This window comes from Pan paniscus, chromosome 14 (assembly GCF_029289425.2).
Source record: "Pan paniscus chromosome 14, NHGRI_mPanPan1-v2.0_pri, whole genome shotgun sequence".
In the NCBI taxonomy this organism is placed as follows: domain Eukaryota; kingdom Metazoa; phylum Chordata; class Mammalia; order Primates; family Hominidae; genus Pan; species Pan paniscus.
Genome location: NC_073263.2, coordinates 24257518 through 24328780, shown reverse-complemented (window position 1 = coordinate 24328780; position 71263 = coordinate 24257518). Strand labels below are relative to the sequence as shown.

At 47.0% G+C, this 71263-nt stretch overlaps 1 protein-coding gene and 1 long non-coding RNA gene across 3 annotated transcripts; one reads left to right on the top strand and one right to left on the bottom strand.

Moving 5' to 3' along the window:
- Positions 1-19896: 19896 nt before the first annotated feature.
- Positions 19897-51941, bottom strand: ATP12A (ATPase H+/K+ transporting non-gastric alpha2 subunit). Of its 2 annotated transcripts, none has more exons than XM_057299641.2 (23): positions 51599-51941; positions 50631-50789; positions 47017-47076; positions 43562-43765; positions 42708-42821; positions 41607-41741; positions 41358-41475; positions 40829-41115; positions 39450-39648; positions 39181-39290; positions 37500-37634; positions 33585-33777; positions 31513-31688; positions 30324-30460; positions 25932-26082; positions 25204-25372; positions 24962-25116; positions 22888-23011; positions 22542-22687; positions 21777-21910; positions 21477-21578; positions 20961-21052; positions 19897-20876 (listed from the first exon to the last, which is right to left on the bottom strand). In XM_057299641.2, exons 1-23 carry the CDS (start codon positions 51605-51607, stop codon positions 20848-20850), a joined length of 3138 nt encoding a protein of 1045 aa, XP_057155624.2. In that variant the 5' UTR covers positions 51608-51941; the 3' UTR covers positions 19897-20847. The 2 variants fall into 2 exon arrangements, with proteins under 2 accessions (XP_057155624.2, XP_003812658.5); XM_003812610.6 differs by having other exon boundaries at positions 40829-41097.
- Positions 22652-43651, top strand: LOC117975556 (uncharacterized). The gene is made up of 3 exons (XR_004665841.3): positions 22652-22897; positions 37319-37423; positions 42995-43651. It is a non-coding gene; the product is annotated as an uncharacterized LOC117975556 (long non-coding RNA).
- Positions 51942-71263: the final 19322 nt, after the last annotated feature.

Genomic DNA, 71263 nt, shown 5'->3' with positions numbered 1-71263 from the left:
GGGAAAGGAATGCATTCCTCGTGGGAGGTCTATAAATGGCTGCTCTGGGAATGTCTGTCTTATGCAGTTGAGATAAGGACTGAGATGTGCCCTGGTCTCCTGCAGTACCCTCAGGCTTACTAGGGTGGGGAAAAACTCTGCCCTGGTAAATTTGTGGTCACACTGTTTCTCTGCTCTCGAACCCTGTTTTCTGTTATTTAAGATGTTTATCAAGACAATATGTGCACTGCTGAACATAGACCCTTATCAGTAGTTCTGCTTTTGCCCTTTGCCTTGTGACCTTCATTGGACGCTTATCAGTAGTTCTGCTTTTGCCCTTTGTCCTGTTCCCTCAGAAGCATGTGATCTTTGTTAGACCCTTACTAGCAGTTCTGCTTTTTGCCTTTTGAAGCATGTGATCTTTGTACCTACTCCCTGTTCTTACACCCCCTCCCCTTTTGAAACCCTTAATAAAAACTTGCTGGTCTGAGACTCAGGCAGGCATCATGGTCCTACTGATAGGTGATGTCACCCCTGGTGGCCCAGCTGTAAAATTCCTCTCTTTGTACTGTCTCTCTTTATTTCTCAGCCAGCCAACACTTATGGAAAATAGAAAGAACCTACGTTGAAATATTGGGGGCAGCTTCCCCAAATAATAGTAGTTGAACTAATTTACATTCCCACAAGTGTTCCCTTTTTTCCCAGAACCTCAACAGCATCTGCAATTTTTTGACTATTTAATAATAGTCATTCTGTCTGGAGTGAGATGGTGTCTCATTGTGGTTTTGATTTGCATTTCTCTAATGGTTAGTGATGTTGAGCATTTTTTCATATGCTTGTTAGCCACATGCATGTCTTCTTTTGGAAAGTGTCTATTCATGTCTCTTGCCTACTCCCCTCCACCCTCATTTTGTACCACTTCTCTTTACCCTGTTCCAGATATGCTAGCTCTCTTTCAGTTGTATAAGTAGGTCAAGCTCTTTCTAGCCTCAGAATCTTCTGCCTAGAACTCTTTTCCCTGTGCTACTTAAAAAAATACTATCAAATATTTTAGCCACACGAAAAAGAATAAAGAAGTATCTGTGCCCATGTACCTTCCAACCAATTTAATAAATAACCTGGTTTTATTAATAAATCTAGATTTATTCACGTGTTGGCCGATTCTTTATTCTTCCTTGTGTTTCATACCTTCTTTCTACAGTAATTTTTGTTCTTCAAGGACATTCTGAAGAAGTGCCTTTAGCTGAGGGTATGCTATTGGTGAATGATGTCAGTTTTTAATTGGATAAAAATGTATTTTTATCTCACCCTCATTCTCGAGTAATTGTTTAGTAATATAAAAGTCTAGGCTGACAGGTTTTTTTTTTGTTTTTCTAAATTTGAAAATATAATTTTATTGATTTCTGACTTCTATTATTGCTATCGAGAAATTTTCTTACAGTCAAATTGTCTTTCCATATAGGTTAGTTATTATTTTTCTTTGGTATTATATACATTCATTATAATATTAAGGTGTAGATATTCATTTACCCTGCTTGGGATTGATTATAATTCTTGGATTTGAGCATTCTTGTCTTATTTGTCTGGGAAATTGTTAGTCATTTGTCTCTTTAAATTTTACCTCTTCCTTGTTATTTTCTTCTAGAACTGCTATTAGGCAGTAAATTGGACCTTCTCACTCTACACTTTGTTTCTGTTAACCTCTGTTTTATATTTTCCATTTCTTTCTCTGTGCTGCATTCTGAATAATTTTTTCAAATATATATTTCAGTTAATTAATTTTCTCTTTAACTGGATTGAATCTACTATTTAACATAACCATTAAGTTTTAAAATTTAAATGACTAGATGTTCTTTTTTTAAAAAAAAAAAAACTTCCAGGCCAGGCTCAGTGGCTCACGCCTGTAATCCCAGCACTTTGGGAGGCCCAGAAGGGCGGATCACCTGAGGTTGGGAGTTCAAGACCAGCCTGACCAACATGGAGAAACCCTGTCTCTACCAAAAATACAAAATTAGCTGGGCATCGTGGCACATGCCTGTAATCCCAGCTACTTGGGAGGCTGAGGCACAAGAATCACTTGAACCTGGGAGGTGGAGGTTGTGGTAAGCCAAGATCGTGCCATTGCACTCCAGCCTGGACAAGAAGAGTGAAACTCTTTCTCAAAAAAAAAAAAAAAAAAAAAAAAATCCAAATCTGACCAATTTTTTGGTCATGTTTGGTCCTTTCTTATGTTTTTGATTTCATCTTTTATTTCTTTAATATTTTAAATACATTTATGTCTCCCAAAATTTCTTTCTCTGACATTCTTGAAGGGTCTAATTCTGCAAATTATTACTTTTACTTATTCTTATGCATGACGATTTATTTCCTCATGTATTTTGTAATTTTAGATTATAAACTCATGTTTGAAAGGGTTGACTTGTGGGAATACTGTGAGGCCTGTATTAAGGGTACATTTCTCCAGATTTTGTTTTTGTTTTGTTAAGGTGCTCCAAGGCACTGTGAGTCTAGGGCTACTATAATTTCTTGGCTTGTATTTTCCTGGACTACTTGAAGATCATTATATTGAATCCTAAGCCCACCCGAGGGCAGGTGTGCTTAGATTATCAGGGGAGTTTTCTGGGTTTTTTTCCGCACTCAAATGTATACAAGATAGAAAACTTTTTTGCTTTTTAGCCTCCCTGTTCACTCCCACCTGCAGTATATGAATCTTCTATGAAAATACTTAGAAAAACACTTGACAGCTGTTTTTTTTTTTTTTGTCTTATTTTTGCTAACTCATTGAAGGCACTATGAGAGCTCCTTGTGGCTTTAGTTTGCATTTCTCTAATGACTAAGGAACCTAACATCTTTTTCATGTTTATTGGTAATTTAGGCTTTTGTATTATTACTTGCCTTTTGGGTTGTCTCTTACAGTTTTGTAGCTATTATTTATTTATTTTAGATCCCATTGCAAATATACTCTTCCAGGCTATGACTTGCTTTTTAACTTTGTTTATATCTCTTATTGTCGAAAGATGTTTTATTTTTCTATGGTATTTTCATTAAGATTTACGATTTTCAAGTATGGTTTGAGAAATCCTTTCTGATTCATTGTATTTATTTTCCATAATTTGTTTTGTATTCCATTCCATGTTTATTCCATAAATATCTTCCATATTTGTTCTCTTCCATAAGCTTCATTGCCTTCTTTTCCTGTTTAAAATTCAGCTTTGTTGTTGTTAGTATTTTTGCAGGAGTGGGGTGCTGTTGGGTGCAATAGAAAACTCAAGAGCCCACTAATTGATACAGACAGGGTCATGAACCTTGATTTACCTTTTACACATTGCTGTAGTGCCATCTCAAAACATGGAGGGAGAGAGAGAGACAGACAGACAGACAAGCATAGATATTCTATGATGGCATTTTATTGGGTTGTTTTTTTTTTTTTTTTGAGATGGAGTCTCACTCTGTCACCCAGGCTGGAGTGCAGTGGCGCAATCTCGGCTCACTGCCACCTCTGCCTCCCAGGTTCACGCCATTCTCCTGCCTCAGCCTCCAGAGTAGCTGGGACTACAGGTGCCCGCCACCATGCCTGGCTAATTTTTTTGTATTTTTAATAGAGACGGGGTTTCACCATGTTAGCCAGGATGGTCTCGATCTCCTGATCTTGTGATCCGTCCACCTCGGCCTCCCAAAGTGCTGGGATTATAGGCGTGAGCCACCGCGCCTGGCCATTTTATTGTGGTTTTTAATAAAGGCTCAAGTATATTTTAACTTTGAGCCTGTTTTTGTTTTAATAAAACCTTGCATTTACCATTTTTCTTCTAGATTTACTGAAAGTATCAGGTGGTAATTAAAATAATTTATAGTCTGGGTGTGGTGGCTCATGCCTGTGATCACAGCATTTGGGAGGCCGAGGCGAGTGGATCACCTGAGGTCTAGAGTTTGAGACAAACCTGGCCAACATGGTGAAACACCATCTATACTAAAAAAAAAAAAATACAAAAAATTAGTCGGGTGTGGTGGCGGGCACCTGTAATCCCAGCCACTCTGGAGGCTGAGAAGGGATAATCGCTTGAATTGGGGAGGTGGAGGTTGCAGTGAGCCAAGATCGTGCCATTGCACTCCAGCCTGGGCAACAAGAACGAAACTCCGTCTCAAAATAATAACAATAATAATAATAATAATTTATAATACAGCACTCTCAGCATATACAGCATGTGCTCACATGTCAGACCACAGATGGCAGCAGGGAGAACTTAGCACCAGCCAGCATGACACAGTCTCAAAACACACCAGAGGGCGCCAGACCCACACCAAACCATTTTTTTTTTTTTTTTTTTTTTTGAGACAAAGTCTCTGTTGCCAGGCTGGAGTGCAGTGGCGCGATCTTGGCTCACTGCAAACTCCACCTCCCAGGTTCAAGCAGTTCTCCTGCCTCAGCCTCCTGAGTATCCGGGACTACAGGTGCACTCTGCCAAGCCCAGCTAATTTTTTGTATTTTATTAGAGACGAGGTTTCACCGTGTTGCACAGGCTGGTTTCAAACTCCTGAGCTCAGGCAATTCGCCCGCCTCGGCCTCCCACAGTGGTGGGATTGCAGGCGTGAGCCACCGCGCCCAGCCACCAAACGATATTAGTAGTTTGGTTTTTGCAGTTAGTTTTTGAAGGTAGTTTTCAAGTCCTTTGCCACTTTGCCTCTGACCTTTCTATCCTTAGTCACTAAAAGCAGAGGTGAGCAGTGAAAAGGTTCAAGCTGTTCTCCATACATGTTTCAGAGGAGGTGGAATACCCAACTCTATGACGAAGTGGCTGGCTTTTTTCTTAGAAATTATAGGGCAGTGGAGTAGGAATGACTTTTAGAAATTCCAGAATCCCACCTCCTCGTTTAGGATGGGACAGCTGAAGCTAAGAACCACTCTAACCTTCTTGGGATTGAGCAAGAGCCCTGGGGGTCCTGATTTTCAGACATGCTCCTGCACTTAAAAACTCTTGCTTTGGGAATTACAACAGAGAAGGACTACACAAACATGAATTTTTGGATAAATGGAGAGATACTATTGCTGCTTCAGGCCAGATTTGAGGACCTTTTGTAGCAATCAGCAAACTTCAAACTTGCTGCTATGAGGAGTTAGGGGACAAGACGGGGGCTACTATTTTTTCTTGAGAAATAGCCCCATATTGAGCTCTGGGGCATTATAACTAAAAGTTGGGTAGGTGACCTGCAGAGCCTGAGGACATGTGCCCTGTGAGCCTCCCTACAGGCGGGCAGAGCATTAGGGCCCACCCACTGTCCTCTCCCTCACTCCTTCAGGACTCCAACACTAGCCCTCACTGACCCTTCCTCCATCCATTCATCAGAGGACTTCTCCATCTGTCTGTCAGGGTGGAGGACTGCTCTCCTGACCAAGCAGGGTGTGGGCGACAGGTAGAGAGATCAGACACCTCCAGCTTAAAAATCCCTTTCTTGGAGAGGCTGCAGATGTCCCAGCCCTGGAGGTTCTGATTCAGGAGGTTGGAGATGGAGCCCAGGCCAGTGTCCTTTTACAGCTGTCCTGGTGCTGGATGTGCCTGGACTGCATCCTGCATTGAGAGAGAGCTTGCCTTGCCTTACAGAGTTGAGGCTGCATCTTCTGACTCCTCGGTGTTTCACGTGCATTTCTCTAGTTCCTTCCATTCCCTGGCATACATTCACTGCTGCGTGCATCAGGGTTTCTCCTTCCAAAAACATGAAGCTGTAGACACTGTGAAACAACATCTATGTTTCCAGGGATTGCGTTTGTTTGCACTGAGGCAAGTTATTATGCTTAGGAAACCTCAGAAGGGCACCAGTCCTAGCCCATGCCCTGCGTCTACTCTATTGTGAGGCTGGCCAAGGGAAGCAAGTTTGGGATTGACTTTTCTTTCTTTTTTCTTTTTTTTTTGAGTCTGAATCTCCCTATGTTGCCCAGGCTGGCCTCCAGCTCCTGGGTTCAAGTGATCCTCCTGCTTCAGCCTCCCCAGTAGCTGGGAGGGGCTGACTTTTAAGAGCAAAATGCAGCCTGTTGTTTTAGATGGCCACAGAATGGATCCATGTTAGTCACTGATGGTGCCCGCCACTGGCTGCTGGGTGCCAGCCCCAGGGCGTTTCCTGGGAGCTACCACAGGCACCTGGCTGGGGTGGAGTTGTGGGGGTCCACACACCTGCAGCTGCTCCTCCTGCGTGGCCAAACTCTGATCTGGCCTCCTCTGTGGTGGGAAGACTCTCCATCCCTCCTTCCAGCGTCATAATAGAATAAGAAGTTGAATAGATCTCGAAGCAAAGTCCCGTCTCAGCTCTCATGGGCTCATCACAGCAGTTTTTGGCTACCACTTTCTGTCCTGCATGCCTTCCTACTCTCTCATTCTCTAGTTGGATGTGCATTCCATGCAGTTCACCAACCCTGGTTACGATTCCAATGCGGATGGATCCATTTCAACAATGGCTTCAGAGAGAAGATGAAGAAACAAATGAGGGCCTGTTGAAGCCTAATGGGGTAAGGGGAATTTGAGATTGTGGAAGAATGGCAGCCAGATCATGAGGTCAAGAGATCGAGATCATCCTGGCCGACATGGTGAAACCCCGTCTCTACTAAAAATATTTTTAAAATTAGCCGAGTGTGGTGGCACGTGCCTGTAATCCCAGCTACTGGGGAGGCTGAGGCAGGAGAATCGCTTCAACCCAGGAGGCGGAGGTTTCAGTGAGCCGAGATCGTGCCACTGTACTTCAGCCTGGCGACAGAGACTCCATCTCAAAAAAAAGAAAAGGAAAAAGAAAAAAAGAATGGCAGCCCAGTGGAGTGGGCACCCTGAGACACAGCACACTCACAAGGGGAATGCAATTCTGAGCCTTCTTTCCCCTCTCAGATCTTCTCTTCTTATTTCTCCCCACTCCCTCTTCTTTCATCATACAGGCAAGTAAAACTCCCATCTGAATTGACAAGTATTTCTGAAAATACTTATTCCACATACATGAGCCTACCTGTTTTAGTGAAACAGTATCTTAAATGTCGAAGTTCACCACTGTACTGACACCTTAAGCTGCTTCCAAATCCCCAGTGCCTCCTTCAGACTTCCCCACTCACCAGCACCACCTGCTCTTCAGATCCCTGTCCTTATCAGCACCCTCCATCCTGGCACACAATTATGCGTGCTCTTTTACTGGTCTTTAACTGTTTCACCTGGGTTAGTCTTGTTTTTGAGGCTAATTGCATGTTCCTAAAGACGGCCACCATCCAATGTCACCGTATATGCTCCCCTTTAATGTAATATTGACCCTCTTCCAGTTGGTGGTGGGTCTGGAAGCTGGTGGATAAGGAAGACAGTGATACCCAGTGATGCTGGGGAGGTGGGCAAAGGCAGGCCTGGCAGAGCGTGGCAGGTGTGATGAAACATTGTCGTTTATCACTCAGGGGAATGATGTAATCCAACTGCTTTTTCTCTCTTTCATGCTATAAGAAGCAGATGGTAGCAATGAATACAAGAGCTGCAGTTTTGTTTTTTTAGCTCCAGGATAAGGATGTTATAAAAATTATGAGGTCATTATTTTGGACTAAGATCCTGCACTGGGCTCCAGCTCACCAGACCAGAAGCCAAGATGGAGTCACTCATACTAAAGTTCCATGTCACCAAACCAAATCATCTGACTCTTGGAGAAATCAGGAGATAGAGATAATATCCCCAAATAGGCCAGTTTCAGTCAACATGATAATAAAGTTCCCTCTGCCTTTAATCTGCACAACAAAAAGTAACCTGAAATAGGCCAGGCATAGTGGCTCATGCCTGTAATCCCAGCCTTTTGGGAGGCCGAGGTGGGTGGATCACCTGAGGTCAGGAGTTCAAGACCAGCCTGGCCAACATGGTGAAACCCTGTCTCTGCTAAAAATACAAAAATTAGCCGGCATGGCGGCAGGCATCTGTAGTCCCAGCCACTCGGGAGGCTGAGGCAGGAGAATTGCTTGAACCCAGGAGCTGGAGGCTGCTGTGAAGCCGAGATTGTGCCACTGCACTCCAGCCTGGGCAACAGAGCAAGACTCTGTCTCAATTAAAAAAAAAAAATGTAACCTGAAATAACTTGATGTTAACTAATCAGTTACCTTTCTATTGTTCTGTTTTCCTGTTTCCACCTTACAAGGAAAGTAACTTTGAAATGATCAATACTCTTTTTCTTGTTTGTTTCTGCTTTCTTCTACCCTTTTTTGTCTATAAAACCAACTCCTTCTGCTCAGTTCATTGGAACACTTATTCTATTTTACGGAATGGAGTGTTGCCTGATTCTAGAATCACAAAGCCAATTAAGATCTTCAAATTCATTTGAATTCTGTCTTTTGACAAGGAGCTATTATAGCTGGGAGACTCTCCTACCCAGGATCTTTTTCAGGAGGAGGAGAAGAAGGGAAATGGGCCTCCACCACAGGGCAGGGCAGTGTAGCAGGAAGGCTCAGGTCCAGCAAACTCGACTGTATGGACACCTATGAGCTATGTGACCTTGGGGCAAGTTGTGTCCTCTCTGAGCCTCTGTTTCCTCATCTGCAAAATGGGGATGATAATGGTGCCCACCTGGACAACCTGCCCAGGATGGGGATGATAATGGTGCCCACCAGCACCTGCCCCACGGAGGGATCCAGTGAACACAGGAACAAGAACAGGAGCTCCTGATTCCCAGCTTGCTCAGCCTCTGGTTTAGTCTCTCCACCTTTAAAGACTTTGAGTGAGGTGTGCACTGGAGTCATGAAGGGAGGCAGGTAGGTGCGAGTCAGTCACTGACTATCTGAGCGACTTTAGGCAAATTGTTCTCTCAGGAACTCATTCTCTTCCCCTGTGAACTGCCCAGATCATTTCTAAGGTTGGTTATGAGGATCAACTTGAAAGGGCTTTGCAAACGTCTGTTGCGAACGAATGTGAGGTATTCGTGTTGTTCTTAATTGACATTTGACCTCCCATGTTCCCAGAGCTACTAATGTGTGGACAGAGTCTGGGGCCGTGGCAGGTGGCACACACTGGCAATGATGACCAGAGCCACGGTGACAGTGGCAGCCTGCTCCCTGGACTCTGCATCCTGAAGCATGTGCCAGGCTGCAGCAGCGTCCACAGTGGACAGGGAGCCGCGGGAAGCGAGCTGCCATCAAGCCACAATTTCACCAGCTCTGCTCTTGGGTGCAACCACTACTTCCCGCCAGAGCTTGCAGATGAAGCAAAGAGGGGCCGTGGAGGGATCCAGGGCTGACTGCTTGGAGCCTTGGTTTTCCTGCATTTTACAAATGGAGTTGTAGTCATAAACCTGCCACCTCATTTAATTTCCAATGATGCTGTAAAACTAAATGAAATTTTGAAAATTGTATAAGACCATTGAAACGCTTTTGAGGTTTTATTTTTTATGTTAATATATAGCTGTATTAATATAATACAATATAATAATGCAATACTTTCACTATGGAAAGTATTCTTGGGGAATGCGAGCTCTTCAAGTAGAAGAGACTCAACTAAATATTTTTGGATTTCCCAAGCATTAGTTAAGCCCCTGTTTATGAGAAATGGTGTCACACAATGGCTAAAAGCACAGACTTTGGAGTCAGGCTGATCAGGCTTGATTCCTGACTTTGCTGCTTAAAGCTAATTTTGCATGCCTGGGCAACTTAGCCTCTCTGCGTTGCAGTTTTCTAATCTTCAAGATGGGTTGATAATATAGTTGTCCCTCAGTATTCGTGGGGAATTGGTTCTAGTATTCCCCTTGGATACCAAAATCCACTGATGCTTAAGTCCCTGATGTAAAATGGTGTATTTGTATATAACCTACACACATCCTCCCATATATGTTAAATAACCTCTAGATTACTCATAACTCATACAATGTAAATGCTATGTAAATTGTTGTTGTACTGTATTGTTTAAGGAATAATGACAAGGAAAAATGGTCTATGTATTCAGTACAGAAGCAAACCATCCATTTTTTTTTTCCTGAGATGGAGTCTCACTCTGTCGCAGGCTGGAGTGCAGTGGCATTATCTCGGCTCACCGCAGTCTCCGCCTCCTGGGTTCAAGTGATTCTCCTGCCTCAGCCTCCCAAGTAGCTGGCATTATAGGTGCCTGCCAGCATGCCCAGCTAATTTTTGAGTTTTAATAGAGACAGGGTTTCACCATGTTGGCCAGGCTGGTCTCAAACTCCTGACCTCAAGGCCCGTCTGGGCCTCCCAAAGTGCTGGGATTACAGGCATGAGCCACTGCCACCGGCCATCCATATTTTTTTCCAAATACTTTCAATCCCCAGTTGGTTTAATCCATGGATTCGGAGGGCTGACTGTATAGTACCCACCTCTTAAGGTTATTATGAGAATTCAATGAGTTAACCTGTATCAAAGTGCTTTGAAGAGTGTCTGGCAAATAATAAGCACCATGGAAGGCCCTGCAGTGGGTGCCTAGCATGATTCTGGGCATGCCACAGGGGCTCTATAACCTGTACCGTAGTTTCTTTACACTTGTTCTCTTCTCCCACTGAGCAGACTGAACTCAGACATGCCCTATGTAATAGATTCTGACCCAATTTTTTTTTTTTTTCTTTTTTTAGACAGAGTCTGACTCCATTGCCTAGGCTGGAGTGCAGTGGCGTGATCTCGGCTTACTGCAACTTCCGCCTCTCAAGTTCAAGCAATTCTTGTGCCTTAGCCACCTGAGTAGCTGGGATTACACACGCATGCCACCAGGCCGGGCTAATTTTTTGCTATTTTTATTAGAGATGGGGTTTCACTATGTTGTCCAGGCTGGTCTCGAACTCCTGGCCTCCAGTGATCTACCTGCCTCAGCCTCCCAAAGTGCTAGGATTACAGGTGAGAGCCACCATGCCCAGCCTGACTCCACTTTTTTGATGTCTGCTGCTAATAGCTTTTAAGCATCACTCCTTCCTTTCCCTTTCTGAGATTCATTCTCCTCACCTGTGAATTGCCCCACATCTTGGCAAGCTGATCAGAAAGCCTGGATGTTCTCTCTTTCAGACACCTCTTTAAAAACTGCATGCCAGTCTTCTCTCCCTGCTCTCTCAAGCCATTTTTTTAGATGGAGTCTTGCTCTGTCACCAAGATCTTGGCTCACTGCAAGCTCCACCTCCCAGGTTCACACCATTCTCCTGCCTCAGCCTCCCGGGTAGCTGGGACTACAGGCACCCACCACCACACCTGGCTAATTTTTTTGTATTTTTTAAGTAGAGACAGGGTTTCACTGTGTTAGCCAGGATGGTCTCAATCTCCTGACCTCGTGATCCACCCGCCTTGGCCTCCCAAAGTGCTGGGATTACAGGCGTGAGCCACCGCGCTTGGCCAAGCCATTTTTGGAGTTGCTTGGGAACCACCTTGGGAGAAAGTTTCATTATGTGAGTAATAAACCTTTTAACACCTTCTTGGTGTATGTGTGTGGCATCAACAGTCTTGGCATCTGAACCAAATTTTGGGTGGAGTCTATTCTGTTTCTACAGAGTGGCTACAATGGTTTCTCTCTAATAATGCAATATGTGAAAAGGCCAATTACTGCTTATGAAGGAGCTAGATGAACTAATGTATAATATAAATGGAATGGCTGCTAGCTTCTGGAGACTCTAGTCTAATCACAAGGGAAAGATGACACAAATTTGTCCTGTTGCCCTAAATCTTCCATTTTTGGTGGTAAAATACAGCTTTTTAGAGACAAACGGGACACATACTGGGATGCAGCCATCCTTAAGATAGCCCGAGCATTGGGTTTTAGTGTCTGAAGATTAAAGCAATTTGCTAGACCTGCCTTTGTAGAAGCAGGTTCAATGGGTGGTGGTTAGAGGAGGCAAGTTTCCCCTGAGAAAACATGACAGCTCTGTCCTCCTTCGCCCGACCCCCAGTTTGCCCTCACTTCCCGATGGCACCCAATCCATCCCTGGCTCTTGCTTGCTGAGACCCTCCTCAGGATCTCGCAGCACAAACCAAATCCTATCGTACGTCCCTCACAATGCCATCTTACCCAGAACCCCATGGTTTTCTTGGTGCACTCTCTCCGTTGAAGCACAAGTTAATTAAACCTAACTCTGACCACAGGTGTGTTCCCGGTAGTCTTGGTTGGTGGCTCTGACAAAACCCAAGTGGTCTCACTCCAGGGCTAGCTTCTCCTGATGCTACTCTGACTTCCAGTGAAGTGTCACAGGTGTTTGGCAATGTCACATCAACATGGCCCACTCTCTGCCTACCCAGTGAGGGTGCAGAACCTGGGAAACCATAGAGAGAGGAATTTCTAGGACATGGCGTAAAATGCTGCTGAGAGGCCAAGCACCACGAGGACTGAAGAAGGGCCACTGGACCCAGTGAGAGTAGCCACAGTGAAGAAAGAAGTCAGATCCCAAGGACAGGGGAGCAGGTGCAGCTGGGGACCCTACTTTGCCAGTGAAGTTTGAGAATGCAGGGGACAGAGATCACTTCTCTCTGAGCTCAAACTACAAACTATAATGGCCATTAGTGACCTTTTACTAATGTACCCGTTGGACATAACCTGCCCCCAACCTGAGCTCAGCTTGCTTGCTAATTTGTTTTTTGGATGAGTATTGAGAGCTTTTTATTTGTCTAAAACTAGACTCAGTTCCATGAAGAATATAAAAGAACTAGAGGACACTATCCCTAAGTCTAGCAGTTGAATAAATCTGTTTTTTCTTTCTTTCTTTCTTTCTTTCTCTTTCTTTCTTTCTCTTTCTTTCTTTCTTCTTTCTTTCTTTTTCTTTTCCTCCTCCTCCTCCTCCTCCTTCTTCTTCCTCTTTTCTTATTTTGTAGACAGGATCTTGCTCTGTCACTCAGGCTGGAGTACAGTGGCACAATCATAGCTCACTGCCTCCTTGAACTCCTGGGCTCAAGCAATCCCTCTGCCTCAGTCTCCCAGGTAGCTGGGAGTACGGGTGTGGGCCACCATACTCAGCTAATTTTTAAATTTTTTGTAGAGATGGAATCTCGCGATGTTGCCAGAGTCCATCTCAAACTCCTGAGCTCATGCAATCCTCCCGCCTTGGCCTCCCAAATTGCTGGAATTACAGGCATGGGCCATCACCCCGGGGCTCCTCCTGCCTTCTGAGTGCAGGTCTTTCCACGGTTCTAAGCCTCTTTTCTTGACTCGTTCCCTTGTTGACAATCTGTTCCACTCCCCCAGGATCCTTCATCAAACATTCACTGAGCGATCCTGAGTGCCAGGCACTCCTGTGGCTCCAGTGGGGACTCCAGGAGGTGAGGTCCCATCCTCCTGGAGCTAGCGTCCAGGGCTTGTTGGTCGGGAGGTGGCAATAAGAAAGCCGTGAAAATATGGGGTGTCAGAGGCTGAGAAAATTGTGCTGAAAAGCGAAGGTGGAGGGGGCAGGGAGTGTGGGGGGAGGGTACCGGGGTGTTAGTAGGGTGGGCAGGTCTGGGAAGGTGGGGGAAGAGCTGAGGACGTTGGCAGAAGCATTCCCAGCAAGCAAGCAGCATGCGGAGGCCGTTGCAGAGGCTGCTGAGGTCCTAGGGGCAGGCTCCAAGCCCGCGTGCAGGGTCAGAGGCGCGCGATGCGGCGGGGAGCGCCAATGTGAGGACGCTGCGAACACCTTCCGAGCCTCTTGGGGGGCCGCGGGACTCTTCCAAGGCACTCAACGCGTTCACGCTTGTTCAATCCTCACAAGCCCCCAGGAGCTGGCGCTCTGTGTCCTCCGCTGCCCGGGAACGTGGTCCTGACTCACCCCCTGCGCCCTCGTGTCCTCACAGCCGCACTGCAGGCCCGCACCAGCCCTGCCTTCCCATGCCGGGGTCTGCCGGGGCCGTGGCCTCCGGGGCGTTGATGGCTCACAGAGGCTGATTCCACCACGACTAGGTGCATTCATACAGTCTCGGTGACATTGCCCAGGGCTAGGGGTCTTCACATCCCCCAGCCGGCCTCTTCCCCGGGTTGGGTCACAAGTCAGAAGGTTGGCAGGCCAGTGCAGAGTTAAGAGTCAGCAGATGTGGCTTTGCGTCCTGACACCCAGTTCCCAAATTAAGCCGAGGCCTGCCTGGGATGCCATCCTCATGCCTCAGCATGACCAGGCCCCTCCCGTGCCAAGGGTTTGGGGACACACCAACGGGCCTCAGGGCCTGACCCTTTTCTTGGTCTCTGCTACAGATGGGCCTTTTTCTTCTTTTTTTAAATTTATTTTTTATTTTTATTTTAGGTTCAGATGTGCAGGTTTGTTACTTGGATCTATTTCGTGGTGCTGAAGTTTGGGTTTCTAATGATCCTGTCCCCCAAGGGGTAAACATACTGCTCAGTAGGTAGTTGTTCAATACCTGCCTCCCTTCCTCCCTCCCTCCACCCCCCTTTTGGAGTCTCCAGTGTCTGTTGCTCTCATCTTTGTGTTCGTGGGTACCCAGTGTTTAGCTGCTACTTGTGAGAGCGTGCGGTATTTGATTTTCTGTTTTTGCATTAATTTGCTTAAGGTGATAGTTTCAGCTGCATCCGTGTTGCTGGGAAGGACATCTTTTTCTATGGCTACATAAGCCCCTTTCTGATGGACAGCCTTTAGCATCCTGGCTCCTGTGTAAGGTGGCTTTCTGCAGATCTCTAATGTAGCCCTTGCTGGGCTGATTAGAGTTCTCCTCCCACAGGCAATCTTATTTCTGTCTATAGGGATTTGGTCAATGGATACTGCAGCCCCCCTAGGAATACCAAGTGGAATGCTAGACCCAGGTCATGGGGTCTCTGCCCCACACTGACTTTGTCCTGGAGGGAGCTGGCTCACACGGACATGGCTGTGACCCACCTGGGCACATCTTTGGCCCCTGCCCCTTCCTCTGCTTCACCTCTGCAATTGGAACCCTACTCCTCAAGGCTGAGTTGGAAGCCTTGCCTCCTGGCACCCTCCACTGTTGCCCACCAAAGATGGTCTCCCTGGACACCCACAGCACTGTATACCTCTCAAGGCCTCGGCCAAATCCTGCCCCGATTGACAGTTCATTTGCAAACATGCCTGGTCTTCCCTATTGCGTCATTTTGTCCTCTCAGACCAGCACAGCATTGTTCTGCACTGTGCTGTGTACCTAGCAGGTGCTTAATTTGAAACAACAAAAGTGGTTGGGTGTGGTGGTTCACACCTGTAGTCCCAGCACTTTGGGAGGCCAAGGTGGGTGGATCACTTGAGCCCAGGAGTTCAAGACCAGCTTGGGCCCTATAGCCAAACCCCCTTTTTTACAAAAAATACAAAAATTAGCTGGGCGTGATGGAGTGCACCTGTAGTCCCAGCTACTCAAGAGGCTGAGGGTTGAGCCCGGGAGGCAGAGGTTGCAGCTGAGATCACACCATTGCACTCACTCTAGCACCGCAGCCTGGGTGACTGAGTGAGAACCTGTCTCAAAAAAAAAAAAAAAGAAAAGAAAAAAGATTGAAAGCAGAGGCGGCGGGGGCGGGTGGAGTGGAAGAAATCCCTTTGTGTAAATAGAAAATGTAAAAAAAAAAAAAAAAAATTAGAAAAAAAGAAATCCCCCAAACCGCAAATAAACTCTTGCATTGAAATGCTTCACTCCAACGAATCTCTATCTACCTGCACAGCAAGTCTGAGGAGGGCAGCTTCTATCCCTTGAAAATTAATCAGGTTTTTACCTTAAATTTCCAGTTAACTTTATCTTAGAACCTCTGGACCAAGAAGATGAAATCCCCCAAGCTTGGTTCTGGTATGTCAGAGGGGAGGGTGGGAAAGTAGGAATGGGGACGGGGAAGAAGGAGCTTGCTGAGAGAACTGGTCTGAAGCAGAAAAAAACGGCATCCCTGCCCAATAGCAGAATGGCCCTGGAGCGTGCGGGGTTCAGGATCTCCGACTGGCTGGGTGCCTGGCTCCACGGAGGGGCTGAGAAGGACCCTAAATGAGGAGGGAATTGTGTTCTTCTTCCTCTGTTCATGGTGTAAGGATAATTTTTTCATACAGATATAACAGTGAACACATATTAAAGATTTTTTTTTAAAGCTCGCCACTTAAATAGGAAACTAGGCAGTTGTTAAAATCTACTGAGAGGAGCAAAGAGGCACACTTTTATCTGGAATCAGGAATGTTGGCTGATTGTGCAAAGGGAGCAAAACTGGCTTTTCCAAGGAGGAAAGATCTTCACCCACTGAGTAGGATTCATTTGCATATCTATAGAAATACTTTGTGTTGCTCTCAGTTATCAGTAACCTGCAGAGCTGTAAGACAGAACTCAACACCTGCAGGCTATGCTCTAGAGGCATCTATATTCCATCGAAGGGCAAACTCTCCCTAAACCACTTTCCAGATTCTACAGTGGAGCCTCTTAGTGGTCAGGAGAGGTTACAGTGCCAAGAAGTCACTGGGCCTCTAGGCTTAACTTCCTGAGTGTAAAGCACAGCTGATGCCACAGCTGACAGGGCCGTTGTGAGCGTTAATAAGATCATGCTGTTAGGAACCCAGAACATAATAGATACTTAACAAATATCAGTGATTGCCACTGTCTTTTTTTTTTTTTTTTTTGAGATGGAGTCTTGCTCTTTCACCCAGGCTGGAGTGCAGTGGCGCGATCTCGGCTCACTGCAACCTCCGCCTCCTGGGTTCATGCCATTCTCCTGCCTCAGCCTCCTGAGTAGCTGGGACTACAGGTGTCCGCCACCGTGCCCGGCTAATTTTTTGTATTTTTAGTAGTTATAGGGTATCATTGTGTTAGCTGGGATGGTCTCTATCTCCTGACCTTGTGATCCGACCACCTCGGCCTCCCAGTGTTGGGATTACAGGCATGAGTCACAACGCCCAGCCAGCCACTGTCTTTTTAAGAGACATTAGATGCCACCAGTGGAATGATGATAGCAGAATGAACAAATGTGGAGAACTCATGATCTTTGTAGAGTCAGATGCACCTGTCCAGGCTCTTAAGGAGTGCAGCCATGTACTTTGAGACATGTATCTTGTTCTAGACTCCTGGCGAGATGACACCTGCTTGAGCATCTCCTGTCTCTATCTTGATTGTGAGGTGGGCAGTCAGGGCAGTTGTGAGCCTTTCTAGGAGCCTGAGTTGAACATTTATGTCTCGAGTCACCTAGAGGCAACCCCCCTTAAGAAACTCCTCCATTGAGTCTGTGTATTCCGTTGAAGATACACTCACACCAGTTACCACAGCCTGGTCTGCCTCCCATCCTCTACACAGAAGCCAAAGTGATCTGAACATGTCAACTGGATCAGGTCACCTCTTTTATTAATTGTCTTCAATAGCTTGTTTATTCGTTTTTGTAGAGATGGGGTCTCCCTACGTTGCCCAGGCTGGTCTCAAACTCCTGGTCTCAAGTGATTCTCCTGCCTCAGCCTCCCAAAGTGCTGAGATTAAAGGTGTGAGCCACTGCACTGGGCCTAATAGCTTGTTTTGAAATTAAATGCAACCTCCTTCATTTGGTCTCTGAACCCCTCTAGGGTGAGATTCTTGCCTGTCCCTCCAGTTCCCTGTTCAAGGTCTTCCCTGGCTGTGTGTTCCTGCTAGGCCCCTCTGACCTCTCAGAGCTTTTGCTCATGCTGTTCCCTCTTCCTGTCATTCTGTCTGCTTCTTTGCATTCATCTCCTCAAAAAGGACTTTGCTAGGCCGGGCATGGTGGCTCACGCCTATAATCTCAGCACTTTGAGAGGCCGAGGTAGATGGATCACCTGAGGTCAGGAGTTCAAGAGCAGCCTGGCTAACATGGTGAAACCCCATCTCTACTAAAAATACAAAAATTAGCCCAGTGTGGTGGTGGGTGCCTGTAGTCCCAGCTACTGGGGAGGCCGAGGCTGAAGAATCACTTGAATCCAGGAGGCGGAGGTTGCAGTGAGCCGAGATTGTGCCACTGCACTCCAGCCTGGGCGAGAGTGTGAGACTTCCTCTCAACAACAACAACAAAAAGGACTTTTCTGACTACCCTATTTAAAAGGACTTAGCTGACCGCCCTCGATCCTGCCACCTGATTATCTAAGCCCCATTATGCCTTTTCAAGACCTTATCACAATTTGTATTTTCCTTTCACCCCTCTACTGGTGTACTGGCTCCATGCTCTATCTTGTTCTGGGCTGTGTTCTCAAGCCATGCAGGAGCACTTCCTACATCTTTGTCGAATTATGGAAAGCTCTTTGGTTGACTGAGCATTCACATCTTAATGATAGGCAAGATAAATATTCTTTTTCTATTGCTGGTGGGGGTGTAAACTGATACAGCTTATCTAAAGATAAATTAGGCAATGTGTGGCCAGAGCCTTAGGAATGCTCTGAATGCCTTGATTCCAATTTGAGGAATCTTCTATAAAATGGAGATGTGTGGTACAATAATGAGGATAAGATGCAGCCTTTTTGAGAAAGATGCCTAGTAGGACATTAATGAGCTATCTCACCGTGCAGATATAGTTAGCGAAAGCACTCTCAATCTACAATACTGTGCAGTCATTAACACCATGTTTTTGATGTTAAATAAAAAAGGCAGAATTGAAAACTTTATTTAATTTTACCTAAAAATAAATATATGTGTGGAAAAACTCCAAAGAAATGATTACTCTTTCATTTAGGTATATGACTACATAGTGAGATTCAGGGTGATTTTAATTTACTTTTTAATCTCATTTATTCTAAATTTTCTATTTAAGAAAATAGCTCATTTAGAGCTGCAATTTTATAATCAGAATAAATTAGATTGTTTTAAAAAGCAAAGACTCTAGGAATTCAGCCTCATGTTTATGTCTCTGAGATACTCTACCACATCAATTAGATTTAAATTGACATTTTTTTTTCCTATAATAAAAGACATCTAGGCTTCAGAGGGTCAATTAAATAGTCCTTCCAAAAACACCCTCTGAAATGGATTTTATTGCCTTTTTCTGTCTACAACTTAATAAAGCTACTCAATAATGCTAGTGTCTTTTCTGGGATTTCTTAAGTTAGTTATTTGTTAATTTTATAAATATTTGAGTGTCAACTTTTTGCAAGAGTAAATAAGCACAAATAGGAACGTTATTTCATACATAGTTCCTGCTATGAAGAGGCTTCTAATTCCAAGTTAACTTCTTTCAACCCTAATCCAACCCCAAGTTAAACCTTGCAGCTTTGTGCTAAATTGATGGCCTTGTTCTGCTGGCATTGGCAGGACCAAGAGCTGCCAAGCATTGCAGCCATGAGCACTCAGGCAGCCTGTCAGGAAAGAGTAAGTAAGGTCAAGTTATTCTTAGCTGAAGTCTAGAAAGCATTAGCTGCCTTGTCGAGACTGGAACGAGAAAGCCATGACCACACTGCCCAAACCACTCTGGGAAGTGTTTGCAGTTCACTGGAACTACTGATAGATTAGTCCAATGATAATTGTGGCCGAACATAGATTACAAATCTCCTGAGGACAGCAACATTATTTTAGCTTACAATGGCTGCACACAATATGCACTGGAATCTATATACATAGAGTTACAAGGATAGTCTCCTTCCCTCTTTCCTGCTCCTACATGTGACCCCAAGAGCATGGTGACTCTAAGGCTGCCTTTTCCTGTCCAGGAGATGCCAACCTAGAGCCATCAGCCCCAGATGCCCCCGAGTGAGACTGTAATGGAGAGAGGTGACGGGGCAGGCCACTAGATGAGGAAAGCTTAACCAAACATAATTCTCAGGTTCTGTCAAATGAGTTAGTGCGAGGTGTGCAGTTGATGGAAAGGCTGTAGAACCCTTCTCTCGAGTGCTGCTGCAGAAAGACGGGCCCTCCCACAGGCGTCCGACCAAGAATCGAGGGCACATCAGAGGCCCCGGCTGGAGCCCTGGGGTCATGAGGAAGAGTTTGAAAGAAAAATCCTACATTTCCAGATCTTCCACAGATAAGTAAAATGACCAGAAGGAGCAACGAAAAGAAAATAGGAAATCATATCTTATTTTTTTGTCCCATGCTCTTCATTCTAGAAAAATGTGAACCAATTAGAACACCACAATTAAACCTGGGTTTATAAAACATCTTTTAGTTAAAAATGAGGCCTTTCCGGGCCTGTCAACATGGAAGTGTCACACATGAATACACCTAAGTTAGAACATGAAACATGACTGACAAAACGTTATTGCTGGAGAGCACCTGGCAACTGTTTTACAAGAAATAAATATGACTATTGAAACCATAACAGCTCTCTACTAGGGTTGAATCCTGGTAAAGAAAGCCCCCTTGGATTAGCTGAGCATTTTGAGTTAGGATATGCAAAATGAACTGGGAGCTCAGTTTTGGAGGAGCTGATGTAGGGGTGGAGGGCGACAGGGCATAAAGGGCTGGGGAGATGACCAGAGGTGGGATGGGGTGGCGTGGCCAGGGAAACTGTGGCAAGGGCCTTCAAGAAGGACGTCTCAGAGTTAAACAAGTCAAAGCTGAGGTCATGCGTGCTGCTGTGATGTAAACCTGCCGCCACTTCCATCTCCTGCAGACCCTCGGGTGAGTTGGCCTTTTTCGAGCAAGGAGACCACGAAAACATACCTTCTCAGGGGATCTGCAGAAATCTTAGGGAGGTCATGGGGCCTTTAATAGGGTGTGGAAAGGAGTTCTGAGCAATCCTAGCTAGAGCTTAAGGCAGGCCCCAGTAGATGCCTGGGTTACACAAGACTATTAACATCAAGGAGTTTCAAATACATATAAACACATTCTTCCCTATACCATTACCTCGAAATGTACGTATTTTTTTAATGAGGAGATGGAGATAGAAAAGAAAATCCTATTTAAAGAGTTGAATTTCAGTTTTAAAGTGCAAAACATCAGTGAGCATCCTGCATACAGCTTTCTGCATGAAAATTTCCTCTTGTATGAATTTTGACGATGTCTGCACTGCAGGGGAATAGCCCAGCAAACGGTCAGAAGATGAACAAGTGTGCCCCAACGTGCTGCTGAGAGACATAGGAAGTGAGGTGGTCTTAATAATACATGTTCTTATCCCACCAGCCTGTAGAGGTAGAAAAAAGTACATCAGAAATGGAGAGTCTGTTGAAGTGGGTAAACAGAGCCTCTAAAATCATAGGCTACTCACTTCCAGGGTAGAGCCTGATGAAGAGCTTCCGCACCTCATCATACACCCAGATCAGGATGGCGTGCGGCACAGCCACAAACCAGTACTGAGCCCTGGAAGCAAAGGGATGGAAAGTGAACCCTGACTCATCCACAGGGATAGCCCAACCCTGCCCAGTGGGAATGGGGCTTCTCGTTCATTTGTCTTGCTTTACTGCAAAGAACGACAAATTCACGAGGTCCCACAAAATAAAGGTGGAAAGCTCCTTGTTTAAGCTGCACTGTGACTGCTAGAAGCAATGTCTGCCTTTGAAGCAACCTGTTGGATGAGGATGAAGGCGGGTTGGTGAGGTCTAGAAAACCCATTTCCACTTCTGGAAAATGCAGATCAAAGCTTTGGGCTCATAGAGCATGGGATCAGTTTGACGTCTTTTGAAAGACTTGGGGAAGAACCCTGGGAATCCTCAGGTTTATTTAGGCTGCGACAGCTCAAAGCAGAGGCTGGCTCTTTCCTCCGTGCTGTTGAGGGTGAACTCACCTAAGCATGGTGAAACTCAAGGCTGTGACACTTCCGAGGCCATAGGAGAGGATCAGACCAATGAGGATCTGTGAGGTGATCCCCACCCAGATGACTTTATTTCTGCAAGACACACAAAAGCAGACAGACTTGGGATTCTTGTGGCTTCATGATCATACACCCAGCAGACCATGCCACCAGAAAAGTCAATGCCTCTGGGGTTACAAGTGTGGCCAGAACTCAGTCTTGTGAAAAACAAATCATCATCATCCTTGCACGGCAGGCCCAGGGCTGCCCCAGGAGGCCGGGCACAGGCAGTACCTGAAGAGACCCTGCTGGAAGATGGAATTCCTCCGGGTTTTCCTGATGATCAGATCTGCTATTTGCTGGACTAGGATGCCAACAAAGAAAGCCGTGTAGCCCGTCCATTCTAGGTATTCCCTCTGGTACCTTGTCTGTTAATGGGCAGAGAAGGAAGAGACCTTGAGGCCTAAAGGAAAACTTCTAGGAAATTCCAATGCAGTTCTCTAAAGCTTCATGTTCTTTCCACACCTCACCCGGACTGAGAATGGATCACCTTCTAGTGTTTGGAAAGAAACATTTTTCTTTCTTGAACCAGCTGAGTAGAGAAAAATGTTAATTTTTAAAAAAATTATCATTACTATTATTTCTAACACAGGCAGGGTCTCACTGTGTTGGCCAGGCTGGTCTCAAACTCCTGGGCTCAAGTGATTCTCCCTCCTCAGCCTCCCAAAGTGCTGGGATTACAGGCATTAGCCACTGCACCCGGCCTGAAAGATGTAAATTTATTTGGCCCCACTGTGGGTGTGGCTGGGCTGGTCACTCTTCTATACCAATGGCAAAGCTAAAGTAAAAAAAGGGACCTCTTGGCATCTAGCCCAAGACAGGAGGCTGTGCCATGAGACCTGGCAAAGGCCAAACACGTGTCAGCAAGGGGGCCCTGAGCCCTATTAATTGAAGCTTTCCCAGGCTGTTCAGGGACATGGAGGTTCTATGTAAGTCTGCGCAGGGCAATGAGCATGGAGAGAATCAGGTGGACTCTGCAGCAGGGCTCCCGCCACTCACCCATTCCTGCCCATAGCTGTCTTCCAAGTCATTCACGTAGTCCTTCTCCCATTCTACCCGCAGGTTAATGAGAGTGCGGGGCAGAAAGCCCTCTTGTGCATAGACGGTGAAATACACAAGGAAAGCTCCCAGGGCTTGCATGAGGCCTGAAAGAACAAGAGAGATAGGACACAGGTTCTATGACGGCCTCAGGAAACTGCCTCATCCTGTCTACTCTCGGTTCCCCCTCCCTCCCCAACCCAGGCCCCACAGGAAAACCACACTTTCTGGCTGTGCCCCCGACTCCAGTGAATTCAATTCTCGGGGCAGGCCCTGGTGTGATGGGGAAGACGCGCCCTCATCGTACCAATGTGCAGGTATGAGTACACAGCGAGCGGCTGGTTCACCAGCCTGTCCTTATTCTTGTGGCGAGGCTTCCTGTTCATGATGTCACTTTCAGCTTTCTCGTATGCCAAGGCAATGGAGGGGATCTAGAGGCGAAGAGGCTGGTGAGGTCTAACCCCAGGATGTTCTGCTCTACCCACAGTAGGGGACGGGGGCTGGGGTGGGTGGGGCACTGGCTGGATGGGGTGGGGGGCATGGAGCTGGCCCATCCAGGCTATAGGCAGTAGAGGGTGTGTTGTCTGTATGGAAATTTAAGAATAGTGCCTTTAGAAATCAGCTGCTTTTTATCACCCTGTGCTGGCAGTTCTGAAGGACGCTGGTTATAAAACACTCTTCCCCTACAGGGAGAATTTCTTGTGCCGTCCTCTCCCTCCAGGTGGGAGGACCTGCTAAGAGACAGATCATTGCGCCCCACCTCCAGACTTCCCAATTCAGGAGGACTGGGCTGGGGCCAGAGAATTTGCATTCATTTCTCTTTCTTTCTTTTCTTTCTTTTCTTTTCTTTCTTTCTTTCTTTCTTTCTTTCTTTCTTTCTTTCTTTCTTTCTCTTTCTTTCTTTCTCTTTCTCTCTCTTTCTCTCTGTTTCTCTGTTTCTCTTTCTTTCTTTCTTTCTCTTTCTCTCTCTTTCTCTCTTTCTCTCTCTCTCTTTCTCTTTCTTTCTTTCTCTTTTTTAAAAGACAATGGGTGTACAACCTATTTCCATTCCTAGCCCAGTTATCTGGAATAACATTTTTATTTTATTTGTTCTTAATTTTTATTTTTTAAGAGACTAGGTCTCTCTGTGTTGACCAGGCTGGACTCAAACTCCTGAGCTGAAGCAATCCTCCTGCATTGGCCTCCTGAGTAGCTAGGCTACAGGTGTCCACCAGTGCCCAGAGTGTGCATGTCTAACAAGTTCCCAGGTGATGCCCGCACCAGGCCTGGAGAAGCACTGCAGCAGAGCAAAGCAGGCAAATGTGAAGGGCTTGGAAAATGATCCATCAACTTTGGGGACCTCAATACCCCTCAAAGGGAAAGACATCTCCAGTCTCTCTAGGAATTAGGGATTACCTGGGTGTTGTAGAAACAAGAGAGGGGAAGGGGGCAATTTGAAGGGGAAGGGGGCACTTCGAAGGGCCAGTTTCCTGCTAAGAATTCAGCTTGCTGTCTGTTGCTTTCCCTGCTTGCCCACGTAAGCCACAGCCACATGGGCAGCTTAGACGGGGCTTTCTTTAAATGGATACTGGAAAAGGGGAAGGTTTAGGTGACATTACTGTAGGGCAAGGCTTTATAAAGTCTTCATAACTGCTACTTCTTACTGTGTTTAGGTTAAGGTCTTCCTTGTCAGACTCTCTTACTTAACAAGAGGTGGCTGTGAGATTATCACTTTAGTCACTGGGCCCCCAGTGGTTATTTGGATGATTAATTTGAGTGACAGCTTCATCTTCCCAAAAGAAAAGGGAAGCCCATAGGCTGAAACTGACCAATGGCATTTCTTTTTTTTTGAGGATGAAGACTCATGTCTTGAAAAGCTTGCTATAGCTCAGGTGCAGTGACTCATGCCTGTAATCCCAGCACTTTGGGAGGCCGAGGCAGGTGGATCACTTGAGGCCAGGAAACCCCATCTCTACTAAAAATACAAAAATTAGCCAGGTATGGTGGCACAAGCCTGTAGTCCCAACTACTTGGGAGGCTGAGGTGGAAGAATCACTTGAGCCTGGGAGGCGGAGGTTGCAGTGAGGCAAGATAGCACCACTGCACTCTAGCCTAGGTGATGAGAGTGAAACTCTGTCTCAAGAAAAAAAAGCTCACTATAGAGTGTTTTTAATTTCCAAACATTTGGCAGATGCCTCTGGTCCCTTGCTTTGAGGTGTGGCATGTGGACTGGTAGAATGGGCACCACCTGAGAACCTGTGAGAAATGCAGAGCTACAGGCCCCATCACATGGAAGCTGAGAAGCCTTGAGTTAGTCCATCCCCGGCCCTTGAAGGTAGCGACCCTGAACTTGACCTCCCCTGGGGCAGGCATCACAGCCTGTTCCCTTCAGTGTCACTTACAATGTCTGTCCCCAAGTCAATGAACAGAATGGTGATGGTGCCAATGGGCAGGGGGAGCCCGACAATGATGTAGATCAGAAAGGGGCACAGCTCGGCAATGTTCTTGGTCAGGGTATAAGCAATAGTCTTCTTGAGGTTGTCAAAGATCAGGCGACCTAGGCAGAGAGGTTTCTCCTTCAGAACTTACTTCTAGTCCCCCAGACCACCCTGGCCCTTGGGAAGACCCCCTGAGACTCACTCACCTTCCTCCACCCCTGTGACGATGGATGCGAAGTTGTCGTCCAGCAAGACCATGTCGGCTGCATTTTTGGCTGCATCAGAACCTGCTATCCCCATGGCAATCCCAATGTCTGCCTTCTTTAGAGCCGGAGAGTCATTAACTCCATCCCCGGTCACAGCAACAACAGCATCCTATGGCGGGGGACCCAGGGAGAAAGTGGGAGTGAGCAGGCCCAATGGGTTGCACGCCTGGCAAGAGCAACGAGACCTCCCTTTCTCTTGAGGTTGCGAGGATGATTATGGTTGAACGGAAAGGCCCATTTAGGGGAAAAGATAAAGATGAGAAATCTTAGAAGCAGGAACAAGGGTCTCCAAACAAGATATGTGCAAATGAGGAAAACCTAATGCGCAGGTGTTTTGTATCTTATGTCTTCACATTTTTTGTTTTAAGTCTTTGCATTTTAAATCTCTCTTTACTCACAACTACCACAGTGGCAAATGCTTCACCGGGCTCTCATGACAAAATGCAGAGAGCTGGGGTGAGCCTTTCGGGGAACATGTGGTGGGGGTCTCAAAGGAGGACAGGGGCCAGCCCACCTGAGAGGGTGGAGAGGTCAGGTGATGGGGATGAGCCAAGAACTCTCTCTTGAAGTTTCAAAGGCACCACAGCCTGAAGTGAGATCCAGACCTCTGCACTTGCCCATGGGCAGTGATGGGCCTGTCAGTCCTCTGGACACTGCTGTCCACCCACCTGCCTCTGACAGCCCTCCACAATGATCAGCTTCTGCTGTGGGGATGTCCGGGCAAAGACAATCTCTTGGTAGTTGGCTAAGATCTCATCCAGCTGTTCTGAGCTCATGTCCTTCAGCTCCATGCCAGTCACCACAGCGGCCTTGGCATCCCTAGAAGGGTCAGAAGAAACTGGGTGAGGCCCAAGGGCAGATCTTAGGTTGAAACACTGTTCCAGGCAGGATGCTGGCTGAAGCCTCTCTGACTTGACCTGGAACCCAGTGTCCTTGATACCTAATGCTCTAGTGAGGTAACAGGAGTCCTGGGAACACTTTAGTCTCCATTTCAAGAGGGCAAACTGAGGCTAAAATATAACACCATTTCTTGGTACCATATAACAATAGGAATAAAAAACCAGGTAGCCTTATCCCTACTAGAACAGGTGAGAGTGGTACTTCCTAGAGCAACGCTTTACTTCAGAAGTAAAAGGAAGTTAAAAAACTGCCCATTCATGGCCAAACGCAGTGGCTCATGCCTGTAATCCCAGCACTGTGGGAGGCTGAGTAGGAGGATCACTTGAGGCCAAGAGTTCAAGACCAGCCTGGGCAACATAATGAGAGCCCCTGTCTCTACAAAAAATTTTTAAAAATTAGCCAGGTATGGTGGCATGTGCCTGTGGTCCCAGCTACTCAGCAGGCTGAGGCAGGAGGATTGCTTGAGCCTGGGGGGTTGAGGCTGCAGTGAGCCATGATCATGCCACTACACTCAAGCCTGGGTGACAAAGTGAGACTCTGTCTCAAAAACAAAAATAAAAATAAAACCCCCAAACTGCCTGTTCATATGTTTTGGGTCCTAGAATTCTTTTATGCCCAAACAAGGTAATAATTACTTGCTGTTGGGTATTTCAGATTTAGAGTGTCATCTTTGTGCAATGTGCTACGTAGGCAGAAATTTACTGAAGTCTTTGAGCAGCGCTATTGCCTGCTGACTATAAAAGTAAGGTTCTAGGGCCTATTGATTATGCAGAGCTGCCTGAGCCAGTCCCCTGCTAAAACTCTTCAGGGGCTTTCCACCGTGCTTGGAGCAGACCCCGGAATCCCTAACTTTAGCCAGCGAGCCCAGGTGGGGCCTGCGTTGTCAAGCTTCGCCTCACCTTGGGCTCTCCCTCCTGCCCGCTGGATGCTCTCAGTTCTGACATCCTCCATCCCCCGTACCCTAAGGCCTTCACGGGTCTCGCTCCCTGACCAGGAATGGGCATCTCTCACCTCAGCTTCTCGTGGCTAACACTACATTTCAGCCTTCAAATCTCAGCTTAAACAATGTAGGTACAAACTGCTGCAGGTCTTTTTCTTTACAATTTGCAAGTTTTGAGCTTTCTAGGTCTGTTTTACCTCTTGGTGCTAAATATTGGAATTCTAGCACTTGACTCAAACTACAGGTCTCCTTAACTGCTGGCAAAAAAACAAAACAAAACAAAACAAAAGAAAGTAAGAGAAGAAAGAAGGGGTGTTTCCTTTCCCCTTACACCTGCTAAGATGCAATTTTTATATGGTCATGAAACCAGAGCTGATGAAGTGAATAACTGAAAACATTCACAAAAGCATCCACTTCACTCAGTGTGGTGATTTGTATACAAATGTGTAATCCACTCTTTCCTTTTGTGGCCATGAGCAGACTGGCAGTGACCAAGAGGAAGTTCAGTCCCTTTGTGACTTTTGACTGAGGCAAGAATCATAAAAGTCATTTCAATGCACCTTCCCACATTCGTAGGAAGATTATGTCTTTCTCTCGTTCCACAGAGCTGAGACAGAAGCACATTCTGGAGTCTGCTACAAGCACAGTTCCATCCATGCCCATCCAAAAGGATGAGGAAGTTGAGGTTGCACAAAGACACTATATGGGCCAGCAAATTGGCAAAGCAGTCCAGGTTTATAGGAAGAAATGTGCTACCTATACTGAACAGGAGCACAGGAGGAGGCTAAGGGCAGGACCGTCGTGTGCACATCACCCAGCACATGGCCATCACCAGGCTAAAACTAGACAAAGACCACAAAAGATCCTTGAATGGAAGGCCAAACAAATCTTCCTAAGTAGGGAAGGAAGGGCAAATATAAAAAAGAAGCAATTGAGAAGATGCAGGATTAAGGTATCTTATATACAACTTTCATTAAAAATTGCTAAAATGGGCCAGGCGCAGTGGCTTACGCCTGTAATCCCTACACTCTGGGAAGCCAAGGCGAGCAGAACCCTTGCAGTCAGGAGTTAAAGACCAGCCTGGCCAACATCGTGAAACCCCGTCTCTACTAAAAGTACAAAAACTAGCCGGGTGTGGTGGCACATGCCTGTAATCCCAGCTACTCAGGAGGCTGAGGCAGGAGAATTGCTTGAACCCAGGAGGTGGAGGCTGCAATGAGATTTCACCACTGCACTCCACACTCCAGCCTAGGCAACAGAGAAAGACTCCATCTCAAAAAAAAAAAAAAATCTGCTAAAATTTTAAATTAAAGTCCCAGCTACTTGGGAGGCTGAGAGGGGAGGATCCCTTGAACCCAGGAGGTTGAGGCTGCAATGAGATTTCACCACTGCACTCCACACTCCAGCCTAGGCAACAGAGAAAGACTCCATCTCAAAAAAAAAAAAAAATCTGCTAAAATGAAGCTGGGTGCAGTGACACAAGCCTGTAGTCCCAGCTACTTGGGAGGCTGAGAGGGGGGGATCCCTTGAACCCAGGAGGTTGAGGCTGCAGTGAGCTATGATCACACCATTGCACTCCAGCCTGGGTGATCTAACAGGACACCTTGTATCTAAAAAAAGAAGACTCGGCTGGTCTGAAGGTAGTAGTGAATTAGCTCAACTGATTGTTCACAGTCAGTTACAGATCAGACTTCTACTCTTTCCCCTCTTCTCACTACTGCACTTGACTACTCTTAAAAAAATTTCTTTTAGGCCAGGTGTGGTGGCTCACGCCTGTAAGCCCAGCACTTTGGGAGACTAAGGTGGGTGGATCACTTGAGGTCAGGAGTTTGAGACCAGCCTGGCCAACATGGCAAAGCCCCGTCTCTACTAAAAATACAAAATTAGCCAGGCATGGTGGTGGGCGCCTGTAATCCCAGCTATTCAGGAGGCTGAGGCAGGAGAATCGCTTGAACCCAGGAGGTGGAGATTGCAGTGAGCTGAGATCACACCACTGCACTCCAGCCTGGGTGACAGAGAGAGACTCTGTCTAAAAAAACAAACAAACAAACAAACAAAATTTGTTTAAAATTCTAAAATGAAAAAAAGTATAATCCGATTATCTTACAAAACCAAACAAATAAACAAGCCCCAAAGTTGTTTTCATAGAGGGATGTTATGTATACTAAAGGGCACTGCAAGACACTTAGACTTCAGGTACTGCTGCTGTGCCCAGAGGCGGGAACCCTGGTTGGTTGTCTAACTTGGTAATTTGTTATGACCTGACAGCTGTGTGTCCCTAAAAGACCTAAGTGCTTGGGGAAACTGAAGAGGCGCATTGGTCTTTCCCTCATCTCCCGCATGCGTGAAAGCATAACCCAGCTAATGAACATTACTTCTCAACCTGAGAATTCGGAGTCTTTGACTCATGGAGACCAGGCACAGTCCAGGCCACTCTCCTGCATGCCCAGCTCCCTAGCCTTGTGTGGCTCCCTCATTACACTGACCACAGCATTGTTAGCTTTGTTTGTGTCTCCTTGGCTCGATGGAAAGATCCCCAACGGTGTGGATAGTATTGTTCAGTTTGCTACTGTAGTTCCAGGTCTTGCCTGGTATATAGTTGGCATGCAGTAAATACTTGTTGAAAGAACAAATACATGAGTGAATGTACAGTTGGATGATCATGATTAAAAGAATAAGGATAAACATGATTAAAAGAATTAGGAGAAACAAGGAAAAAAACTTTCCTTAGGAAACTTCCATTCTATCTATCTCCAAATAAAAAAGAAGGGTGTGTTTACATAGCTACACGTTATGAAACCGGGTGGATAAATACCCAAGATGCTTACCAAGGAGGGTGCATGAAACAACCCACAGGGTTCTTATGATTCCAAATTATGCAACTGCATCTATGGCAAGTAATTTCACATAAACCCTTTGTTTCAGTTTTTCTTATTCTAAATTGGGCACATAGGTTTTGTTCCCAGGGCACACTGGATTTTGAAATTTCAAACAAGGAACACATAAAGGGTCATTTCTTGGTATCAGTACTGTGCCTGGCACATATTAGCTGCTCAGTGAAATTAGAGTGAATACATGGATATGCAAATAATAGCTCAAACCAGCCTAGCATCACTCTGAGAGCAAAAAGCTGATTCGTTCCAAGTAGTGCAGCTCTTTAGAGCCAGTGGGGCCCCATGGGTATGAACTGGAATTTTTGCGATGCTGCTCCTGTGCTTACCGTTTGTTAACTTGCTCCACAGCAATGTTGAGGCGATGTGCAATGTCTTCCACTGTTTCACTGTTGGCTGAAATGATCCCCACACTCTTGGCGATAGCTTTGGCTGTGATGGGATGATCACCAGTAACCATAATAACCTAGAGCACAGAAAACGAGAAGGCCCATGGGTAATGAAGAACTCGGTTGGCCAAAGTGGGGATGGTTCAGTATTACCTACTCTGTAGTGCCCTGGGAGAATGTGGTTGGTGATTACAGTGGCAGCTCTGGATCTACGAGACAACTGTCTTTGTCTTTGGAGGAAACACTAATCCCATTGGGTCTACCCTTGCTCCTAAGCTTCATACGCTTCCTCCTCTGACATGAAAGGAAGCCCTTCCCCTTTGATGCCACTTTATTTGTGAAAGGGCTGGTGAGTGTCTACTTGGGGGTAGCCCCATGTTACTTCAACAGTCTTAATATTAACCTAGTAATGATGAACATGGATTATGGGGGCTGAGCCTCAAGACTGAGTAATAAAGCCTTTTTTCTTTCTTTTTTTCTTTTCTTTTCCTTTTTTTTTTTTTCTTTTTTTGAGATAGAGTTTCACTCTTGTTGCCCAAGCTGGAGTGCAATGGCATGATCTCGGCTCACTGCAACCTCCGCCTCCTGGATTCAAGAGATTCTCCTGCCTCAGCCTCCCGAGTAGCTGGGATTACAGGTGTGTGCCACCACGCCTGGCTAATTTTTTTGTATTTTTAGTAGAAACGGGGTTTCACCATGTTGGCCATGGCTGGTCTGGAACTCCTGACCTCAGATGATCCGCCTGCCTCAGCCTCCCAAAGTGCTGGGATTTCAGGCGTGAGCCACTGAGCCCAGCCAATAAAGCCTTTTAGTAACTACCATGGACTAGGGCGAGATATGGTCACTTCAAGGCACTAGGAGATTCTTCTCATTGCATTTACTATGCAATTACTATTGCATTACAATGAACCACAATTACATTACTATGTGGTTCATTCCACATAGACACAATCATTTTCTTTTTGTGGGACAGTTTCAGTAACCTTAGCACAGTGAAACTAGAAATAAAATAGGAATTATGATATTTACTTGAAGACACCTAAATACTGACCATCTGCTATGAAAACCATTATTAGAAAGGAACACGACATAAAGACAGAACTTCTTGAGTCAGGAAAATAACTCCCACCTTGATCCCTGCACTCCGGCATTTGGTGACTGCATCTGGCACGGTGGACCGAGGGGGATCGATCATTGACAAGAGTCCCACAAAACAGAGGTTGGAGGTCGGAAAGTTCATAGCATCTATGTCAAATGAGTAGGTTTCTGGAAACTCGTCTGCTGGCAGGTAGAGATGACAGAAACCTGTAATACAGATGAATTAGTGAGTCAGTGAAACTAGAATAGGAAACGAAAAAAAATAAGAGGAGAACATGCTGATACACCCTGGTCCTCTGCTGTTTTACCAATACATCAGAATAAGCCAGAATTGTTTAATTTCTTCAACTCCATAATGCATTTTTTTAGGAAAGACATATTTCATCCAAATATAATTCACTGTGTGCTCATTAGGCTCTGTGTTCTAGAAATATATCTTGCTATATTGCCAAGTTCTAGGGCAATACACAGTCTCGACTTCTGAAGCTTAGCAGGGCACAGAGTTAAAGGGATCAAGCACAGGGTACATCTCAGGGCAGAGACACACTTCAGCTGCCTGGAGGATCAGGAGAGACTTCCCCAAGGAGGTCACATGTGAGGTGAAGCTTGAGAGAGGCAAAGATGATTTCTAGGGAAAAAAGGGAGGGTGGAGGTGGGAAGGCCATTTTCAGCAGAGAAAACAGCGTGTGAAGGAACAAGGGGGTTGAGTGGAGGGGCACAAAGTTCAGTGTTAGATCAAGACAAGCCCAAGAGAAAGGCCAGCAGGAATGGGGATGAGCCATCCTTTTCTCAGAAGGCATCAGCCTCTCATAGGCTGAGGTGGAAGGGACTCTTGTGTCTGGTGGGACCTCCAAGATTGTGTGATCAGCTTTCACATCCAATTTATTTGCAGCCTGGCCCACTGCTTTGCAAATGTCAGTGGAGCAGGCTTTGAGAAATCAAACGCAAGTGGGCATCGATCCCGTGTAGAATACCCAGTACTGTGGGTTACTGGATGCCTAAAGCATCACCATCTCATTTATATGCTTTATCTGCTTTGCCAACTCCAATAGTCTTTAGAAACACACATTCCACAGACTGCATCTATATTGGTGAGGACTTCCATGGTGTTTAATGAGCCAGATCGTCAACCATACACTTCTGTTTCCTTGAATTTGTCATTCTGTGGTCCTGATGGGGCACCATTCCGCCAGCCCTGGTGCTGACAACAGGACACACTGTCCCCTTTGACAACACCGCAGGCACCCCCACTGGGTCCTCCTCCTGTTGCATTTCTAAGGTTCCTTCCTTCCTGACACTTCGTCTGCATCACTGGCATCACTCTCTTCCTAGTCGTTAAATGGGAAGCTTAATCATTTTTAAACATTATCCTCCTCTGATAGGTTCTAAATCTTACCAAACCCTACCTCTATGAAGTCTCTTGCCCTGATCTCTTCTTCCCATTCCCATCACCCTGAAAAAAATTCCCATCCCTTTTGCCTGAGCAAGGGCAGCTGCTTCCTATGGAGATGTGCATCTCTCCTCTCCCTGCTGCCACCAAAGACATTTAAAGAAGTTAAAGAAATTTAACTCCTTCCATAAAGTCTTCCCCAGCCCTGCGATTGCCCAGCTCACTCTAGTGGCACAGCCCTCAGTGCTCTCTACTGACTGCAGGATGAAACCTGGCTCCTCACCCAGATGTTCAAGACCTCCATCTCATGACTCCAGTCCAGCCCTTGAACCCTGTTTCTGTGATGGTGCCATCTCACCTGCTGGCAGCACCCAATGTGCCCCACGCTGTTCTGCCTCTGTGATTGGCCTGTGCTGTTCCCTGGGCCCTGGATACTTTCCCCTATCTCCCCTCAAATGCAGTCACTTAAGGCCCAGTTTGAAATTTAACTCCTTCCATAAAGTCTTCCCTGAGCTTGCCTCTCTGGAGGCCATCCCACCCTGCTTGGTGCTGTCACACAGCGTCCTCTCCTTGTTCCCATCCTGCTTATCATGTTCTCCTTTACATGCTTCACGTGGATGCCATGGCCACTTGGCTAGGTCACAGGTCCTCAAGGCGCCTGCCTCATCTCTGTGCCCACCAGGTGATGGGCAGGGCCCTGCCGCCGCACTCACCCAGCACACGCTCGCCCAACCCGCCCAGCTCCATGTAGGCTGTGTGGAAGGTCTTGGCGGTGCTCTTGTCCAGTGGGTGCTCCTCGCCGTTGATCATGATGGTGCTGCATTTCTCTAGGATGCGCTCAGGGGCCCCCTTCATCACCATGAGGAAGCGCTTGCCGTGGGGGTCATCTGTCTCGTGGATGGAGAGCTGGGAAGGAATGAACCGAGCGTGTTACTTACAGAAAGGTGAAACGCATTCCTTCTTCTCTACTGGTCCATTAAATGTAAAGGAGGAAGAGGCACAATGGCATCCTCAGCATGTTCCGCCCTTTTTCTTTCTGTGGCCAAGTAAGACGAAGAGCTCTAGACTTGGCCCCAGCCCAGAGTGGGGCACCCACTCTGGATAAGTGGAGCTCATCTTTCAAGCAAAACTGGCTGCTTTAGGCAGGCTAGATGTGGCCGTCAGCGTGTGAAATCTTGTGCCTTGAACAAGATCTCCCAGGGTGCCCGTGAGAGTTAGGGGGCTGCGAGCCTCTGCATCTCACCTCCTCTACCTCCCTGTGGGGAGCAGCCGTCTTTCAGACCCAAACTATTCTGAGCTCAGGAGGGGAGGAGGCGACAGGAATTTCTGCACCTCCTCACCTCATTGTCCACCGAGTTTTCCTGCTTGGATGTCATAGAAAATGGTGGGGTGTGAGGAAGTGGACACTTCCACGTATAATGTTTCAGGAAGACAGCCGAGTCACAGGAGTCTCCATTTTAATAGGAATGCTCTTGACCCAGCAATTCTACTTCTAGATCCATCCTAATAAGATATGCAAAAAAAATGGATATACAAGAATAAAAGGACTAACTCTTATCTAGCCCTTCTGATAAGCCAGGTACTGTTCTAAGCACTCAAGAGGAATCTCAGGAAGCTGGAGTGTTTGGGAGAAAATAAGTTGCAAAGAAAAGTGCTACAATTTTGGGTATAACAGTTCTTTACAAATCAGTATTTCTTAGACTTCTGGGTATCAAAGATGAGTACAAAAAGAAGTATAGGGCAAATAGGGTTACCAGCTGCTGCTGCTGCTTTTTTTAATGATCAAGTAAAGACATTGAGAAAACCAACCAATAAAAACCAAACCAAACAAAAAACCTCCCATCTAATTATCACTATCACTTTCTAAAACATAGGCCTTTTCTTTTTCTTTCTCTCTTTCTCTCTTAATTTTTTTTTTTTTTTTTTGAGACGGGGTCCCACTCTGTGCCCCAGGCTGGAGTGCAGTGGCACGATCACAGCTCACTGCAGCCTCGACCTCCCAGGCTCAAGCAATCCTCCCACCTCAGCCTCCCAAGTAGCTGGGACTACAGGTAAGTGCCACCATGCCCAGCTAATTTCGTTTTTTGTTTTTTTTTTTGTAGAGATAAGGTCTTGGTATATTGCCCAGGCTGGTCTTGAACTCCTGGGCTCAAGCAATCTGCCTTCTTCGGTCTCCCAAAGTGCTGTGATTACAGGTGTGAGCCACTGTACCTGGCCAAGATAAGGCTTTTTACATTTAAAACATAGGGATAATATGAAACACTTTTATGGTGTGTACCACGTGCCAGGCACTGTTCTAAGTGCTGTCCACATCGACTTATTTATTCTCAAAACAACTTTAAGGCCATGGGTACTATTATTATTCCCTTTTACAAAGGAGGAAACTGAGGCACAGAGGTTCAATGCTTCACTCAGGGTCACTGAGCAATAGGTGGCTATCTGGTGGCTGAGTTGGGATTTGAGCCCAGGCTAGCAGGCTCCAGAGTCCCTGCCCTTAATCATCGTGGCTACAAAGGATAATCTTTCAAATTAAATACATTCATCTTTATATAAAACTTTATAAAACATTTTCCAATTTGCCGTAAACTGTTTCAAATGTCTTAACAGACCAGTGTGTTTGGGGCATCACCATTCTAATCAATAAGACACAGGCTTTCCATTTTATTTCCTTCCCGTGGAGACGTCTCCTTCCAAGGCCATGACATCTAAAGCCCTGGTGAGGCTGAGCACCGCTCATGTGTAGATATAAAATGACCTTAACAGCATCCAGACAGCACCTCCGACCTCTTCAGCAGGAACTCACACAGGCCCCTCTCCCCTTTCTAGTCCCACTCTGTGTAGCCACTTTCTCCTCCAACTTGTACATGAGGCCTCATGGAACCTGCTTTTTCTCCCTTTTGCAACAGGGCATGCCTTTACCATGGGAGATGGAGCTTCAGCAGGGCTCCAAGTCCTGCTGCTGATGGAGGCATCATCTAACCCCATCTTCACACTGTGCACTGATGCGCGGCACCTCAACCTCCTCATCCTCTAGCCACCCCACAGCGTTGTCGTGCGAATGAATAATTTAATACTTGTGGAAATTAGCACAGAATAGCTCCTATTATTACTAGTATTATTAGTATAATAATACTCATCCTAAAACAGTCTTTTAGGACTGTTGCGCACTCTATTTTCACTTTGGTTTTACGTAAGAGATGTGATTTCTTGGCTTGAGTATTTTACATCATATGTTTCTGGTTAGTTGTCTATTTAGCTAACTGTGATTCTCTGTTGGCTCCACAAAGAAGACATTTGCAACACAAGAGTTCTTCTCTAGGCTGGGCTTGGTGGCTCACGCCTGTAATCCCAGCACTTTGGGAGGCCAAGGTGGATAGATCACCGGAGGTCAGGAGTTCAAGGCCAGCCCGGCCAACAAGGTGAAACCCTGTCTCTACTAAAAATACAAAAAAATTAGCTGGGCAGGGGGTGCATTCCTGTAGTCCCAGCTACTCAGGAGGCTGAGGCAAGAGAATTGCTTATACCTGGGAGGCAGAGGTTGCAGTGAGCCGAGATCGTGCCACTGCACTCCAGCCTGGGTGACAAGAGTGAAACTCCTTCTCAAAAAAAAAAAAAAAAAAAGAGTTCTTCCCTAACCCTAAATTCCATCTGAACTAAGATGGGTGGATAATCACCAGAAATCACACGTACAGTTGTGGTTATTCTATTTCTATACTTTACTGTTGTGCAAAGCCCAAGTCCAGATCCAGTGTGGGCTCTGTGGAAAATCCCATCTGCATGGGGACCTGGGGCTCCCAACTGTCATTTGTCTTAACACGGGGAGGCTGTGATGGCTGACTGTCAGCCAGCCCTGCTTGCTGAGATAACCAGGCAAGGAGGGCCGTCTTCTACCTGAGCAGGGAACGGAAAGGAGACCCCCACCCACAGCACAGGGGCTGGCCCCAGAAAACGACGGGGCTGTCACCCCAGGGGCCGCTCACCGGTCTCCCCAAACGGCAGGGCTTGCTCCCATGGCCTGGACTGTGCCGCACTCCCTCTGTGTGATGGTGGAAGAATCGTGGACCTGGTGTCAGGCTTGGGAACACTGGGTGCTGTGTGACTCTGGTCTCTCAACACTTTCTAAGGGCCTGCTTCCTCCTCTGAGTCAGGATTCGTCAGTCCTACCTCACAGGCCGGATGCGAACATGGAACGAGGCCACATAGGTCAAGGGCCTGATGCACTAGAGGTGAGAGGAGCAGGTGTTCGGCTTCCCTGCTGCCCACCTGGCATTTATGCTTTGGAGTATGGCTGCTGCTCCTCACGGCAGAAGGTACCTGATAGTGGTGGTGTGAGTGTGTGTGTGTGTGTGAGAGAGAGTGTGTGCCTGTGACAGAGATGGCTCATTCATAGGAGCAGCCAGGCCCTGATGAGGTCCTTGCCTTTCTTTCTTTCTCTGCCCTGCTTCAGGGCTAGGAAGGAGGCCAGCAAGGGAGCTTGACCTAGGGGACCAGATGCCCGGGTGCTGTATCCCTGACGACTGTCTTTGAAGTCAGGTATCCTTCAAAATATGAGGTAAGCAAAGGATGCATGCAAGTAGAAAGGTCATGCTGCCGATGACAGAGATTACCGGTTGTGAGGAAAAACTCACCTGAAATTTATTAGTAGAGTTAAAAGGGATTTCAGCTACTTTGCGGTTTCTTTTTCTAATTTCCATCACATCACCCAAAATGACCTCTGAGAATTTTAAAAGAGCAGTTTCTGAGGCATCTCCAATCACAGCTTTCTGGGAATCAAAGAAGAAAAATATTTGCAGCACATATTTAATGAACCAACATGCCCTCAGCGTAGGACCCAAAACACACCTCCCGATCCCATTACCATCCAGCTGGAGAGACATTTTCACGTGATCAGGGAGGGCCGCAAGACAGTGGTAAGCGTGTAAACAATAGTGCCACCTACTGGCATTAGGGATGTTTGGAGAAGCTGGACCTCTGTGAGGACTGAAGATTTCGTGGAAAAAAGCAGCTACGAACTAGATCTTGATAGATAGGTGGGTTACCAATACACAGAGAAGAAAGCCTTCCAGAAACCAGGATGCGGGTGCAGGGGCATGAGGGGCAGGCTCGTCCGTGAGCGTTCAAGGTACAAGCGGACGTGGAGGGTGTGGCAAGACCTGGAGGGCCCTGAAAGGTAGCCTGAGGTCTAGACTTGAGAAGCAGAAAACAGGGAAGTACAGAAAGATTTTGAGCAAAGTTAAGTGACTATAAAAGCACCATTAAGGGAAATTAGTGGCATTCGAGAAAGACTCCAGGAGGGATAAACTGGAATCAAAGAGGTTTAATTCCAATCAACCGGTAATCGGCTATTTAGACGCAAGGTACTGCTGATAAATACTAAAGTTATGTATATTTTGAAGCAAGAATGATAGAACTTGGTGACTTACTGGATATAAGGAAAGGATAAAGTCAAAGATGACTTCCAAATATTCTGTTCCAATAACAAATAGAATGGTTATATCGTAGAAAATTAGAAAATTGGTGCAAGGCACTGATGTGCAGCCAGGCTGGGTACGGGTGGAAGTTAACAAGCATGATTTGTGCAACTTCCTAGTGGAAGCACACAGCCAGCCGGAGATTCAGGTTGGAGTTGAGGTAAGAAATTAGAACTGGACATAAAGATTTGGAAGATATTGACGAAGAAGCAATTGGCCAAAAAGAGCATTCATGAGCTGTCTGATGGAGAGAAAAGCAAACAAACAAACAAAAAAATAAGAAAGAAAGAGAGTCAGGGAAGGAAACAGATGGCAAATAGAAAAGCCAGGAGAACAGAGATTCAGTGACTCATTGAGATGGAGAGGAAAAGGGAGGAAGGGAAGGAGGAGAGGGAGGGAGGGGGAGAGTTTATTGTATGTTCCGATATTCCAGGACCCCTTAGAGCTTTGTCTGCAGCCATATTCTAGTTAACAGGAGTCCTTTTATTTTTATCCAATCACACTTTAAATTTCCATGAATGGCATGTATATTAAAAGGAACTTTGATTATATCCACTTAGCTGGCAGAAAAGTCAGGAAAGTAACTTAGAAGTGCATTCATTTCCAGAATTTTCTAAAGACGCTAAAGCAATATTCTGAAACCTTTTAAGCATCTTTGTATTCTCGAAGCTAGTGTGCATAAAGAAAAATTTCTGGATGTCTTGTGAGTCCGACTTGCTCTTGCAAGCACTGAACAAACGTTAAGCAACTGGAGAGATGAAATCAAGCACCCAATCAGACCTCAGCAAGTGACTACAAACTGGCTGTGATTTAAGACCGAGTGCTGCAGAAGCATTACCTTCATGATGGGGACATTTTCCTGTCCTGGCTTGAACTCTGCTCGGTTACACAATGTTATTATCTTGGATAAGGAGGCCCAAGTCCTAGAGCTTTGGTCAAAGACTTGGTCTGGAAGACAGAGAAAGAACAGTGGCTGCTGTGGGTTGGGCTGGCCATCCATGAGTCACTGTCCAGCAATCCTCCAGCTGCAGACCCTGATGTGTGCTCAGCTCAGCCCCAGGATGGAGTCCACAGCTTTGGCCAGACCGAGCTCTCCATAAGACTTACTTGAATGGTCTTCACTGGTGTCAGCCACAAAGATCTGATTGTCGAACCACAGATGGGCCACTGTCATCCTGTTCTGGGTCAGTGTCCCAGTCTTGTCCGAGCAGATGATGGAGGTGGAGCCGAGGGTCTCCACAGCCTCCAGGTTCTTCACCAGGCAGTTCTTCTTGGCCATCCGTTTTGCTGTCAGCGACAGGGTCACCTAGCAGGAGAGGGAAGGACGCTTTGGGAAAAATCCTCATTTGAACTCAGGTCCAATAATACAGAAATAGCCAATGTGAGCTGTGATTGAATTTTAGGAGACAGCTGGACTAGTTTTAGGGGAGAGGTGTGGTTGTCAGCGCAGCTAAGCTGACCTGGTGGCTTATATGCCGCCAAGAGCCCTCTATGCCACAATCCTTTTTTAAAGATTAAATATGAGACGCTTTTCTTGTTCCTTCATGACTTGAAGAAAACAAGGGACCCACGGGCAGCAAACACGGACACGCTGCTGTGGCTCGTGTTCACGTACAATCACGACGCCTCCTGTGATCCCTAAGCAGGAGTGTGTAAGAGAGACTGACCAGTGCATGCCAAAGAGTTGTCCCAAAGGACACACTTGTTGCTTTGGGGAATTCAGCAGCCTTTATGTTGTTTCATTTTAAAAGCTCCATATTTTAAAGATTCTTTTAAACCCCTAGATCTCAAAAGGTTCTTTTGGCTCCAATTTCCCCAAATTACTATCTCCTGGAGTCAGAGGAGACCTGGACTTCAAAAACTTCTTCTCTTTTCTTTGGTCAGGACAATAGCAGGCCAATGATCATGTAGTCACAAAACTGGAAACATAAACCCCCTCCTCTCCTACCCCTTGAGACCCCCACAGGAGAGACTGAGGAGGAGGGGGCTCTTCTGTAGGGACTGAATGACATGGGCCCGTACAAACAGCTGGGTCTAGGGTTGGCCAGGAAAGGGCTGGAGTCCTCGGCAGGAAAAATGGGAGGAATTTTTTTTTTTTCCCTAAGAGAGGTAAGTGGAGTGTGGCAATGTGCCTAAATGCCTAAGTTGTAGAAACTGCCAAAGAAATGTGCGGAAGGCATCAGGCTTCTAGAAAACCTGTGAATGGTGGAGTCTGTCTTATCTAGATCTTATGGGGCAGAGTAAGCTGTGTGAATTGCAGATTGAAAGCATAACGTTTTCAAGGAAAACACAGTCAAATATTAAAAATATGACAAATTTTTTGTCTCTGTAAGGAACAGTCTATGCAGAATGTTCCAGGGTTGTCGCTGGCGGGGAGGGCGTGGTGCTCTGGACTTGGGGGAGATTGCAGTTTGTGTGGGCACCTCCCCAGCACCAGTGCTGTGTCCACAGGGCCAGGTGCAGGCTGTCTAACAGCATGGACTCACAGTGACAGTGGCCAGGAGGCCCTCGGGCACATTGGCCACAATGATGCCAATGAGGAAGATGATGGAGTCCAGGACTTTATACTTCAGGGACACAGCGATGATGAAGAAAAGGATGCCGATGGAGACAGCCACTCCTGCCACAATGTGAACAAAGTGCTCGATCTCAATGGCAATGGGCGTCTTCTCATTTCCAACTCCTGAGGCCAAGGAGGCAATATGGCCAATGATGGTGCGGTCACCCGTGTTGATGACCATGCCAGTGACAGTGCCTACAGGGGAAGTAGACGCTTTATTCCAGGGGTCCTCAGCCAGGAGGGGTGTGCAGCCAGCTTGCAGCCCTCCCTGGGGGCTGGCACAATCAATAGGCACACCACATTCCAGAGGCCAAGCATCGTCCTCTAGGCCCTTCAGTTCCACACTTTCTCTGGGATGAGCTTTGTAACAGGGTGTGGCAAAGGACAGACCTGAGAGCCCAGGAGGGAGAAAGGACACAGGTGGACATGTGGGCTGAGAGCCAGAGGCCTTTTACCTTCCAGACACGTTGTGGAATAGAAGCAGATGTTCTTTGTTTCCAGGGGGTTTTCATGGGTAAACTCAGAGGAGCGGGGCTGGGGCTCAGACTCCCCCGTGAGAGATGAGTTATCCACCTAGAAGAAGTGTTGAAAACAGTTCACAGCTGGGTACCTCATTCCCCGCCTCTTATACTGATGCTGGGAAAGACCACAGAGCCAGCAGGTTTGGAACATGGTCCTTGGGGTGGATGCCCCCTGCCGCTTACCCGACACCCCTGAGAAGACAGCACCCTGATGTCTGCAGGGATCTGGTCTCCTCCTTTGACCTCCACAATGTCCCCCACCACCAGCTGCTCTGAAGGGATGGTCTTCTTCTCGGAATCTCGGATGACGAGAGCTTGCTGCAGAAAAAAACCATGACAGATGCCTCAGACCCTGGAAGGACACCGGCCCTCCTCCCAAGTCTGTGCCGCACCGAACCCCAGGACAGAGGCCTTGGAACTTCCTGGTCACTCTCACTGTTGAGTCCATGCTGTTATGCTGCCGGCACCTGGCCCTGTGGACACAGCATTGCTGCTGGAGCGTGAGGCTGTCAGAATAGCAAGAATGAAACAGAAGACTGCTTCACCCGAGGCCTGAAGACTCTAAGAACTACTTTTTCTTGAGCTTATGGAGAGTTCTTGGAACAGAAGAGTCGCTGTTGGCCAGATCTGGCCAAGCCAGAGCCCTGGGCCTCCTAGAAAAGGAGACCACTAAGGGTGAGCAATCCTGGCTGGGCGTCTGGGCAGAACACTGAAGGTGGGGCTGGGGACGCTGATAATCTTGCGAGTGTCAGGGAAACTTTAACAAGGTGATCTCCTGCTTCAAGCTTGGCAGGAGGTGTCTTTTCCACCCAGAATCTCTCCTCCAGCCCACAGTTCTCTGGGCCAGAGACAGTGTGGACACCTGACAGGGGTTTTTGGGGAAGAAGGGAGCACTGGGCTTCCCTGCCAAATGCATTCTGGGGCTCAGGAGCAAAAATGGTCACAGATAAACAATTGCAGGCTGGTCTCCTTGGCTGCCAGTGAAAGAACACTCCCTGACCTTCCACGGGTCCCTTCCAGAACCCAGAAGGACTATCCACAAACACTGAGGAGCAGGAACAGAAGATGCCTTGCGCTAACCAGCACTGCCCTGGGTGGTGCCTCATTTGACCATCAAAATCCTGTGAGGAACTGGGGTTCTGACAAATGGGTTAATTCGCCCACTATTGCTCCGACAGGGAAGGAAGTGGAAACCCGTAGCCCTCAGGGCCCTGTGCCCCTCCCAGCTGAGGCTTCCTCACCCGGGAGTCACCAGAGGCCAGAGGATAGGTGGCTGCCACTCACCTGAGGGATCATCTTATTGAAGCTGGACATGATGTTGGTGCTTTTTGCCTCTTGGTAATAAGCAAAGATCCCCGTTAAAATGACCACCAGACCAAGCACACAGCCCAAGTACACCTGGGTGAGAAGGAGGGTGTCAGTCAGAGAAACCAGCAGTGGGAAGCAGCCAGGCCCTGGGGCTAGAGCTCTCCACGGGAGGATGCAATGCTGGCAGTTATGCCCTAGTATAATTTACAGACCATGGAATTCGCCCATGTTAAGTGCGCAACTTATTGATTTTTTTTTTTAAGTTTACAGAGCCATGAAACCACCCTCCACCGCAGCCTCAGAGCATCTCCATCCTGCCTGGAGATCCCCCCCGGCCTCTCTGCCGTCACTCCCTGCTCCTGTCCCGTGCCCTGGCATCACCGATCTGGTTCCTGCTTCCAAGGATGTGCCTGTTCTGCACATTTCATGTCAATCCAATCCTATGACATGTAGCTTGTTGCCTCTGGCTTCTGTCTCTTGGCATCACGTTGGCCAATTCAGTTTTGTGGATTTGGTACTCATGTCTCGGCAGGCACAGCTGCTCTCCGTGTTAAAGGAAGAGGTTAGCTTGGGGGAGACAGAACCCCAAACTACTTCACATGGATGCAGATTTTCTCCCCCTTAAAAATTCAAGGTGTTTTGTGTATCCCTCTTCATGCCCACACTGCCTCTAGAAGATCAGAAAGCCAGACAGAATTTCTGTTTTACAGCTGGGAAAATGCCTGACTTTCCCACACCTAGGCAGTGGCATTCAGCCCCCAGCTGTGCCCCCAAGGCCTCACTGGATGGCTCTGCCAGCAAAACCAGGAGGGGACACCCCAGAGCCTTACGTTGTTCAGGGATGCAGACTTGTCGCTGGAGTACTGAATCCCATACGCAATCCAACAGAGAAAGGCGCCCACCCACAGGAGGATAGAGAACCCCCCCACCATCTGCTTGAGGAACTTGACGATCTCAGGTGTCTGCTTGGGAGGGGTGAGGGAGTTGGGCCCATCCCGGGCCAGGAGCTCGGCAGCTCTGGTGCTGGAGAGACCCTGGAAAAGCCAAACAAAGCACATGCACAACCAAAACAAATACGAATTAGACATTCCTCCTCCCTCAGGGGTTGGGCTGCATATTTTTGCAGCTTGGGGTGAGGCATTAACGTGCCCAAAGAAGGTCCCGAGAAAAGCAGACCGTGCTTCACTTCTCCAGCTGCCCAGCTTTTTTGAAAGACTATGTAATGCTTAATACCAGCCAGGCACTGTGCTCTGTATATTCACTCATTTAGTCTTTAAAATAACCCTTGAGGCAGGGGCCATTATTCCTCCCTCTCGTCATTCGCAGAGGTGGAATTTGAGGCACAGAGAAATTACGTAACCTGTCGAAGGGACCTGGCCTGTCAATGGTAGCGACCAGGTTCAACGTGGTGACTGGGTCCAGAGCCACTGCACTCTGCTCTGCTAAGGGGTTTTAGTTTCTTAGAGGTTTATCCGGCGAGAGGACTAATTTGATAAAGGAGGACTTGGAATGAAGAAGCTGCTCACCAGGGCTAAGGGCAATGCAGTAACTCCCCAGGAAATAGGGAAGCTTCTGGAATCCTGCATAGAGAGCATGTGGCTTTAGTTTCCATCCTTACGCCTGCTCCTTTTCTACCTTTCTACACATCCAGCCTGAGTTCTCATTCATCTTGACAGGCATAAATCCTACCCAAGCCCTGAGCCCATGTGAGCAGCCCCTGCCCTGGGGGGCCTGCCATCCATGAGGCACCCTCACCTTTGAAACCCTACATGTTCGCAGGAATTTCCCCCACAAACGATCTTTGGTGGACAAGTCTGTAGATACCTCTTCTCCCTAATTATGTTATAAGCTACTTAAAGGGCAGGACTCTGTCTTGGTCTTTTTTTTTTTTTGAGACAGAGTCTCGCTCTGTTGCCCAAGCTGGAGTGCACTGGTAGGATCTCGGCTCACTGCAACCTCTGCCTCCTGGGTTCAAGCAATTCTCCTGCCTCAGCCTCCCAAATAGCTGGGATTACAGGCAGCGGCCACCACACTTGGCTAATTTTTAAAATATTTTTAGTAGAGACAGGGTTTCACCACGTGGGCCAGGCTGGTTTCAAACTCCTGACCTCAAGTGATCTGCCCACCTTGGCCTCCCAAAGTGCTATGATTATAGGCCTGAGCCACCATGACAGGCCAGTCTTGGTCATTTTTGTGTTCTCTCCTGGGTCTCATGCTTTTTCTGTGGTAGTGATTCAAATATCTGTTGAATGGCTAGATTCAGGCTCACCACCTCGATCCCATCTCCCTCCACTCCAATTCCTTTTCCAGAACCCCAGACTCATCTTTCTGAATAACTGTGGAACATTTCCGCCGGGGTGTTCCGGAGAGACTTCTCCTGGTATAACTCACAATAAGTTCATCATCGTCTCCACCCTCCTGCCTTCCTGGCTCTCACCTCCCTGCCCCCACCCCAGCCCATCACCCAACGGCTCTCCTCCTCCTGCTGCTGTGACATGACTAGCGAGATGAGGGGCTTAATAAAAATCCCCGCAAGTCCTGCTGGTTGTGTCTCTCTGCAATTTCTTTCTTTCTTTCCTTCCTTCCTTCCTTCTTTCTTTCTTTCTTTCTTTTCTTTCGACAGAGTCTCGCTCTGTCGCCCAGGCTGGAGTGCAGTGGCTCGATCTCCGCTCACTGCAAGCTCCGCCTCCCAGGTTCACACCATTCTCCTGCCTCAGCCTCCCGAGTAGCTGGGACTACAGGCGCCCACCACCGCGCCCGACTAATTTTTGTATTTTTAGTAGAGACGGGGTTTCACCGTGTTAGCCAGGATGGTCTCGATCTCCTGACCTCGTGATCCGCCCGTCTCGGCCTCCCAAAGTGCTGGGATTACAGGCGTGAGCCACCACGCCCGGCCCCTTTTTTTTTTTTTGAAATGGAGTTTTGCTCTTGTTGCCCAGGCTGGAGTGCAAGGGCATGATCTCGGCTCACCGCAACCTCTGCCTCCTGGGTTTCAGAGATTCTCCTGCCTCAGCCTCCTGAGTAGCTGAGATTACAGGCATGTGCCACCACACCCTGCCAATTGTTTGTATTTTTAGTAGAAACGGGGTTTCACTATGTTGGTCAGGCTGGTCTCAAACTCCCGACCTCAGGTGATCTGCCCACCTCAGTCTCCCAAAGTGCTGGGATTACAGGCGTGAGCCACCACGCCCGGCCCCTTTTTTTTTTTTTTTTTTTTTTGAAATGGAGTTTTGCTCTTGTTGCCCAGGCTGGAGTGCAAGGGCATGATCTCGGCTCACCGCAACCTCTGCCTCCTGGGTTTCAGAGATTCTCCTGCCTCAGCCTCCTGAGTAGCTGAGATTACAGGCATGTGCCACCACACCCTGCCAATTGTTTGTATTTTTAGTAGAAACGGGGTTTCACTATGTAGGTCAGGCTGGTCTCAAACTCCCGACCTCAGGTGATCTGCCCACCTCAGTCTCCCAAAGTGCTGGGATTACAGGCCTGAGCCACCACGTCTGGCCCCTATAATGTCTTTCGACATTATTTCAGATCCTCATTTCACAGTCCTGGGCTGTTGTTCCATTCTTCTAGACCCTTCCATTTCTCACTTTAAAAAAAGAATCTTCTATGAGAACTGCCTTTTGAAAACCAATGAAAGCACCTCCATGTGTGGAAACCATGTCCCTTCTGCCTCTAAGACAGCTCCTACTCATTAGTTTAATGTGAATACTTTGACAGCTTCACCCAGATGACCTTCCTGGCTTCATTCCTGCTGCACCTGTCCCCTCTCCACACATACTAGCTTCCGGCAAGCCCAGATTCTCTCCAAGCAGGCTCTGTGCTTACTGGCCCTGGGGTCCCCCACCAGCTTAAATCCGAAGCATTTTGAGTCCCAGCGCAAACATGGCAGCAGCCCGAGAGCTGGCTCTGGCCCCTTCCGTCAGAATCCACCTTTCTCCCACCATAGCGTTTCTACTTCTTGTAGCCATCCCAGGGGGATAGAGTGAATCTCAGGACACTTCCATACACATTTGCCTCCCCTACCCGGCCACTTTCTCCTTGAGGCCAGGGGTCATCTGTCCCTCTTGGTCCCCCTCACTGCCAGGCCAGTGCGAGCCCCACAGTAGGTTTTTCTGTTGACTTGAACTGTGTCCAGATGCAAATAACTGCAGTCTCAAAGGCGCTGCAGGGGCCCCTCCTCCTAAAGGTGCCGCTACTCTTCCACACACCCCCCGCCACACACAGCCTTCCCTCTGTAGAGTTGGGAGGCTTCTCTTCCAAATCCCTGGTTCCCACGACTCACCATAATGATGTCTGTGCCATATTTCTCTTCCAATTCCCTATGGCTGAGTTTGTGGTCATCCTGAAGTCCATGAAAGGAAGAACAGAGTGAATTAGATAATTCCAAAAGACTCAAGCCCCAAGCTTTGACCAGCCATGGAAGCTGGGAGTAGCAGCCCTGAGGATGGGAGGGGATCGAGGAGTGTGGGGGACAGGAGAGAAAGAACCCCTGTGCCAGGCAGCTGCCCAGCGAAGGATGGCACTGCCTCAGGAGTGACTGTCCCTGAGTCGGCACAATCCTGCACTTGCTGTTACTACCCAGAAGCTGCCTGCAGCTTTTCTGAACAAAGCCATGCACCTCGCTTCAATCTGAACTCCAGGGCATACAGGTTCTGGCACCCTCGTCTTCCAGCTGCCAGTGAGCTGGAGGCTTCCCTCAGGCCTGAACCCTGGGATTGGCTGGGGCTGATGGCAAAACCACACTAGAACCGCTTCCTGGGCTGGCACTACTCCTCCTCCTTCGCTGTGTGGGCTCTGGCAGGGAAAAGCAGCTTCCCTCACTCAAGCTGTGACGCTCAGGGAGCTCACTGGGCAGAGAAACCCTGCAGGTAAAAGTTCTGCTGAATAACCCACACCATTGTGGCTGCCACTTGTGAATTCTGCTACAGAATCATTAGACTACAGCAGGGTTTCTCACCCGTGGCCCTGCTGCCATTTTGGGCGAATAATTCTTTGTTGTGGGCTCCACCCACTAACATCCTCCCCTCAGTTGTGGTAACCAAAAATGTTTCCATTTTTCCCCTGGGAGAGGGGTGGGGGGATCCTCTTCTCCTCTCCCTTTGAGAACCACTGGGCTAAAGGACAAGAAGTCTCTTCCTGTAGCAGAAAACCTAGGGTAAGTCTTCCTCACTCCCCCTAGAAAGTCCAGCACTCAGGATTTTTTAAACCCTGATTGTCTGAAACAAAGATTGATACTGTTGACTGGCGCTCACATCATCTCTTTTCTTAAGTATATGCAAAAAATAGTTCCATGTTGCAGTAAGAGACTAGGCCTTCCAATAAAGCAGAAGTCATTATTATCATTATTATCTTGCTTCTAGCCCTCTTCTCAGCCAGATTCTGTTTTGCTCCTTCATCCCTTCTACTAATACTGATTGAATATGATATTGCTGGGGATTCAGAAGATTAAGGCTGTGTTCTGCACAGAGCACAGCACAACCCACTAAGTTTTGGGCAGATACAAGTAGTGGATGATCTGAGCCATTGTTTGCATGCATGGACCTCAGACTTTAAGGTCCCTTCACCCTGGGCTTGGGGATGAGAGCATGGGGGAGGGGTGGGGCGAGGTGGTGGTGGTTATCTGGGGTGCCCTCTGCTGGCCAGCACTGGACTAGCACAGGGCAGCACCCCACCCACCCCTCGGGTCATTGCCTGGCCCTTTCATTCAAAGGCCGGGATACTTCAGTTGTCATTAGGCACTAATTTGCCAAGAAAGGTTGGGAGGCAAAAGCATTCAATATGCTGCTGAAAATCACAGGACCCTTGTAATGTCAAGGGAAAAACAGATATGTCTTCAATCTTAAATGCTAGAGATAATGGGAAATAATAAGAACTATCTATCGTCTGGTGCTGTGCTGTCTTTTCCCTGTTTTATCTCATTTAATCTTCCTAGTAACCCTAAGAGGTAGAAAAAAAACCTTATATTTTTCAAAATAGGAAACTGAACTTCAGTTACACTGGGATTTGAATTGAGGTCAGTCCAGTTTCAGGGACGTGTTCTTAAATGTCTCTCATGATACATACGGACAAATGCCCAGTGGTGTGCTGTTCAATGTTTAACAAACTCTCCAGGAACGATAAATACGAAGCTCGGATTTGTAGAGTTTGCTGATTTCTCACTAGAACCAAGTTTGAAGCTGCTAACCGGATGTCAGTCAGCCTGCCAAGTTTCTGAATACTTAACAAATGGCTCTCTAGCACAAAAGAGACTCCCCTCAGGAGTCACAGAGCTTTAAGATCTGCCAAGGACGGTGGGGACAATCCAGCCCATCTCAAGCTCCGTGTAGAAGTTTCCCCTTCGGTGTTCCCAAGATAAAATCTGTCACATTTCAGACCCAAGGCAGTTTTATTATTAAAGTGGCCAGTTTGGGCCGGACACAGTGGCTCACGCCTGTAATCCCAGCACTTTGGGAAGCTGAGGCGGGTGGATCATCAGAGGTCAGGAGTTCGAGAGCAGCCTGGCCAACATGGGGAATCCCCGTCTCTACTAAAAACAACAAAAATTAGCTGGGTGTGATGGCTGGCGCCTGTAATCCCAGTGACTCGGGAGGCCGAGGCAAGAGAATCGCTTGAACCCAGGAGGTGGAGGTTGCAGTGAGCCGAGATAGCGCCATTGCACTCCAGCCTGGGCAACAAGAGCGAAACTCTGTCTCCAAAAAAAAAAAAAAAAAAAAAGACTAGTTTTAATAACTCCAGAGCTCTTCGTTAATAGTAATAATATTGTAATCCCCTAAAGCACATGAATTACAAAATCCTCATCTCATTTTTTCCCCTCATAGACCCCAGCAAATTATTTATTTCCCATTTTACATAAAGGAAATGGACCTTCAGTGAGGGTCAGTCATTTGTTGCCAGTTTCAGCTCAGTGGAGAAGTGGGACTCTGATGGGGCCTGAGGTCCTCCCAATCCAAGCTCCACATTTTTAACACTGAAACTGCTTTTCCATGCGGTTTCACACCTGCAATCTAACATGGCCTAGGGGCTTTGGTTTTCCTCCTCAGAAGTTCCAGCTCAAATAGTTTTACTAATCAGTTGAAAACTGGCAAGTGGTTACTTAACTCTCACTGAAGCAGCTGGAGGGAGAGAGGTCTGGCCATGCCTGTGGGGCTTGGAATCAGAGGCTCTTCCTTCTGAGTTCTACAGGGACTGCCTCCAACCAGAATGCAGGAATCCTGCAGAGGCCCTGACCTCTGGGTGGATACTATCACACCATTCAAAACACACACACACACACACGTGCGCGCACACACACACCACACACATACATACACCACACACCACACACACACAACACACACACCACACACCACACATACACACCACACACTACACACACACCACACGCTATACACACACCACACATACCATGCACATACACACACCAGACACACACACCACACACATATATACCACACACATACACACACCACACACATACACACACACCACACACATATACACACCACACACACCATACACACACACCACACACATACACACACCACACACACACATCACACACACCACACACACACACCATACACACACACCACACACATACACACACCACACACTACACACACCATATACACACACCACACACCATACACACACACCACACACCATACACCACACACCACACATACACACCACACATACACACACACCACACATACACCACACACACACCACACAGACACACCACGCAGACACCACACACCACACACAAGGAGACCAATCTCAAGGGGATTTCAAATCCCTCAGACTAAATGTCTGTGGTAAGAGGTGGGTTCTAGGGGCAAGCTCTTGCGGGGAAGGGCCATAGCCGGCAGGACCCCGTGGCTTAAGGCTACTGACCAGATGGAGTTCTTTCTGAAACTCCTCTTTGTGATTTTTCTTTTTGAGTTCCAGGCAGTTGTTCTTCAGACCCCTGTACTTCTCCTTGCCATCCCCCTTGTCTGTTTTCACGATGTCCTTAGTTCCGCTGAGCTCCACGGAGTAAATTTCTGGGGTTTTCTGAAAGAGAAGCCCAGGTGCAATATTGGCCCCAAATGGGGTTTCCGAAGAGGTGCTGAGCGCCCCTCTGCGGGGTCAGGACCTGCAGGAGTCAGGAGCCCCTTCTCCCTTTCCTTCCCTCCTCTGGGGAGGCCGGAGGGAGTCGGACAGTGGAGTCTCTCCCCCACCTCCCGCCGACCTTGGCTTCCTCTCCGTCCGTGTAGAGGGGAGGCGGGGTGGGCACAGGCCAGCCAGCAGCTCCTCAGGGTGACCCTTCTCTGGGTGGAGCAGGTGGGAAGTTACCCCCCCAACTCCTGACTGATGCCTCCAAGGAGCTGTGAGGTTTCCTTAGAACCTCGAGGTTCCTTAGGCACCTCGAGGTTTCCTCTGAGGTGTCCTTCCCAGGGGACACAACAGCTGTGCGTCCTGTTTCTTGGGGAGGAGGCACCCACTAAGCTTACGACCCTCAGTCCTGATCAGGGGGCCCTAACCGGAAGTCTTTTCAGACCGCAACGAATCCATGTCACCCCATCCTCCGAGTCGGAGCCCGCAGGTGCCATGGAGCTGGCCTAGGACCCCTTGGCCCCTTCTCGCTCCTCTGGACTGGCTTCTTTCCCCAGCCAGCCCCGGCGGCCGCACGGAGCCGTGGCGGGGAGTCAGAGAAGCGGTGCCCAGGCCGGGGGACGCTCAGAGGAAAGGCGGCCTCCCCTTGCCCCGGGACGGGGCGTTTCTCCTCTTCGCCTTTTCCTCGCTTCCCGTCAGCCTGCTCCGGTCCCCGGGGCCTTGGCCCAGCGTCTCGCATCCTCGGCCGGCGCGGGGGCTGCACGCACCTGGTGCATGCTGGGCTGGTGGCTCCGCGGGCTGCGGGCGTGGAGCGCGGATCCGGGACCGCAGCGGCGGAGCGCACGGTGGGGGGCCTCGTGTGGCTGTGGCAGTGGCAGTGGCTGAGGTGTTGGCGGTGGAGATACCGGCGGCGGCGCGGGCCCTGCACGCACCTCCGCGGCCGATCGCCAGCCGCTGCACCGGGGAGGTGGCACCAGCCTTAAATGCCGCCCGCCCCGCCCACGTCCCCGCCAGGGCGCAGGCCAGCGGACGCCTCGGAGGGTAGGAAACCCGCCGGCGCGCGCGCAGGGAGGGGGACCGACAGCTAGGGGTCGGGAGAGTCCGGGATTGGGGACCCCCTGGGAATCCCCTTCCCTTTAGTAGCCGAACGCCAGGGGGCGGGGTCTCTAGGGGGCGGGTCCGGCATCCAGGTGAGTACAGCCCTGGTGCCCGCTGGGCGCCCAGAGCCGGACCAGCTGCTCCGGCGAGCTCCCGGCGCGCCCACGTCCTGTCCAGGCTTCCCTGAAAACTCACACATGCCTTTTTTTAAAAATGTAATTTGCCTACCAATAAATCAATTTATAAAAATGTGTATGCAGAGAAGGGGAAATTGCAGTTTCTAACAGCAACTACTGTTGGAGATGTCCCGGCTAGAAAAGGCCAATGTGTTTTTGAGAATGGATTTAGATAGGTAAATTCAAGCTTCCGAGAGAATTTGGGAATAACTGAGAGACTCTGAAAAGTAGCTGAATTAATTTGCTGGATCCAGATAAGGATTCGGAATTCTGAAACAATTTGGAGAGGGAGTGGGGAGGAGAGATGAGAGGATTAGGGCCGGTGAGACCACAGGAACCTGGGGCCCCAGGCTGCGGGTGCGCAGGAGCGGAGGCTGTTGGCTGGACTGGGCTGGAGAGGTCTGTCTCCACCTATTTATGTCACTCCCAGCTGAGACTCTATACATGAAGGAGAAAAGAATTTCTGACCCTGAAAGTTGATGTACATACTAAAGCAGTGGTTGTTTTATACTGCCAAGTTTGGGTTGGTTTGTTATGCAGCAATAGATAACTGGGACATGCTCCATGCTCTTAGTGCCCAGCATGAGTTTTTGCACAGGATAGAAAAGGTATTTTCCCCCTGACACTTGAAACATAATTACTCCAGATGAGAAAGATAGCCTGAAAACAATATTATCAGAGAGATATTTAGCAGTTAACAGTGGAGGAAATCAAACACGTTCTTTTAAAAGAATGAATCGTGAAGTCTTAAAGTCAGTGAAGAATATTAATTAATGGAGAGGAACATAAAAAATAAAACCCACGAATAGAGTTTAGTAATCAGCACCTATTTAGAAGAACAATAAGAAATTGACATGATTGAAATATATGAAAGGGAGTAGAGATAAGTTTCAAAAGAGGGGGCACTTTATTGGGCCCTTGATGCTCTGCTAGTAAGTTTCCATTTAGATAAGGACTAATAGGAGGGTGCTAAGTTTTATTCTTTTTGAAAGTTATATATCAAATATGGTAAGAAAGATTGTCATTTTGACCATATTTAAAATGACTAAGAGTGAGGAGTCCAGAGAAGCAGCAAAAGTAACAATCCCATCATGCAGTGACTAGAACATCTGGCAGAAAACATGAAGAGCATTGGGTACATTTAGAAAAGGTAGAAGAAAAACAATAAGCTTGTGCCCGGCCGGGCGCGGTGGCTCACGCCTGTAATCCCAACGCTTTGGGAGGCCGAGGCGGGCGGATCACGAAGTCAGGAGATTGAGACCATCCTGGCTAACACAGTGAAACCCCGTCTCTACTAAATATACAAAAAAAATTAGCCGGGCCTGGTGGTGGGCGCCTGTAGTCCCAGCTGTTCCGGAGGCTGAGGCAGGAGAATGGCGTGAACCCGGGAGACGGTGGAGCTTGCAGTGAGCGGAGATCTCGCCACTGCACTCCAGCCTGGGCGACAGAGCGAGACTCCGTCACAAAAAAAAAAAAAAAAAAGCTTGTGCCCAATTCTAATTAGGAATTAATTATAACTTCCTGTTTCTTTCAGATGCTAAATTTCCATAATAATTTCAGAGCATGACTATAGTTGGTGGTGAGGGACAATTGGGAAAAGAAGCTTATTTTGAGGGAATTTGAAGTGTTAGCAGTTAGAGACGTGGTTTTGTAAAGTAGCAGTAGAAACAAAGATACTTTCTCATGGCATATTTGTGATCTTAGATTTTCCACACCTCTCTGTTCATCATGGCTTTCAAATGAGACTAAGGGAATGTGTTGTACTCGACATAGTGAACTGTCTCCATAGTGCTGCACACACAGGTCTTTCCCCACTCTCCCTCCTTCTTCCGTTCCAAAAGGGCAGAATCTGAAGCCTGGGTTCCTCCCTCTGTGAAGCAAGGATGACAGCAATGAGTCACTTCTTAACTAAAATGATAAGGGACAGGAAGACTCCTAGTGGCATCTGGTGTAAAGATACACATCATGGATTCTCTAGAGTTGGAGGGAACATTAAATTCTAGTCCAAACCCAAGCAACAGTGTGCTTCTGGGGAGCTCTGGGTTCCATTCTTGGAATACTCTTCAAAGGAAAGGTTTGCAGATGGGGTGAGAAATACAAAATGTGTACGAAACTGATGTTCCACTGTCTGCTGATAATCCAAGCTAAGGGTTTTTTGGGAACAGGTGGCTGCTGCTCACCTTAAGCTGTTCCAGCCCCTGCTCCAACTATTGGGACAGATGTAGAATAGAGAAGCAGGGTCCGCAGAGAGATGTCTCTGAGCTCAAGGCCAGTTCAAGCTCCAAAAGCAAACTCAGATCCTAGGGACTTGACTGAGGGATGGGGAGCGGGGAGGGGAAGTGGGCTAAAAAGAGATGATGACACAGCTTTAGAAAGTACTAACTGATGGCACCCTCCCTTGATCCTTGGAGAAGATTGCCGCTTTATTTTTTTCTTAAGACGGTCTTGCTCTGTTGCCCAGGATGGAGTGCAGTGTGATTACAGCTCACTGCAACTTCCGCCTCCTGGGCTCAAGCCATTCTCCCACCTCAGCCTCCTGAGTAGCTGGGACTACAGGCACAGCTAATTTTTGTGGTTTTTTTTGGTACAGAAGGGATTTCACCATGTTGCCCAGGCGGGCCTCCAACTCCTGGGCTCAAGAGATCCGCTCACCTCTGCCCCAGAAATACTGGGATTACAGGTGTGAGCCATTGAGCCCAAGATTGCTGCTTATTCCTTTTGGTATCAAGGGTGGAAGAGGGTTTATTACTACAAGCAGGACAAAAACATTTCCATGGTCAGGTTCTCTGGCACCTCTCTGATCCTGCAGAGTTCTTGGCTTCTGCCAGGGACTAGTCTCAGTTGTCACTGCTATGGCCCTTGTGGCAGCCTCTGGTGCCATTCAGGTGTCCTGGAGTGTTGACTTCTACCAAAGAAGGAAAATGGGGCCATTCCCCAACCCTAACTCCAGAATCGTGTCCTTTGCTGCCTCTAGTCATCTGGATACCCGACTCTGCCTTGAGGTGGGTAGGCCCTGGGTAACTGTGATGCAGGCATCTGGAGGCACTTACCTGTAGAATCAGGAATTGGATTTCTCCTGAGACACGTTCGGTCCCAGGGCCATCACCCACAATGTTCTGAGCAATGTACCCTGATCCCACCCAGTGCAAATGACTCCTAGAGGGTTGGCCATGGAGGCCAGGCTGCAGCCGGGAGACTTCCTCAGCCCACATGTGCTAGTAGCAGCTTCTGCTTGAGGTTTTGCTGCTTTTCAAAACAAGCCTATCCACGCCAAGGTTCTCTATTATACCTGCTCATATTGACGAACATTATATATTTGGGATAGGATGTCATGATATATGTATTTTCAGCCTGTTTTAATTAAATTATATACTTCATGTATTTAAGCTGTACTAGGTATAGGGGTGGTGGGGAGATATGGTACTAAAATCATGCCATCCTCTGCCCTCTAGGAAGTTGGACTTGAGTTGGAGAGACCAAATTAGTGAAGAACCAATAGTAAACGGGCCAAAAGGGAAAATAATTTAGCACTAACTGGTATGGGCTCTAAGTGCCTTCAGAGTTTAGAGGAAAGAGGTTTCTCTGGGGGAAATGGCATAACTTGTACTACTTAGGATTAGTTATTCAGATTTTTTTCCATCCCTTTTCACCCGCCAAGAAAGTGGGGAGAGAGTCTGGGAGAGCAGCTGAGTTGGGGCCTTGTGTGTGTGGCTTCCCTTGGGGGCCCCAGGAGGTCCCTCCTGTGCGCAGGCTGGCCACCAGCTGGCTCAAAGAGGTGTGACTGTGAGGATCCCCACACGGAGCGGGAGGATCCAGATGACAATGGGAAGAGGAAGCTTCACTTCCTGCTTTGCGTCCGACTGGCCTGTCCCTCTGCTGCCCACTCGGCCTCTCCCTGTCCCTGGATTCCTCTCCTACACATGGGACAGTCCCCACCTGGAGCCCTCCCTACGCACCTGTATCCAGTCAGCATGCCTGGCTGTGACTCGGCCAGTGTTCCTCTCCCGACGAGAGGAGGGCCGCCTGGGGTTGGAGCCAGGATGAAAAAACAAAACAAAGCTTCAGGCAAGCACGCTTCCACACTGTGTCCTCATTTCTTCATGCACAGGAAATCCTGAGATTGGCATATGAACATCCTCCAGAAAAGAAATACTGGCTTTTCAGAAATTAGCAAGTCAGCTCCAGTGATGATCCTGCCTGGAGCTGTAAACACCATGACTGATGGGAATCAGCAGTGGCGTTTCCAGAAGCAGGTGCGGGCCTGTGAGTGGCTCAGACAGGCACACCTTCTCCTTCTGTGGGTACAGCTCCCCCGAAATGTCACAATGGCTGGGGTACTTTAGGTTCCCACAGTTTTCATTCCCTGTGACTTATGTTGTGTAATAAGATGCTTTTTATTATATTTAAAGTGTACAACATGATATTTTGATATACTTATGCACAGTGAGATAGTTATGATTATCAAGCAAATTCACATATCCATCCCCTCCGACAGTTACCCTCTGTGTGTGGGGTGGCGGGGAGAGGGCCTGTGTGATAGGAGCATGGAAAATCTACTCTGTGCACATTTCCTGGATCTAATACAATGTTGCCACTATAGGGCTCATGCTGGGCCTCGGATCTCTAGACTTCTCACCCCGCATATCTGCGGCTTTGGGTCCTTTGCCCTACATCTCTCCATTCCCCCAAGTCCCCCATAATGAGATGCTTTTTCAGAAAATTACCATTTTCCATTTAATAGGTGATTGAAAAACAAACTTCATTCTGAGTTTTTTGATTTTTGTTTTTCAATCTTAGAATGAAAACAGGTTCACCCCATGTGAATCATCTCCACTTTTATCATAGAAAGTTGTAACACATATAAGCCCGGGCGAGGTGGCTCACGCTTGTAATCCCAGCACTTTGGGAGGCCAAGGCAGGTGGATCATGAGGACAAGAGATGGAGACCATCCTGGCCAACATTGTGAAACCCCGTCTCTACTAAAAATACAAAAATCAGCCGGGCGTGGTGGCGGACACCTGTAGTCCCAGCTATTCAGGAGGCTGAGGCAGGAGAATCACTTGAACCCAGGAGGCAGAGGTTGCAGTGAGCCAAGATCGTGCCACTGCACTCCAGCATGGGGACAGAGCGAAACTCCATCTCAAAAAAAAAAAAAAGTTATAACACATATAACATATACACAACACATATATGTATGTAAACTGTATATAACAAAAAAAACATTATTCACACAAATATGCTCGTTAACTCGGGAGGAATGTGGCTCTTTGATAAGTGAGAGGCTGCCCTCTTGGTCATTGGCTCCCACGCTTTCCAGAGCTGGGGGGACAAACACAGACACACAAACATTTATTTATTCCTGAACTATTGATTGGAGGCTTGTGACATGTGTGCAGCATCATACCAGGCCCATCCCCTGAAAGAGCTTTCAACCTGTCTGGGGAGATAAGACATAACCCTTAGATGAGAATATTGACGTAAGAGGAGTCCGAAGCCAGCCCAAGGGCAGTGCTGGCTCAACAGGTCAGACCTTTTGTTCAGAGCAGCAAGGAAGGGATGAGCTCTAGGCAAGGAAAGAGGAGCGATTCCGGAAGGGGCTCAAGTTCAAGTGGATTCTGAAGGCTGGGTAAGCTGAGGAGGAGGGCAGTGTGTAATGTGGGAGAAAAGGAGGCAGGAGGAGACTGGCTCCTGCAGAGTCCAGGGTAGGTGCATGGTGGCCCAGCAGACAGTCCCATCGGAGCACAGCAGGAGTCTGGCTGTCAAGCCAGGTGGGCTTTGCAGACACTGGGCTTTATCCTTGTGCTTTGAGGCCCTTGAGAATGAGAGCAGCATGATGGAAACAACATTTAGGAGAAGATGAGAGGTTCTGTCACAAAAAACAAGAGCCCTCCTGACTTTGTGAAGCTGCTTGGCCTGCAACTGTTCCAGCCTGAGACTCCGGCCTGGGTTCCCCTGTGCTGGCTCCCGCCAGGAGCAGATCTGTACCAGCAGGCTCCTGCTTCTGGCAGATGCAGTTGAGCCCCCCACCCTGCCAATTTCCCTGAGACCATTTCAGACACTATTTATTTGCCCTATCAAGAGTCTTTGAGATGAAACCAGGAAAAGGGCAAATGCCAGTCACCCAATCTAAGTTAGAGAAATTTCTATGTCTCCTCCCCTCTCCATGCCCCTGATACATGGATATTTATCCATGTTTCCAGGGTGAACCAAGCTGCTCTAAGAGTTGCGTAGGGAAGCGGGAGCTAGGGAATGAGAGAATGTCACAAAGGACCTGGCTGCCTTGGTCATAAAGATTAGCTTCAATCTAATAATGATGGGGCTGTCATTCTTAAACGATGATCTAAATTAATTTTTTAAAAAGTAGGATTTGAGATCATCGCTTTTTTTTTTTTTTTTTTGAGACGGAGTTTTTTCGCTCTTGTTGCCCAGGCTGGAGTGCAGTGGTGCAATCTCAGCTCACTGCAACCTCCACCTCCCTGGTTCAAGTGATTCTCCTACCTCAGCCTCCCAAGTAGCTGGGATTACAGGCACCTGCCACTACGCCCGGCTAATTTTTGGTATTTAGTAGAGATGGGGTTTCACCCCATGTTGGTCAGGCTGGTCTCGAACTTGTGACTTCAGGTGATCCACCCGCCTTGGCCTCCCAAAGTCCTGGGATTACAGGTGTGAGCTGCTGCGCCCGGCATGGTTCTTTTTCTAGTTAATAGAGCTGTGTTCATCCCCCCACATTTTCATGCCAGATCTGTCCCTTGTGAGATGCCAGGCTGGGTTTTGGGGTGCATTAGAATGACCTTGTCCTTTTGGGGCCAGTGTCCCTCCAGGGCAGGCGCAGATGATAATGATTACTTCATTATCTTGGCCGCCTTTCTTTCTCTCTGAGGTGCTTTAAATAACTGTCTATGGTAACCCAACATCTAAGTCAGCATGAAACAAGCTGGTCTAGCTCTGTGAACACATCGATCTTGGGATCAGCTCTTCACAAAGACAGGACATTTACTCTTGGGAGAAGTGGGGAAAAAAGAGAAGGAGCACAGCCCACATCCCAGTCTCACACACGCCAGGCCCTGACTTAGTCCTTGCTAACCCAGAAAGGCACACAGAGTGGGCTGTCCACTGCCAGTGAAGGGTTTAAAAACACACCTGGGGATTTTAGGCAAGAAAAAAACAAGTAAAGAGAATGAAAAAACAACTGTGCTGTCATGGGATGACCAGGAGAAAACTGGTAGCTGCTTGGCTGCAGGTTCTCTTGGAAAGTCTGCCTGAGAGGTGGCGGTGGCTGAGGCCCTGAGGTCTCATCCACCACTCACGTAGGTTGGGTGGTGCCAGGCCAGCTCCTAAAGTGGACTTGGGTGCAGGGAGATGGAAGTGGGAAAGGCCCAGCTTAAACTCAGGACACCCTCTCCTGGTTCATGTGAGGGGAAAAAAGGTAAATTTATGGGTGATCTTTTTGTGCCTGTGAAATGTCCCCTTAGGAAATAAAGCCACTGGCTGCCTTAGCACAGTATGTGTTAATATGCAACCAGCATGAGTATAGCCTGGGAAACAGGGGAAGTCAGACAAGCAGGACCAGCGGCATTTGATTAATCAGTTGATAAATGGAGGAGCAGGGCCTGGCTGGAGGAGGTAAAACTGCAGGGAAGAGCTCCATAACACTGGGACTGAAACCAAGGCTTTGAAGATGATAAGACCAAAGTATTTTACTAAGGTTCTTTAAAGTGTCTCGTAATAAATAGGTTGTGTAAAAAAGACAAGATGGTGAGATTTAAATCAGCCCTGCAGAGATGGCAGAGAACAGATTCTTCCCAGTCTGAGCTCTTGCAATAGCACCCCACACAGAAGACTTATGCCGGGGTCTCCGTGGAGCAGTCTATCATCTCTGGTCTAGTGGCTCAGCTGTCACCAGCTTCCAGGCACCAGCACATTTGAGCAGCTGGCATCCAAAAGCCTTTTAAGCCTCTAGACTGAGCTTTCTCCTCCTCCTAGTTCCTCTTTCCTCACCTTTAGGGTTGCCTGATAAAACACAGGGAGCCTTGTGAGATTTATTACTATGTCTCAAGTATTAAATGGGACATACTTATACTTTACACACTGTTTGTTGTTTAACTGAAATGCACTTTTTTTTTTTTTTTTTTTTTTGAGACAGTCTTGCTCTGCAGCCCAGGCTGGAGTGTGGTGGTGCAATCATTAAATTCCTGGGCTCACGCGATCCTCCCGCCTCATCCTCATGAGTAACCAGGACTACACTGAAATGCATATTTAACTGGCCCTCTGGTGTTTTTATTTGCTGACTCCGGTGGCCCTCGTCCTCCTAGATACCTTAGGTGTGAGTCCTTTACAGCTTGTCCGTGGGCACATCTGAGGACATTGCCCAAGCTGCCCTGCTCTGCTCGTTGCTGGGCCAACTATGAAAATAAACACATTCTGATTTTCTCTTTTCACCATAGCATTCTCTTCCAAGGGCCCATGTGAGCCGGATTTGTCTAAGGTGGTCAACCTGAATGAGTCTAGGAGTCAGGTTGTTGTTTTAAACAAAAAATCACTTTAGCCAGAAAATTCTAATCACTCTGCAGAGGTCAGATCCTCGGATCTGAGGAGAGAGCACTGTGGTAATTCAAGTCCGTTTCAAAACCAAGTTTTCATGTTTAGAGGGAACCAGCAGAGGGAGCACATTCTACAACGCTTGGGGCTCCAGACACAGGGATGAGATTCTCATTCATGCAGGACACCTGGAATCACTCAAGCACCAGGAATTTATAGAACAGCCCCAGGCTTCGCAATCATGTGTCAAATACTTCATTTCTGACTGAGCAAAGGATTGCTTGGGTGAAAGACAACCCCAAGCAAACTAACAAAAATTAAAAGAAACAACAAAACACTCCAACAATGACAGCACCAAGGAACGAGGAACTAGAAAATCTAAAAGAAAAATCAAACGGTGACTGTTTCCCTTCTTCTAGGGTTGGATGGGGCTTGGAGCCGTATTCTGCCTTTCAGGCTTGTTTTGCTAAAGGAGCATTGTCTGAGCAACGCTCTGCCCACTCTCCCAAGGGCTGAGGCATCATCGTGTTTGCCCTGCCACCCTCTGGGGGCTCCATATCATTTGTTTGTCTTCCTGGGAAGGAGGTGTGCCCCTGGAGGCCACGTCTTGTACTTCCTTCAGGTCTTTCAAAGGCACCGCCACAGTGACAGGCGTGTCAAAGTGGCTTCTGCATCTCAATTCTCTTGGAGAAGTGAAAGAATGTTTTACAAATATCATTTTACAAGGAGCCCTCCCACGTCACCCTTGATTCCAGTAATTGACTTTTGCAGTTAGGAAGGTCTTCCTTATAAGCAACTGAAAACACTCAATTTGGGGCTGGAGTTTATTTCTAGATGAGGGGGTGTTCCTTGATGAAGTAGAAACAACAAGTTTTAGTTTTTTGTGACCACTAGCATATGTTTCTTCCTAGCTTGAGAGAGAGACATAATAATTTTTCATAAATCATGCTGAACTGCGAGTTCTGTAGACCTGAATTCTAGTCCTGCTTTCTTGTTTGCTCACTGAATTTGCTGGGAACGGAATGAACATTTCGCCTTTCTGTGGCCTCAGACAGTGTTGGAGCTGAGAAGATCAATGGGTCCCAAACCTGAAACAATCTCCTGGGGAGCTTTAAAAATACAGATTTCCAGACCCCACGTCCAAGTAATTCTGAGACAAGCCCTCGAGGTTTTTCTTTATAAAGCTCCCCAGGTGCTTCTTATGAACCAGTGGGCTTGAGAACCCCCGGACCACATCACGTCACTGGTCCTCAGCCTGCCTGTATGGAGGCTGGGGCAGCCCCGAGAATCTAACTGCAGTGGTTAGAGGGAGCTGAGGCCGCTCCCTGGAGGTGTGTTCTAAGGTCAAGGGCCCTGGATTAGATGCCGTTTAAGATCTCTGTTGACTCTAGCACTTGCTGGTCTGGACACTGTCACTTTGCCTTGCCTTTATGTACTTATGTGGTAGTTTTATTGCATTTAATTAAAATGGGGTGCTGTGCTCTTATAGCTCCTACCTGTGGACTAAGGGGCAAACATCTCATAGCCACCCCCTGAGAAAGGATTTCACTTGTTAAAGAAAAAGGGGGGTGTGGGAGTGTGGGTGAGCCTGCACAGCCAGTTACACCAGCAGCGGCAGCCCGAGATGAGGTGCACGGCTCACCAAGGGCAAGTTGAAGCATCCTAGCAAATGCTGGCTTCTGGTTCTTGTGTATTGTTGGCATCCACAGAAAACTTTTCATAAATAAAGATGTAGATTTCATTCTATAAGCAATATATCGAATTAGGATGACCCCACAGTCATCACAGTTCCAATTATTTCTACATTCTTTTTTTTTTTTTTTTTTTTTGAGAAGGAGTCTTGCCCTGTCACCCAGGCTAGAATGCAGTGACACCATCTTGGCTCACTGCAACCTCCACCTCCCGGATTCAAGCAATTCTTCTGCCTCAGCCTCCCTAGTAGCTGGGACTGCAGGCTCGCGCCACCACACCCGGCTAATTTTTGTATTTTTAGTAGAGACAGGGTTTCACCACATTGGCCAGGCTGGTCTCGAACTCCTGACCTCATAATCCGCCCACCTCGGCCTCCCGGAGTGCTGGGATTACAGGTGTGAGCCACCATGCCTGGCCATTTCTACATTCTTAAATGTAACTAGCATGTGTGTGTTTTACACAAGGGCAGAGGAACACATTATCAGCATGGCACGGTTTCCAGCTTGAGCCTAACTGTGTCCAGCACCGGGATTAAGCGCTGTCCAGGCATGTCTGGTTAACTACCAGAGTGAACCAAAAGGAAAGCAGCCGGTGGAGGTGCCCCCTCACAGAGAAGAAGGTGCCAGGCACACAAAGGTTGGTCCAGGCCAAATCCTTAGTCCCTGGGAGGACAGGAGAGTGTGTTGTAATGTGTATGGTCTCACAGCCTAGCTCATGAACATGTCCCTGGCCCGGGGATGCTGACAGGAAAGCTTCAATGCCTGTTTCACCGACCTCTGTCAGTGCTGAGGTTTTGGCACCTGCAAGCTCTGGGTGGTGCCTGGAAGAGTGAGCTGTTCAGCAGGAACCTGCAGGGAGTGGCCGCAAACCCTTGTGTCTGGTGATGTGGAGTGAGCTGTGGGGTGTGGCCAGGGCTGGATCCCAGGAGAGGAAAGAGAAAGACTCCACCTCTCCTGGTGTCTGCAGGCTGCTGGGGGCCTTGTAGGCATCAGGATTCTGAATTAGCAGAGGACAATGAGGCCAGCAGGACACAGTTTACATCCACTTTGTCAGTTTCCAATTCCATAGACCCCCATCTCGGGTCTGGGCACCTGTCATCTCTATGAAAGATTTTCCAGTTCAGTTCACTGAATCCTGGGCTTTGTCCATTGCTCTCTACCCTCTGTGGCAGGTTGTTTGGCCTGAGGCTGTCATCAACATGTGGGAGGGCTGCTCTGCTCAGCTGCAGGGCCAGCGTTGGTCCCAGTCTAGACAATCGCAGTTGCTCAGATCTCCAAGATCCACACATTTTCTCACAAAATGCCTGTGAAGCTTACCAGCACCTGAGTGGCAACATAGGAGCATCTTTCTTCTCCTTTACCTGCCTCCATACCTAGGAAAGACTAGTGTGGGTAGGGTTTAGGCTAGTCAGGAGGAGTCAGGCTGGGGGCTATGCCCTGAGCCTTCCCCTTCCGAGGGACTGGATACCGGCTCCTCTGCCGAGAGCATCATCCCCTCAGCCTCAGCAAGCAGTGAAAAAGGCATGCCCTGCAGAAGTGAACACACTTGTCTCGGCTCAGCCACTCCACTCACTTTTGATGCAACCTTTCCCTTCTCTGGGAATTCTACATGAATCTCTGGGAAGATTTATTTTACGTGTCAATGTGGCTAATTCACGGTACCCAGTTGTCCAAACACCAATCTGGAAGTCTCTGTGAAGGTGTTTTTCAGATGTGATTAGCAGTTGGATCAGTAGATGTGAGTAAAGCAGAGTCTGCTCCATAACGGGGGTGGGCTTTACCCAATCAGTTAAAGAAGTTAAAACATTTGGGTCCCCCAAGGAGGAGGGAATTCTGCCTTCAGACTGCCCTTGGCCTTTAGCTACATCAACTGTGCCTGGGTCTCCAGCCTCTCCTGCAGACTGGATTTGCCAGTCTCACAATCATGTGAGCCAATTCCTTCAAATCTTTCTCTCTTTTTTCTCTCTCTCTCTCAACATCCTATTTGTTTTGTCTCTGGAGAACCCTAATACAATCTCCTTAGGCTCATTAGCCCAACAAACCACATAGAGAACTTCTAGTGTATAGAGAATAAATCAAATCAAATGGCAGTTTTCAGCCATTTGTGTGCATCCAGTAGGAGACCTGTAGGATCCATTTCTTTTTAGAGTGGGGTTTACCTGAAGAAGCTAGTGATGAACGGCCAGATGTTATCAGGAGACTGCTCCATTTTCATAAACCAGATTTCCTTGTGGTTTGCTCTGAAGCCGGCTTCCTCACGTTGGAGTGACTGGGAGCAGTGGACCAGCAGACAGTGACAGTGAGTTCCAGGCGAGAGAAGCATGGAGTAGGGGCTCTGCTTTCGACTCACTTGAGAGGCTGCAAGGAAGTGATTTGAATTCTGAGTTTTCCCACAAACTCCATGAGGTCAAGTTACTTCCGCTAAATTTCATATTGGTTATGAACTCTGTTTTCAAATGCAGCATGTAAACTCCTTCTGTAAAATAAAAGGAAGTAGGATATTCAGCAATTCTTTACTGGATGTGATCAGCAAAGACAAGACATCTGCAGCTGATGGGATCACCTAGATTTGGAGGTTGGGGAACAGGGAAGATCTAAACACCCTTGTTTTCTTGGCCTCTTTGGTCTCAGCCACATGGAATCAGATTATTTGACTAGGACTATTAATGTATAAGAAGGGAGAAACACAAAAAGGTGATTTCTTGAGGTTTCAGCTTACCTTGTCAATGATTCTGCAACTGTGTGCCATGAATTCTTAGTCCTGCAACGTTGTCATAAAGACAGAAACATTCCACAAATTTGTATATGATGGTCTTCTCCTCCTACTTGGAGAGTTGCCTGCTATTGTTAGCCCTTCTAGGGCCCCCTACTCTCCCTCAAAAGAGCATTTTCTCAAACAGAAGTGCCCACTCTAGAAGACCATTTTGTTTTTGATTTGGAAAATCAAGCTTGGCTTTGGTAAGTTCATGTTAAATCTGAAAGAAGATGTTGATTAGTCCAGCTATAATTAATAACAGTAAGTATATCATTAGCATGTACAGAATCTAACCAATAAATTATGAAAACGTTTTCTGTCTTTTCAAGCCTGAAGGTTCTTTCATAGATGGCCTGCTTTGGGAACTCGGTGGAGACCCAGTATTACACACACGCCAGGAAGCCGCGGAGGACCTTCATCTCACCCTTGCCACATGCCCCTCAGGCAGGTATGCAGTTGGCCCTTGAACAACATCAGTTTGAACTGCCTGGGTCCATTTATACAGAATTTTTTTCCAATAAATATATTGGAAAATTTTTTTGAGATTTGTGACAATTAGAAAAAGCTCACTAATGAATTGCATAGCCTAGAAATATCAAAAAAATTAAGAAAAAGTTAGATATGTCATTGATGCATAAAATATATGTAGATACTAGTTTATTTTATCTTTTACTTCCATACAATATATAGAAATCTATAATAAGAAGTTAAAATTTATCAAAACTTATAACAGAATATATGGGACCATTTGCAGTCAGGAGAATGTAAACAAACATAAAGATGCAGTTAAATCATAACTGCGTAAAATCAGCTGCAGTGCTTACTGTAATGCTGTAATCATTTCATTGCTAGCGGTGAGCTCAAGTGTGAGCTCAAGTGTGTATCTGCTTAAAACGCTGTGTGGGGCCAGTCGCGGTGGCTCACGCCTGTAATCCCAGCACTTTGGGAGGCCGAGGCGGGCAGATCACTAGGTCAGGAGATCGAGACCATCCTGGCTAACACGGTGAAACCCCGTCTCTACTAAAAATACAAAAAATTAGCCGGGCGTGGTGGCGGGCGCCTGTAGTCCCAGCTGCTGGGGAGGCTGAGGCAGGAGAATGGTGTGAACCTGGGAGGCGGAGCTTGCAGTGAACTGAGATCACGCCACTGCACTACTCCAGCCTAGTCGACAGAGCGAGACTCCATCTCAAAAAAAAAAAAAAACGCTGTGTGACGCTCATCGTCTCCACATGAGCAGTTCATCTCTCTAGTAAATTGCAAATTTCCATTGGTAAAAGGTGATCTCTCAGGATTCCTGTGTATTTTTCATCGTGTTGAGTGCAATACCTTGATTAACACCATGGGACCCATACAAAGTGTGACTAGTGATGCTGGAAGTACTCCTGAAAAGCAGAGAAAAATAATGACATTACAAGAAACAGTTGAATTGCTTGCTATGTACCATAGACTGAGGTCTGCAGCTGCAGTTGCCATCATTTCAGACAACTCATCTTGTAAACAGACCATGCAAATTCACAATATTGATAAATACAGTATAGTACTATAAATGTATTTTCTCTTCCTTATAATTTTTCTTAATAACATTTTCTTTTCTCTAGCTTGCTATATTGTAAGAGAATACAGCAGATAGTACGTATAACATACACAATATATGTGAATGGACTGTTTATGTTATCAGTAAGGCTTCCAGTCAACCGTAGGCTATTAGCAGTTAAGTTTTAGAAGAGTCAAAAGTTATACATAGGTTTTTAACTGTGCAGGGGATCGGCACCCTGATCCCTGTGTTCTTCAAGGGTCCACTGTAATTGCAGTGCCTGCAAAGGCCTTGATACTTTGGAGGCTCTGAAGGAGTGGTAAGAATGGCTTTTATTCTCAAGTAGCTTCTGATGTAGCTGAAGAGATGCTAGTTAGGAGGCAGTGTATAGTGAGTGCGGGACATGCTGTGGGGGTTTACACAGGAGGAAACCAGGACAGAACATCACTGCAGTCATGCCTTGCTTAAGGGCGGGGATACAGTCTGAGAAATGCATCGTTGGGCAATTTTGTCATCCTGCGAATACCATAGCATGTACTCACACAAACCCAGGTGCTATAGCCTACTACATACCAGGCTGTATTGTATAGCCTGTTGCTCCTAGGCTACAAACCTGTACCACATGTTACTGTATTAATATTGTAGGTAATCACTACACAATGATAAGTATTTCTGTATCTAAACATATCTAAAGGTAGAAAAGGTAGAGTAAAAATAGAGGGTAAAAGATAAAAAGTGGCATGCCTGCATAGCACACTTACTATGAATGCAGTTTGCAGGACTGGAAGTTGCTTTGGGTGAGTCAGTGAGTAAGTGGTGGGTGGATGTGAAGGCCTAGGACATTACTATACACTCCTGTAGACACAATAAAGCTGTACACTTCGGCTACACTAAATTGATACAAAATATTTTTCTTTCTTCAATAAATTAACCTTAGCTATATTTTTTAAGAGATAAAGTCTCCATATGTTGCCTGGGCTGGTCTTGAATTCCTCATCTCAAGCAATCCCCCAGCCTCAGCCTCCCCAGTAGCTGGAATTACAGTCATAAGCCCACCATGCCAGGCTCTTTTTAAAACTTTTTGATTCTTTTGCAATAACACTTAAAACACACACTGTACAGCAGTACAAAAATATTTTCTTTCTTTATATCCATAATCTATAAGATTTTTCTTATTTTAAAATTTTATTTATTTTGCTTTTTAAATGACTGGCAGCAAAGTAGGTTTATTCACAATAGCATCACCACAAACATACGAGTGATTTTTTTTTTTTTTTGAGATGGAGTCTCGCTCTGTCGCCCAGGCTGGAGTGCAGTGGCGCAATCTCTGCTCACTGCAAGCTTCACCTCCCAGGTTCACGCCATTCTCCTGCCTTAGCCTCCTGAGTAGCTGGGACTACAGGCGCCTGCCACTGCGCCTGGCTAATTTTTTGTATTTTTAGTAGAGACGGGGTTTCACCATGTTAGCCAGGATGGTCTCGATCTCCTGACCTTGTGATCGCCTGCCTTGGCCTCCCAAAGTGCTGGGATTACAGCGTGAGCCACCGCGCCCGACACGAGCGATGTGTTTTAATGCTGTGGTGTTATGAGAGCGACCTCACTAGATGATAGGAATTTTTCAGCTCCATTAAAATCTCATGGGACCACCGTCATTGACTGAAACATTATGTGGCACATGACTGTATTTGGGAAAAGATGCTTTCTGATGGTTAAGGGGCTGCATCTTTTAAGATCAACATGTGCTTTTTGAAATTAAATAAATTTTAGGAAAAGAGCCATTGAAATGATAGCAGAGCTTTAGGATAACAAATGTTCTTATACATTTTTAGATGCATTATGAATCAGTCCTGTCCTTCTGTAAAGCAATCCAGCTGTACATAATGGTGGCTACAAGCTTCTTTACATCTTTTGGCCCAGTAATTCTACATTTGGAACCAATTATACTTTAGTGAAATGACTCAAAAGTTAAACACTGATTTGTGTAAATATGTTCACAATAGTGCTTTTTAAATTGCAGACATTTAGAACTGTTCAAATGGCCAAAAGAGGGGCTAGTGCTTAAAACTATAGTACATTAACATGAATAAATGCTATAAAATAATTGGGAAAAGTGACCTCAATATGTAGAAAATATCAATGCCAAGACATGCTTACACCAAATAAAGTTAGAGGAAAAGAGCAGAAAGTTATGTTGCTGTGTACACTGATTACAACTATGTGGAATTATATGTATGTATGCTAACTAATATGGGAGCATTGAATGTTCACAGTTTAGAAATTAATATTCTTAGGTTCTTTTCATCAATTTCTGAAGCTTCTAAAAGAGCAAGTTTAAAACCTCCTAAGTATTACTTCCCATTATTCGGGGTTGGCAGGAACAAACATTGCTGTGAGGGTCACCTTGATGCATCCACCTGGTGAGGCTACAGTCCCAGGTTATTCAACCAAACAGTCATAGAGGTTGCTGTGAGGTATTTTGAAAATGTGACTAATGTCCATAATCAGTTGACCTTAGGCAAAGGAGATTGTCCTGGCTGACGTGGGTGGGCCTGATCCAAACAGGTGAAAACCTGTAAGAGCAGAGCTGAGGCTTCCTGAAGAAGATGGCACAACTGCCACTGTTATGGCAGCCTGGGCTCATGCCCTGAGCTCCAGCCTGCCCTAGCAGCCCCCATAACTGTATCAGCCAGTTCCTTGCAGTCAGTCCCTAACTGTATACCTCCCTTGGTTCTGTTTCTCTGGTTGCACTCTGACAGATACAATTGGCTCTAAGTGCTCTACAGATGGGAAAATGGAAATTCAGTGGGGTGGAGTGGCTTTCACAATATCTCAGAGCAAGTGAGTGACAACACAAGGACCAATTCCAGGCCTGCAACCTGGAGTTCAGTCTGCTCCATAGCCTGACTCTGGGCAAAAGGGAAGGGAGGATTTGTTCAATATTCTTTATAAAGTTCCATGAAAAATTTTATGAGAACTAATAGAAGCAAGAAGCCTTTGTTTGAGATCCTAAAGAACTATTTGCCCAGCCTCTCCCTTCTCCACACTCCAAGAATAGCACAGGCCCTTTAAAATCATTATAGGAGATGAATTCATTTTATTGCTGCTCACAGATAAAGTGCTGGTGTTGGTGACCTGGAGCTGAAGATAGATGGCAAGTAGCCCCACTGAGGGCTCAGGGATGGGAAACTTGGCTGGCAGTGCCCCAAGAACAGGAGAGAGAAAGGGTTTCCCAGGAAGTGGCAATTATAGCTGAGTGAACGTAATTCCCATCTCCTAGTTAGGGGGAAATTTCAGTCCCACAGTCCAAGTGTATGACTGGGCTGGAGATAACAAAGCAGACAAAGTGAAGGTGGATGGTAGAACACTTTCAGACAGGTGATATGCAACATGCTTTTCTTGGAAGCCTGGAAAACTCAGTTAATCAACTCTGGAGATAGGGAGATGAATTAGAAGGTCCTGGAAAGCTCCTTCCAGGAAAAATGAGTTAGTAAGTAATGAAGTACAAAATTCATCATTCTAAAAAATAGACAAATGGGATCACATCAAGCTAAAAAGTTTCTGCACAGCAGAGGAAACAGTCGGCAGAGTGAGAGACAACCTACAGAACAGAAGAAATCATTCATAAACGATTCATCCAACAAACAGTTAATAACCAGAACTCAAACAACTCAACAGCAAATGAACCTAAATAATCTGAGTTAAAAATGGCAAATGATCTGAATAGATATTTCTCAAAAGAAGACATACAAATGGCCAACAGGTGTATGAAAAAATGCTCAACATCAATCATCATCGGGGAAATGCAAATCAAAACCACAATGAGATATCTCACCCCAGGCTGCTTTCAAAAAGACAAAAAGTAACATATGCTGGCAAGATTGCAGAGAAAAAGGAACTCTCATACACTGTTGGTGGGAATACAAAGTAGTACAGCCATTATGGAAAACACTAGGAATATTTCTCAAAAAACGAAAAATAGAACTACCATATGACCCAGCAATCGCATGACTGAGTATGTATCCAAAAGAAAGGAAGCTAGTATATTGAGGAAGTCTCTGCACTTCCATGTTTATCCCAGCACTATTCACAATAGCCAAGGTATGGAATCAACCTAAGTGCCCATCAAGGGATGAATGGATAAAGAAAATGTGATATATGGCCGGGTGCGGTGGCTCACGCCTGTAATCCCAGCACTTTGGGAGGCCAAGGTGGGCGGATCACGAGGTCAGGAGATCGAGAGCATTCTGGCTAACATGGTGAAACCCCGTCTCTACTAAAAAAATTCAAAAAATTAGCCGGGTGTGGTGGCAGCCGCCTGTAGTCCCAGCTACTCTGGAGGCTGAGGCAGGAGAATGGCGTGAACTCGGGAGGCGGAGCTTGCAGTGAGCCGAGATCAGGCCACTGCACTCCAGCCTGGGCGACAGAGCAAGACTCCGTCTCAAAAAAAATAAAAGAAAATATGATATATATATATATGTATATATATGTGTGTGTGTGTATATATGTGTGTTATATATATGTGTGTGTATATATGTGTGTTTTATATATATATATAATATATATACACAAAGGAATATTATTCAGCCATAAAAAAGAATGAAATCCTGTCATTTGTGGCAATGTGGATGAGCTTAGAGGA

Coding starts and splice junctions, on each gene's coding strand:
- ATP12A (XM_057299641.2), bottom strand. Junction 41,116..41,357: donor TTCCACAACGTGTCTGGAAG/GTAAAAGGCCTC, acceptor CCTGGAATAAAG/CGTCTACTTCCCCTGTAGGC. Junction 39,649..40,828: donor GCCTCCTGGCCACTGTCACT/GTGAGTCCATGC, acceptor CTCTCCTGCTAG/GTGACCCTGTCGCTGACAGC.